The sequence below is a fragment of the Vicugna pacos genome, chromosome 16 (assembly GCF_048564905.1).
Source record: "Vicugna pacos chromosome 16, VicPac4, whole genome shotgun sequence".
NCBI lineage: Eukaryota > Metazoa > Chordata > Mammalia > Artiodactyla > Camelidae > Vicugna > Vicugna pacos.
In genome coordinates, this window is record NC_133002.1 from 36,339,055 (window position 1) to 36,410,217 (window position 71,163).

Genomic DNA, 71,163 nt, shown 5'->3' on the forward strand with positions numbered 1-71,163 from the left:
CCCCTCCTCAGTGTTGAGATTTTTAAAAACAGCATTGTTGAGGTGTAAATGACACATGGACTGCACATATTTCATTTAAAGTATAAAATTTGATATTTTGACTTATGCCTTCTCCCATGAAATCATCACTACAAGTAAGGTAATAACATACCTTCTGTCTCCAAAACCTTCCTTGAGCTCCTCTCTCCCTACTTACTCCCCTCCCGACTCCTGATCTGCTTTTGGTCACCATAGGTTAGTTTGCATATTCCAGAATTTTATATGAATAGAATCACACACGGTGTACTCCTTTTTGTCTGGCTTCTTTTCTTCAGCATACTTATTTTGAGATTCAATTATATTGTGGCATGGTGTCCGGTCTTTTTTACTGCTGAGTAATAGTCTTCCATCATATGGATATATTAGTTTCGTTTATCTATTTCTCTATTGGTGAACATTTAGGTTGTTTCCAGTTTTTGGCTATTGCAAAGAAACCTGTGAAGAACATTCATGGACAAGTCTTTGTATGAACATATGCTTTTATTTTTCTTGGATAAATACCTAGTATTGGGGTATATTTAACTTTTTAAGAATCTGCCAAACTTTTTCTTTTTTTAATGGAGGTATTGGGGATTGAACTCAGGACCTTTTGCTTGCCAAGGAAGTACTCTACCACTGAGCTATATCCTTCACCCCCAAGCTGTTTTTGAGGTGATTGTAACATTTTACATTCCCACCAGCTGTATAAAAGTTCCAGTTCCTCCACAGTTTTGCCAAAACTGGATATGGTCAGTCTTTTAAGTTTTAGCCATTCTAGTAGGTATGTAGTGGTATCTCCTTGTGATTTTAATTTGCATTTCTCTGATGGCTAATGATGTTGAGTATCTTTTCATGGGCTTATTTGCCATCTGTATATCTTCTTTGGCAAAATGTCTCCTCAAATCTTTTGACCATTTTCAGGGAGAGGGTTGTTTGTTTTCTTGTTATTGAGTTTTGAGAGTTCTTTACATATTTTGGATACAAGTCCTTATCAGATATATGATTTACAAAAATTTTTCTCCCAGTCTGTGGCTTGTCTTTTTTTTAAATGTTTTTGCATTTTTAGTTTTATTTTTTTCTTCCAGATTTATTGAGGTATAATTGACATACAGCACTGTGTAAGTTTAAGGTGTACAGCATAATAATTTTACACTATACCATGAAATGATTACCACAGTAAATTTAGTGAACATCTATTGCATCATATAGATACAAAATTAAAGAAAAAGATAAAAATATTTTTCCTTATGATGAGAACTCTCAGGAGTTACTCTTTCAACAACTTTCATATATAACATACAGTAGTGTTAATTATAGTAATCATCTTGTATGGTATGTTACATCCCTGATTCTTATTTATCTTACAACTAGAAGTTTGTACCTTTTGACCACCTTCATCTAACCCCAACCCCTCTCTGACTCTGGTTGGTAACCACAAATCTGATCTTTTTCTATGAATTTGTTTGTTTGTTTGATGTATAATTGACTTACAACACTGTGTTGTTCCTGGTGTACAACATAGTGATTCGATATTTCTATACATTACAAAATGAACACCACTGTGGCTTGTCTTTTCATTCTCTTAACAGAATCTTTTGAGGAGCAGAAATTTTAAAAAAACGTTGATGAAGTCCACTTTACCAGTTTGGCTCTTTATGAATTTTGCTTTTGGTGTCATAGCTAAGGTATCTTTGCCTAATCCAAGGTCACAAAGATTTTCTCTTAGTAGTCTTATAGTTCTGGGTTTTACAGTGAATTACATGACCTAAATGATGATACTTAGGTATATAATGAGCTAATTTTTATATATGTGATGGGGCGTGGAAAGATGCTTATTTTCTCTTTTGCATATAGATGTTCAATTATTCTAGCACCATTTGTTGGAAAGATTATCCTTTCTCCATTGAGTTGTCTTTATGCCTTTGCACAAAATAAATTATGATATACGTGTGGGTTGCATTGGGATTTTTAAATGCTCCACTTGTATAATGGCAAGTGCAAGTGCTTGGGGTCCAGGCACACTTGGGTTATCCTCCAGGTCTTGCTACCTATCTGTGGCACAGTTGACCTATAGAATAGAAACAATGATACCTCAGGTGTTTACCACATTTTAACATGTTCTCTCTGCAACTTTTCTTTCTTCTGCTCTCCTCCCAGGCAAAGTGCTGGAAGTGGGAAAGCTTGTCTTGACTAATGTTTCTCAAACTCTAGGGTCCTCAGACCCCAGGCTTTTAGAAAGAAGGAAGGAAGGTATAAAGTGTTATCCACGAGCTATTTTCAGCCAGGGAGGACATCAAACACAAGTCAGACATTTTTCCAGACAATGCTGCTTGAGTAAATTCCAATGCCAAGTCCCTTTGCTTTGGGTGGAAATAGTACAACCTCTTGCCACTTGTGTAGAAAGTCTACTTAGCCACTCAATGTTTGTTACTACTTGATCAATGAAATTTTTTGATAGGCAACATTTGTCAAAACATTGGGTTCATGGAGAAATAACAAAGGAGATCTTAGGTGGTAAAAATAATGAAACCACCCACTTAGAGAAAGGAAGCAACATGGATCCTGCCCTGTGGTTTCCAATGTATTGAAGGAAATGATTCCACAGCAAGAAACTCCCAGACTAACAAGGAAGAAATAAGCTTCACCCTTAGAGGTTTCCAGTGAATGCAAATGAAAACGAATAGGACTCAAGCCTAGATGTTGAAAGGAGCAGTATGTCTGCAAGATCCAGGACAGACTGGGCAGGTGTGACTCTGGGTGCTTGCTTCCTGTTGTTCACGAGCCAGTCCTAAATTTCAGCACATACTGCCTCAGTTTATTATGAAAACATGTATAATTAATCAGACCTTTAGCTAAAGTCAAGCCACATCCGTGATTGATCAGGGTGAGTTGCAGTTAACCCTCAACCCCGGTTGCTAATGGAAAAAGAACTTCTGGGCACATCAAATCTTGGAACAGCAGATGATCCAAAGCTATTCCTTATTTGGCTTATAAAGGTATTTTGGGATGATTAATTTGAATATCTATTTTGCCTTTTTAAAGAAGTTTGTTATAAAAATGTAATAGACAGTCTAGAAATCTTGAAAAATATAGCAGAGTTGAGAGAGAGAGAGAAACAGATGAGGTGGGGAGAGAGAAAGAGAGAAAAACAGAGTGAAATCTACTAATATTCTCAAAACCAAAGTTATTGTTAGTGGAGTGGTGATCAATGTGTAATGTACAGAAATATCACATCACTATGTTCTGCACCAGGGAAAAACATAGTGTTGTAGGTCAATTATACCTTAAACAAACTCAGAGAGAAAGAGATCAGACTGTGGTTACTAGACATGGGGGGTAAGGGGAGGGAGAATTGGATGAAGGTGGTCAAAAGGTACAAACTTCTAGTTACAAGATAAGTAAGTACTAGAGCTGTAATGTACAAGATGATCAGTGTAACTAACATTTTTGTATGTTACATATGCATGTTGTTAAGAGAGTAAAGCCTAAGAGTTCTCATCACAAGCAAAAACCATTTTTTTCTATTTCTTTAATTCTGTATCTATACGAGATGATGGATGTTCACTAAATTTACTGTGGTCATCATTTCAGGGTGTATGTAAGTCAAATCATTATGCTGTACACCTTAAACTTATGCAGTGGTGTATGTCAATTATATCCCAATAAAACTGGAAGAAAAAAGTTATCATTAACAATTTTCCAGATGTTATTATTTCAACTACTGTTTATTATGAAATATTTATTCTTAATGAAGATAATAGAAACTGTACATGTACAGTATCAAGAATAGCAAAACAACCACTTGGGTAGCTGCCACTCAGATGGGAACTGGAACATCCATTCCCAGCATCTTTGAAGTACCCTGTGAGACCCTCTACCATCACCTTTGTGCTGCTTCCCAGAATTAACCACATTCTGGAAGTTTGCTTATCATTCTTTTCTTTAAAGTTTAACCTCTTTGGGATGCAGCCCTGAACAATATGTTGTTCAGTTTTGCGTATTTTTGAACTTACATAAATGAAACCATAATGTGTATACTACTCAGCCTCTGTTTTTCTTCTTTTTCTTCCTTTCTTTCTTTTTTTGTAAATCAGCATTGTGAAATTCACCCTGAAGTTCATTCATTGTCACTGCTCACTATACTTCCATTGCATAACCATACCTGTTGATGAATATTTGTTATTGTTATTATAGGTTTTGTTATTATAAACAATCCTGCTGTGAATATGATTGTATCTGGGTATCCATGTGCAAGAGTTTCTGTAAGGTAATTTCTAGCGTTCTTTGCACATGTAGTCCCCCCCACCCCACCCCAATCACACAGACTATATGAAATACTCAGTTTTGTAACATGTATTTTTTGGTAAACTTCCTCCAAATTTTTCTAAACTCTTTTTGACCATAATTTTTAATGACTATGTAGTATTTTACCAAGTGGCTATGTTAGAAGTTACTTGACGATTCCTCTATTTTTCTTCTCATAAAGTCACTTTATTTAGGAAATTCCTCTATTTTTAAGCCTTTATATTGCTAACTTTTTTTTTTCTTTCAGTGATACATAATACATCTTTGTTCATTAAGGGTTGTTTTTTTTTTTTATTTTGAAAAAGTTCTTTTTGCCTCTTTAAAGCATGGTAAAATATATATATAAAACATAAAATTTGTAAATTTAACCATTTTAAGTATAAAATCCAGTGGCATTAAGTACATTTACACTGCTGTGTAACCATCACACTATCTCAAGAAATTTCTTATCCTCTTAAGTTGAAACTCTGTACCCACTAAACACTAACTACCCAACCCACCTCCTCCTCCAGCTCCTGGTAACACTATTCTACCTTCTGTTTCTGTGAATGTAACTATTCTAGATATCTTGTATAAGTGGAATCATATAGTTGTCCTTTTGTGTCTGGCTTATTTTACTTAGTGTGATGCTTTAAGTTTCAACTATATTGTCGCAGGTATCAGAATTTCATTTCTTTTTAAGGCTGAATAAAATATTTTACATACTGGATTTTTGATAGAAAAGTTACTCAGAAGTGCAATTCCTAAGTCAAATGTCACAAATTTATAAAGGTTTTTGTTGCTTTCAGCTTGTTTTCCCACACAATTATGTGGAATGCTTTATTTCACTATATTCTTGCTAGTAATGAGTATTATAGATTAAAAACAAAACAAAGCACTTTACTATTTTCATAACCCTCTTAATTTTTCCTTTAATTTAACCTGCTCATAAAAATTGGTTTACTGTCTCCTTGAGTGTTCATAGCTGAACCGATAGCCAGGATATTCAATAAACATATACTATGGATGGGTATCTGTACCAGACATCTTGGGAATCACCAAGACGTAAGGCTGTCCTGGGGTGACATTTTTGCCTTGGATGACATACAAAATAACAAATCTTTACATGGTTTATGGAGTACTACCTACATTCTTAGAAGGAAGACTCTAAGAGCATTCTCGGCAGGAAGTGCATGTGGACTGTCCCTTGAGATTGTCATCCTGGCTGTGTGGCATCAGCGGAGCTTAGGAGGCGGAGATGTGCCAACTAACTCTGATGGTTGCCAATGGCTGCCTGAAACCCTGAGTGGAAAAGAATCCTGAGGCTATTCCTTTGACCAGACACTGAAAGAGGGTGCTCCTCAGTGGGCACTGGGCACTGTCATGGGTGCAAGACTAGGGAGGGACAAACCCAGAGATACCCTTAGGTTGCAATTCTTGCTGTAGACCAATCGTTTTTTCCAATGACTGCATTTACCCGTACTTCATCTGATGATTGTGGAGTATTGTGTTTAGAAAAGAAAAGAAGAAAAGAGGAAGGGAGGGGAGAGCAGGGAAGAGAAGGGGAGAGGAGAGGAGGGGGGAGGGGAAGGAAGGGAAGGGAAAGGAAAGGAAAAAGAAAAGGAAAGGAAAGGAGGAAGGAAAGAAAAAAAGAAAAAGCACTTACAGGCTGAACACAGCATTTTATGCTCACACTGACCCTGTCTTCTTCTCAGGTAGTACCAAAAGATAGTTATTTAATATATATTTTGGACATCTGTTAGCACTGTGTTGGCCTCCCTGAGTATAGTCTTTGCTCTCAAGTGTTTGATACGTAAAATGCTAATAACCAAACTAGATATAAGTTACATAAGATGCAGGAAAATGATACAAAGAAATAAAAGTGTCTAGTGAATGTTCAGACAACACATCCTGGGAGAACAGGGGTGGAGGAGCTCTGAGGTCTGGATTACCCTGGACTTCTTCTCAAGTGTGTAACAAGTTTCCCGTTTTGGTGGATAAAGTAATTTAAGCCTCTCTATATTCTTCCATTTCACCAGAAATAACAGTTTGAATGGTAACAAGCCAGTGAGAGTGGGAGAGGAAGAAGGAAGAGGGAAAGAGGGAAGAAAAGCATGGAAAGTTTGAATAGGTAGGCTGATCAAAAGGAGGAAAGAAATGGGTTGAGGGACAGAGGAGTCAAAGAATAATAAAAGGGGGAAGAGAAGTAACAAAGAAAAAAGAAAAATTGCAAAGAGGGTAAAGGTAAAGGGGGAGGAGGAAAGGAATTGACAGTGTCGGGAGTAGGAAGAAAAATGGAGGAACAAAAGGAGAGGAGGGGGGACGAAACGGGGGGAGGGGCGGGGGGAGGGGCAGGGAAGAAGAGGAAGATAGGGAAAGAGATCCTGAACCTCATTTCAAAGCAATTTAGAAATAACTCTAACTTTTGTTTCCCATACACGTTGTAAGTACCTTGTAGAATGAAAAGAGGTTCATGAAAATGTTTCAGTAATTTATCAAACAAATGCTGATCAAATACCTTTTGGTTATGTTGAAGAATTCAAGTTAAGTTGTGTTCATAATAATCCTTAAAATGTTTTCAGTGTTAATGGGAGAGGTGGCAGGACTCAAAGTCTTTCTAGACTGTTAACCCATGAAAATCAGAAATCACTTTTAGAATTGTATCTCAGTTTAGATAAATAACCAGTTTAAAAAAAAATATATATATATATATATACTGTTAGGCTGGGTCCCTTTTACTCTACAATGGGAAGGTTTGTTTTACAAAGACAGGAGTCTTTTTTGAAGTGTTTTTAATGAGTATTTTGGTGATGAAATATTAGGGAAATAGTATATGTGTTAATTTTTTCAACTTGCATATAAAAAACATAGCATCATCCCCTCTTAAGCACTCAGAAATATTTAAGACACCTCCTTAAAAAAAAAGTCCAACCTAGAAATAGGAGTCAAATCAATTAATCTTATCACCAGAAGTAAAATTTTAAACAAGCAAACAAAAATAGTTTGCTTTCCAGATAGGAAAATTATTTTAGTCTTAAGAAGCATAGAGTTTATGTAGCTAAAATCAAATTAACTCCATGCAGTTTGATGCTGTAACTGATTCATTTTGAATTAAAATCATTTAAATACTTAGAAGATAGGTAGCTTTCAAGTACAAAATTGTCTTATTGCTATTTCCACTTAAAAAACATTTAAGTATAAATTCCCTCACTTCTGTTGCCTTTTACAACTTGTTTTATTTTGAAAAATAACATTAATTTCCCTGTCTTTTCTTCAATTGTACAATTTCCCCTCAAACAAACCAGGGATCTATTTTACATTTTGTGTAAAACAGGGACTAAACAAAGTTGTTCATTATCTTTTAACCAAACGATTTTGGAGTGGAAAAAAATGCAAAATGCAGTACTAATGTAGTCTGAGGAATGTTATTGACTATTCCTTTCACATGTGTCAATAGGGGCTAGTGTGGTGCAGTTTAATTCACTAACAAATGGAATTTGGAAACATCCAGTTTTTAAAAGTTACTAAAATAAACGATTCCCTTCCTTATCTAAAAGTTTCTACATTGAAAACCTGAGCCAAAACAAAAAATTGGGCAGTTTTGTCACACATTGTGTGACCCATAGAAAAACAAATGATTGTTCTGGAAGTTCTTTTTCCTCCTTGAATCTCTTCTATCTCTGGAATAAACATATTTCTTTCTAAAATTTTAAACACTGAACACTTTTACATAATAATTGGAAGGAGAAAATTTCCTTTTCTGTTTATAATTCTGTTACATTTTATGACTTATCACAAACACATAATTATCCTTATTTATTTGACAAGAGAAAATGCTGAATGTGCTTTTAAATTGGGGCTAATTTACACTTTTTCAAAGTTATAGGCATTTAAAAGAACCACACTAGGACTTCAAGTTGCAGGAATAAATAAATATCCCAAGGCAGTAACAATGAAAAACAAGCCAACAACAACAAAATAAACAAAAACCAAGCAAACAAAAGACAAATTTCTTCAAAAACCTTAAAGTCAAAGGAGAATGTGAAATTTTCATATCAGGAAATGTGAAACATTCTTTTTCTATATTTCATAGAAACCATATATTTATTTCAATATTATTATGATTCATCAGAAAATTAAAAAATGGAAAAATTCTACTTTATTGTATTACCCCCTAACTGCTTTCCAACTTGTTTGTGTCCTCTTTTCTCTAAAACATGGAAGCTTTGAAAATAGAAAGTCATTGATAAATTTTAGATTTAAAATCCATATAAAAAATAAAATAAAATGCAATATATATTCTGGGGATTTATCCAAATGAGCTAATCTAAAAGAGGAAAAAGTTCTATGCTCCCAAATATCTATTCAGCACCACTGCTAATGAAAGTTAAAAAACTGATGTACCATATATCTAACAATAATGATTAATGATTACCTTACATCTATTGGGCTGAATGTAACATGTTGGCTCAAAATGATAGCTATCAAAACTTTGAGGCAGCGTGGGAAAATATTTATGGCACAACAGCAAGTAAAGGAAATCAAGATATACAAATGAGATGACAAAATATAAAACTATTACAAATGGAAAAAAACTGGAAATACTTAAAATTAATTTTGCATGACAAGGGTGGAATTGTTGATTTTTTCACTTTATTTTTTGAAGTTTTTAAAGTTGTTTTGTTCTCTTTTTGTTTTGTTTTTTCTTTCTGCATATATTTGTATGTTCACATTGAAGGAAAATGGAACAAAATCCCATCTTTAAAATGGAGTCAAGTTTCAGTGTTTCTGAATTCAGAGAATTGAATTATGTAACTAGACCAAACACTTCTCCAGAAAAAAAAAATGGAGAAGGAGGAAGAGGAGAACAACAAGCGTAAGATAATAATTTTAAAAATTATTATGAAAGAAAACAATTTATCCTGCAGCTGTATTTTTAACACTCACCAACTGAATTTAACTCTGAAGATTAAACTTTCCTAAAGAAACTGTGTAGAAAAAAACAAACAAACATAAAATGTTTACTAGATGTTGTTTAAATAAAGCCAAAGAAAAGAATGATGATAAACGATGGCATCTCAAGTCACCCCATTCCTATCCCCAACCTGGGCATGTGAGTCTTGACAAGAAATAACCCTTCCCTCAGGTTAATTTTAGAGCTGGGCTCACTCAGAGGGGAGAGATGAAACACCAGTCAACATCATCCAGTCCCCCAGCCTCAGCCTAAAATAGCCAGGTCACTGAGGCAAAACTGATTTGGGGGCTGAAAAGGGTCTGCATCTCACCCCAGCTGTCTCCTCTCTCTTGTGTTCTTGCAGCCTCTGACTATACACAGAAGCCCTTGGTGGGGGGCAGGGGGAGGATTAGAATTCAGTGAAACAGCTGATTTTCAAAAAGAACTGATCAGTTTCAATTTATCAGTAAACTTTTAACTTAATACATTTATATTTTTCCCTCCGTCATTTAAAAACATTTTAAAAAACTGACTAACATCAGCTAACATTTAGACTTATATTTTTAAATGGAAACAAAAATCAACCTAAATGTGAACTGAATTCAACGATTAACTTAAAAAATTTGTTTCCCTCTGAATTTAGGATAGGAAAAGGTGAGCTGCATTTTACAGGCATTTAGAGATCTGAATGGAGATTTTTGTGGGGTGTAACTTGCTTTTGTTTTAGGAATAAAGAGATAGAGTAGTGGATATGTTCCCCAGGGAGAAAACCTGAGAGGTGATTCTATTAATTCCTAAAGATTTAAATTAAATGAAGGAAGCAGCACTAACTGTTTCTGGGAACTGGAATGCCTTACCTAGTACCCTCTTCCTTGCTTCCCAATATAACAAACAGTTTCAGGAGAGTGGGGCTCCATATTTAGGAAAAGGCCAAGGAGTAGAACAGCCTTCTGAGACCATCTTTCAGCCCTTTCAAAAGTACACACACATCACCAAGAAGAGTCCTAGGGCAACAGACCCACTCATTCTGGGCAAGATAATATTTTTTTCCTGGACTCTTAATTTTTCTCTGGATTTTCTTTGCTCGACTGCTCCTATTGGCTCGCTTTTCATTTAAAAAAAAAGTTTATTGAATGCCTACTATGTGGCAGGCAGCTCCCACCTCGTTGGTTTGTTTTAAATTGTTTATCGTCAAGAGCTGACTAAATATTAAGAGTCAGAAACGGGGGGAGGGTGGGAGGAGGTGTGTGTGTGGGGGTGGAATACAGATACCGCCCACCCTCTTGGATAGAAAGCATCCTTTTTCTACTCAGCAACTAATAGCTTATAGTATTTTAATTTCCGTGAAACCACGGAAGGAAAAAAAATCACAAAAGTAAAAATCCGACAAACACGTGGCTGGCAAGAACAAAACGCGGATTTGGAGGGTGGGTTTTGAAGGTGGTGGAGATGGAGAAACCGAGTTGGAAGCCCTCCCCCACCCCCACGCCCAAGCCCCATTTCTTTTCTGTGAGCGGGGAAAACGGGGAGGGCGACAAAGGTGCAGCGTGTCGTCCTTTAACTCCCGACTTTTGAACGGTATAAAATCGTCTGCCAGAAGGGCGGTGCGCCGGAGTCGGAGTCGGAGTCGGCTCACTGACTCTGCAAACACAAAATAATAACAAGAAAAAAAAATCCAAGGCATTCATATCGGTGCAGCCAACACGTGTTGCGGAGTCGGCCCGGGCCGCAGGCGACTGAGACAATGGGGTCGGGGACCGGGAAAGGGAGAGTGACCCCCTTCCTCACCTGCCCTCGCAGCGCGCGTGCCCCCCGACAGAATTATTCCTCCCTCCCGCAGAACCCAGAGCAAAACCCGAGCTTCCGCCCAGTTCGGGGAGACTCTGGCATTACTGGGGGTCCGCCCCCCTTTCCTCGGTTAGCTGAGTAAAGGGGCTCCAGGGTCCCCGGGCCGCGCTCTCCACCACCCGCTGGCGCCGGCCCAGCCCCCGCCGCTAGAAACTCGCTGGCCTCGCTCGCCCCTCGGCCCGGGATCCCGGGTGCACATGGACCGCACGCCCGGTTCCGCGCCGCGTATCCGGGACTCCAAAACGCGAGGCCAACTGCCCCCTCCCCCACCGCCGAGACGGGGTGCGACCGCCCACGTGTCGCCCCTTGCCCAGTCGGGTCCGTCCCTCGGGCTCCCGGGGCCAGAGGATCCGGAACGAGTTGGTCAAAGGCGAGGGAAGGGACCAGGGCGGATCCGCTTCCCCCACCCTAGGCGGGCGGGGGAGGGGCCGCCGCCCCCTCCTCAGAGCAGAGCTCCCGCCCCTCGCTTCCCCGGGCGCCGAGCGGAAATTACCCCCTCCCCCCGCGAGTCTGACCTGGGGACGTGGGCGGGGCCTCGCTCTCGGCCCCCCGCCCTCGGCCCCTCTACCGCCTTCCCGCCCGGATCCAAATCCTGCACCCCAAACAAAGTTCCGAGACCCGGACCCAGCGCTGGGAAAGCTGCCGTCGCTGTCGTGGGTGGGGCGGGCGGAGGGGACTCCACCTGTCCGCCCCCGCGTCAGGGAGGGAGAAGGGGATCATTTGGATCTCCACCCTGTCACTCCCTCCCTGAGACCTCCCCCTTCGGTTAGCCCGGGTCTGCTCACGCGACCACTCCTCTTCCTTCTCTCCACCCCTCCCTCTCCCGGGGTCATCTTGGGCCGGAGCCGCGCTTTCCCTAGGACCCCGAGACGTTGTGGTTCAACAGCCGAACCCTGGGTGTGAGCCACCCTTTCTCCCGGGGGAATCCCGAAACATGATTTCCTGCGGATCCTCCGTTCCCAGCTGCGATCCCCGTGTTCCCAGCTTCCCGGTCCCGCGCTCGCAAGACCCCCCTAGGTCCTGGATTCCCCGAGGCGAGGGAGTCGCCTAGCGCTGGGGCTGGGAAGGCTGAGACACCCCCCCCCCTTAAAGATCTAGGAAAAAGCGCCTTTATTTTGAAATCACCGGCTCGCGCGACCCCCTCCTGAAGACCCCAGAGTCCTCGGCTTCTCTTTGTCTATCTCGGCCGTCCCCCGCCTGTCAGTCGCTAGCAGTTAGAGCTAGGGTAGGGTGGGCAAACTCCCCCCACCGCCGACCACTCGAATAAAAAATAACCATACATTTTACCCATCAAGAGGTGGGAGATTCTGATTCGGACCACCCTCCCCCAGCTAGGGCCCGGGTAGGGGGATGGGTGGGGGCGGGGCTCCTCCCTAGGGGCCAGATTCTTCTAAAGGGGAAGGGGGCGAGTAGAGCTTCGAGAAAGCGGACCCCACCCGTCCAGTTTACCCCAGGGGTGAATGGAGAGCAACCCCGGGGCGGGAGTTTGGAGGGCTGGGCCGGGTTGGAGGGCCGAAGGGCCTTGAGGCGTCGGGGGTCTTCCCCTGCAGGGTGGGTGGGGGCTTTCACCACGTGGCTTCGCCTTTTTTTTTTCCGCTCCATTTTTTTTCAAGTCGATTTTATTTAGAGGCGGCGCCAGGGCGGCCGCGGAGAAACGTGACACACCAGCCCTCTCGGAGGGGTTTCGGACAGAAGGGAAGGAGCCGCGCCGCGTCGTCCGCCTCCCAGCGCGCCGCGGGCACTTCTCCCGGGCCTCCCCGAACTCTCCCGCGACCTCTGCGCGCCCTCCGGCCGCCCCCCCGCCACCGCCCCGGCTCCGGACAACTTCAGGGGTAGGGTGCAAAGAAAGTTTGCGTCTGCTGCCGCCGCCTCCCGCCTCGGCCTAGGAGGCTCGCCGCCTGCGCCCGCCCGCTCGGCCTTGCCCGGGACCGCGTCCTGCCCGAGACCGCCACCATGAACAAGCTGTACATCGGCAATCTCAACGAGAGCGTGACCTCCGCGGACTTGGAGAAAGTGTTTGCGGAGCACAAGATCTCCTACAGCGGCCAGTTCTTGGTCAAATCCGGCTATGCCTTCGTGGACTGCCCGGACGAGCACTGGGCGATGAAAGCCATCGAAACTTTCTCCGGTAAGAGTGCACCCACCTCCCCGAAAAAACCACCGCGAAATCCCTGAACAACAGAGACCTGCTCCTCCTCTTTCCTCGTCCGCCAACTTCTCTGTCCCCGGCCTGTGGGGCTTGGCCTCGGAGCCGACTCCCACCCACCCCCTCCGACGCCCCCGCCGACCCCACGCTGGCTCCTCGTGCGGAAATATTCAGCTTCCCTCACCCCATCCTCCTAGTCTGAGATGAGGACCTGGGGGCTTTAGAGTGGTGACCCCCTTATCCCCCACCGACGGGGCGTTAGCCCCAGTGGCAGGGGTGGGGGGGACTCGCCACCGAGGTGACCCCCGTCTGGGCGTCTTTCTACGTTTTCCCCTCGGTGGCCGAGGCTGGACGCCCGCCCCCCTCCTCGCGCGTGAGCACCCTCTCCCCTTCCTCCGCCCTAGGCCTTGCCCAGCCGGGAAGGGGTCCCCGCTCCGCTTCTGATCTCCTAGGTTTCCGTGGGGACTGCAGCCTTCGGGCCCGACCTGAGAGGGACGGGGTCCCGCCTCCCGCCCAGGGCCTGGGGCTTGAGCCATTTTGATTTGAAAGTGGGGCGTGAGCGGGGTGGCGCGGCGGCGGCGGCGGCGGGTCGCCATGCTGCTTCCCGAGACGCTCAGGCTGGGCCGAGAGGCGCGCGCCGCGGCCGCCCGGGACCCTCCCCGCGGGGCCCCGCTCCGATCCCCCAGGGCCTCGTCTCCTGGCCGGCCCCGACAGGTGGCCGCCCCACCGCCCGAAGCTCTTCTCCCTGGCTCGACAGAAAAATAAAGTTTCATTCCGCACCGCCCCCCCCCCTCCAGCCATGCACTTTGGGAGAAACGGGGGGGCCCTTTCTGGGCCCCTTCTCGAACCCCACATCTGGGAGCCGTAAATGCAGCCGGCCACACAGACGCCCTCGCACCTCTTCCAAATCCGGCCCCCAGAGCGAGCCACCACTCAACTAGCCCCAGTGAAAGAACAAAACAAAAATTAAGAAAACACAATAATGAACGCATAGGGTCCACCATTCCCCGAGCGACCTTTTGCATCCGGCTGCGGAACCCACTACCTGGATTCCTAGGAAGAGCTCAGATCCCAGTAACTCCTGGATGAATACCTTTCTCCTTCCTTTTGCCGCCCCCCACTCCTGTTCAAGCTCTCATAGTGTCTTTTTCAATTTAATCTTTAGGGAAAGTGGAACTGCAAGGAAAACGCCTAGAGATTGAACACTCGGTTCCCAAAAAACAAAGGTAGGAGAGAGCTCTTCCCTGCGGAGACGGTCGGCCTGGGGGCACTGAGAGGCTGTGTTTAGGGGTCCATAGTGTCTCCAGTGGAAGAAACCCATTACTGGCCTTCCCACCCCCAACTCCGGATGTTGGGGGCAGGGAGGGAAGATTGGCTAAGATCTTGTAATGGGTGGTTTACAGCTTGTAAAAAAATAAGCTGGGGCTGGGGTGGGCTGAGAGATGTTACTTGGAGAAGTGAAGGGGAAAAAATCAATAGGGGAGAAACCTTGTGGAGTTTGTTCAAGATGTGTGGGATCACTTGTGGGGAAGCGAAAAAATCTTTAAAAGAGTTTAGACTCATGGACATTTCAGCAACTTCCTAGCAGGCCATTTTTTTCCCCACCATTCCTTCACCCTACTTCTTAAGTGAATTGTGGGGGGCTCCCCTTTGACTCCCTAGGGGAAGTGGAATGAGTTCCTGCCCCCAGAAGAATTCTATACTTTTGCTTTATTTATATTTCTGCAACAGGGAAGGACGTTATTTTTTCACAGACCCCTACCTCTAGTCACTCACATCACACGTCCTCCCTTCCCAACTGGATTTTGCAAATATGCTTTGGCTGTACTATCCTTTCCGAGCCCCCCACCCCCACTCCTTCAGTCCATTGTTACAAGGGGACCATCTGGGGTGAGAGCTTTGTGTTCAGGCTGTGAGCTGGGGCTCTTTGGAGGGTCTAGAACTCCCTGGATGAATGGTGTGTGTTTGTGTGTGTGTGTGTGTGACCCAATACCTTTCTGTCCTCACTTGAGCAAAGTGGGGAACCTCTATCATGCTATCATATTATCCCCAATTTTGATTCATGGTGGATTTCAAATCTTTCCTTGAACTGGGAAGTGTAAGAGCAGTCTTCTTGCTTTCTCAAATCTGACTTAAACATGTTGACAGTGCAGTTTTCTCATGCTGCAGCCCCCAGTAAATCTTTGATCCTCTCCTCCCTCTGTCCCCTCATTTCAACTGGAAACTTGCTGCATTTCAGAGTAGTCCCTGGCCTTTTCTGAGTGGCAAAGTGAAGGTGGGTGGCTATGCTCTTTTGGAGGCAGTTAAGAGGGTCTAGAAAGTTTAACCGGAGAGAAACTGTTCAGTGGTTTAGCCTGAGATATTTAAGTAACTTGGAAGTATTGTATCTATAGATGATCAATATGGCTTGTTACTATGTTTATAGAGCTTGTGATTTAACCTCAAGTGCTTGAAATACTGTTATTGGAAAGGCAATTAGTGTTAGGGATAAAGAGGCAATAAAATCAGAAGAAAGAAAAAAAGTCTTAATTATTATTTGGAAGCATCTCCTGGAGATGGGATAAGGGAAACATGTACACTGACATCAGTAGATTTATTGAGAAGGTTGTGGATATTTGAATTGAAAGCTGAGTGTTTGGAACATGTTGATGAGAAATAACCAGAAGAACTGGAATTCTGAAATATGTGGAATATTTTTCTTTTGCTCCAAAGGATGGTTTTAAATTTTAAAGGGAAGAAACTGAAAAGGAAGAAAATGGCAAAATGTTGATGAAATGGAACCCAAAACATTTATATTTTAATTTTCATGGTGCTCTGTATTTATGGATCTTTTTCCCTAAGCCATCTGCTTGCTTTAAAGCCATTTTTAGGCTCCTTCTCGTTCCCTCCAAAATGTATTACTCAGGGCTCCTTTGAGTTGGCAAGGGGTGGGGTTTGTGAGGAGTGGGTACAAAATCTTCCTTTCCACACCCAGATTCAATCTTTTGTGTTCTCCCCCTTCCTGAAATAATTTTTGAGCACATTGAGTCAGTTGTGTTTTGTTTTTTCCCTTGGGTAGTGGTAAGGCACTTCATTTTTCTAGGATGAATCAATTTTTGAAGTTTTAGGATTTAAAAAAAAGAAAGTTTGTTTTCATGAAGTAAAGTTTGCTCTATCATTTTGTGTTCTTTGAGGAAGCATGTTGTGGTATTTGTTTTTAGTCTGTCTGAAAAGTGTTTCTTTAGTTGGTTTGTTACTGGCTTTTTTAGTCTCGTGGATTTATAGAACAGGAACTAGTTGATTAACTATGATTAACATATTTTAAGCAAAATGAACAATGGTGCATATGTATTTTGTGTGTGTGTGTGTATATGTGTGTATATTGTTTTCACTCTTTAAAATAGAACTCTTGATGTGCTCAGTTCCAAATGAATTATGACTTTTAAACATTTCTAAGAGATTCTTAAAAACCTAGCAACCTAAATGTCCTGGGTTTTTTGTTGTTGTTGTTGTTGTTGTTTTAGAGGGGCATGTGAAATAAAAGATAATATGCTCAGTTACTTCTGAGCAGCCCTGATTTTGAAGTCTTAATATATTTTGTTTTACCTTGTGTCTATTTGATATAGAATTTGTTCCTTTTAAGTAAGAACTCAAGAGACTGAACATTATACATTTAAACTGAAAATAATTTGAATTTTTTAAATAGGCAACATTAAATTTCTCTGAGATCACCTTCCCAAATGTTCTTAGTCAGTGTTGGAATTTTGGTCAAGAGTTTCAGCTGTTGAAAATTTGTATATATTTACTGTCAAATATTAGGACAAAGGAGGAAAGCCAAAAGAATTTTAAGAACAGTAGTGGAAAGGGTTTGTAAATGTGTGGGTTTTTTTTTTTTTTAAAGACTCTTGAGCAGTTAAGAGGGTACCATATTGGTGAGACTTGTATTTTGGGAGAAAATACCTTAAATTCCTTAAAATTTCCCCAACTTTTGTTTCATTTGCCACTATGTGTACCTTTTTCTAGAGGAATGTGGCCTAAAGATAGCATACCTCCTGTCAAGTGTTGTCATCAAAGTAAAAGTTGTTGTTAAGAAAAAAATGAAGAAGTGTACCACATTTCTCTGGGTGAAATGTGTTCAAGTTAAAGACTTTGATTTCCTTAGGCAGGTTGATGGTTGTTTTCTCTGACTTCAAATGAGGTGGGCTAACACTTTCCTTTAAATTTCTAACTTAAAAATCACACAAAAATTGATCTCTGGACACAACTGTGAACACTCTCAGAAGAGAAAGTGTTCAAACTTTATTCTGATTATTCAGTTTAATTTTCTACTTAGCCACTTTAAAAATCTCTATGAAGGGATGTCTTGTAAATGACAAAAATATTTTTAGTTTTAAATGATTTGTAGAGACTCTGAAGAAATAATTGGATCACTACATATTTTCAAAACACAAAAATTTTGCCTTCAGAAATGGGTTTGCCTTTAAGGAAAATCGTTCTTTGGGGCTGAGAATAAATTATATGGGGGTTAAGAAACAACAACAAAGGAGAAAAAATACTAGATAGAGTGGGAGGATTTTCAGGCACTTTTGCTTTAGTGATTATAGCCAAAAGATACATCTGATGAGGTATTCAACAAGTTAGTTTAAAGTTGAAATAGTTTCTTACATTTACTGAAAAGATTTTCTTAATAATAGGTTTTTTGAATTTTAAACAAGTTTTAAAAAAAATCAGTTGGTTCTTCATTTTTCTGCACTGTTTGGAGGAATGGTGGAAATCAATTCACTCACCCCATTTTAGTTTTCACCTAGAAAGTAAATGTTAAAATTCATAAATTAAGTTTTCTTCACTGCTAGAGAAATCTTTAGCTTTTTATCATTTAGTGCTGTGTTTCAAGATGACTTTCCTAAGGACAGTGGTATTTGACTATCCTTTGGAAAAGTTGTAGGTTTATTTTCTACCCAAAGCAGAAAAAGACGAAATTTTACTCCAATGGTTTCTCAGATGGAGAACTTTGAGTAAAGTAGGGGAAGAATTGTAATTTCCCATCACTAATTTATTCAGAGTATAGTTAACTATTCCAAATGTAAAGTTTAAATGGCATAGATTTTGGTGGAACAAGAGCAAAACATTCTTATAATTATGTTTTAGACATGAAGTACATGACATTAGCCATTGGAAGAATCTTGATTCAAAGGTTCAGAGCTTCTAATCTTTTAAAATTACCTTAATATATGTCATTTGAATCACATTTTATGTGTTTAGGTACTTTTAAGGCTTATTTTTTGAGTTTATTTATTCTATACTTTAATGTGTATAATGTGTAAGAGCCAGTTGACAAAGACACCATTGAGATAGGCTAGTGAGTATAAAATTTTAAAACATTAAAAGTTTCAGGTTTAGTTAAGTGAAAAGAGGGAGACCAGTGAATGCTATTTGTAGAGGTTTAAGGATTTCTGTGTTGAAGAGATACGTATTGGTTATACCTGTGTTGATTTGTGTGTTGGGGGGGATGTTGGGGGGGTGGTTTCATTAAAATAGATGTATGAACCAAAGGCGTTTGAAGAACAGACATTTTGTCAGCTGTTAGAATTTAAATTCAGTCTAGTTCGCTCCCCATCCTCCTAAGATTCTTAAAATGTGGCTAATGCCTTCCAGAAAGTGCAGTTTAGATTTTGGGATGGGAGTGTTAGGGAGAGAAAAGAGGAGGAAAAAAGCAGCAGGGGAGACTGGAAAAATCAGACGAGTTAGTCCTGGGTTGGAAATTCCAGACGGGGGAAAAAAAAGAGAGAAAGAGAGATGGGGGTTGGGGTGGAGTGCCCGCTTCCCTTTTACAGAGGAGCGGCTGCAGGCGCACAGCCGCCCACGGGAGAGGGGGTCGCAGGCACCAGGTTTAGAAGACGGGTGGTAGATTCCGCCGAGGGCCAGGCGCTTTTGGCTTTCGGAGTTGCCTGCCTTCCCTTCGATTTTTCAAAACGCAGAGAAAGTCGCGGCGGCGCTGGAGGCGCTTCCTGGAGAGCCCGCGCCGGCCCCGCGGCCCTAGCCCGTCCCCGCCCGCGCGGCCCCGGCCCCAGCCCCAGCCCGGCCCCGGCCTCGCAATCTCTGCCCGCTCCGCGCCGGGCCCCCGCCCTCCTCCTCCTTTGAACCAGCCCCTGCCCGGGAACATCCGCAGGCCCGGGTCTCTGAGGAGGGCTTCCTTTCCCAGGGTCCCCGAGACCCCTGGCTGCGGCGCGCCGCCGACAGCCTCGCCTTGGTCCTGGGAGCCCCCAGATCCCAAACCTCGCCGCGGCTTCCCGGCCTCCTAGGACTTTTCCATTCTACGGCAAAAGCCAAAGGCCGGTGGGTAAATGTGGAGTGAAGAGGCAGAGGAGAGAGGAAGGGAGTGTGTCAGGGGAAAGTGGGAGGATGAGAGAGGTGGAGAGAAAATGGAGGTGCACGTAGCTGTTGCCCTCTCCCAGGAGCTGAGGCCCCTTGGCTAAGGGGCATAGAGTAATCTGTAATCCTCAGAAGATGGACTGTGTCCCCATGGCCCAAAGGCTGACTAAAACAATAACAAAGGGAGTAACAGTACCCAGAGAGTCTGTGATGGGTTTTATTTACTTTGTAAAAGGTTGACAACAGGTCTTCCGGTTGGCGGTTGGCGAGGCTTTGAAGATCTTTCTCAGGGTCTCAGCCAGTGTTTGACTCCATGTTAATGTAAAATTTGCATACCATTTCCACCTGTGCCAAGCCCCCACCTTTTTAAATGCCTGTCAAAACAAAATAAGATCTCAAAAAACGTAGACTCCAAGTGTATGCTCATTTGGTTATTGATAAAAGTTTGATTCATCTAGAAAATGATCATCCTGTGATAACACAAACCATTTCAAGGGTGTAGTGCCAGCAGAGAGATGGCCGGTCCTTAGTTTGCTAACTGCATTCTAGTAGGAGAACGTGGAGTTTGTTCAAAGAGGGCTCCGTACTTTTTAGTGGGTGCAAGGGGTCATCCTAGTATTGAACAAGCAGAGCCAGCTTTTTAAGACCTGCTTCTCCTTTGCAGCCAGTAGGTTTGCGATAAATAGGCATGGAATGAAGGAACAACAGGCTTGAACAAGCTTTCACCCTAAACCCAGACCACTGAAATAAAATGTGTGTTCATTATGGGTAAATCACAGGAGAAAAGTAGCTCTGGACCTCATCATTTTAATATAGTTGGAGAAAACCTGATTGCGAAACACTGAAATGTAACTGTACGCAGAACAAACACCAGCAGAAATGCAGTCCTAGTGCAGAAGTCCAGGCTTCCAGGATCTGATGTTCTGGTCATGTGGCAGAGAGCATGGTGACCCATCAGTACGGTGTTTGAATGAAATACAGAGCAAACAGCTGGGTGAGTAAAACAATTTTTGACTGGATTGTCCAGATACTTCCAAGGCTCCTAAGGACAAGTTTGATTATTAGACAAGTGACATTTTGGTGGCTAAAGGTATTTAAGTGACCTGTCAGGGTGGGTGGGGATTTTGCTCCTGGTTTAGGGGGAGGGTTGTGGATAAACTCTCTCTTAGGAGACAGAAATGGAGGATCCCTTCATTTTCCCTTGCTCTCTGCAACGTATCTGTTTTGTGGATTTTAGTCAATCCTCTCAACATTTCTTTAGGAAAAGTGGGTTAAGGAAGTCTTCAATTTTTATTCATTTTGAGTTAGTTTCAGTTTAAAAATTAGTTCTTCATCCAGATGTTTTGGCCACTTGAAATGGAAAATGTTAAGTCTGAGTGAATTTTGATTGGATAGTTTAGTTGATTGGATATAGTTAGACTTTTTCAGAGGAGAAATCAGAGAATTTAGAAATTAGAAAAAGTTTTGTGTCAAGGTTGTTTGTGGAGTCTGAGTTCTTTGGCAACAGGAGCAGGGAGGTCAGAAATCATTTTCGGAATTCTTGAGGCTCAAGGAGGGAGGAAGTTCTATTAGGTCAGAGTCTCATGACCTCCCCTAGGTCCCTCACTCAGTCCAACAGGAGTGTGGAGGAAAGGTCCTTCCAGGAGAGTTCAGTGCTCAAAAACAAGAGCTTTGTAGTCAGGCAATGACTGGGAAACTGGAAAAGTTACTTAACCTTCTTAAACCTGAATTGCTTTAACTGTCAACTGGTGCTCTTACATATTAGCTGTTATTGTTACTGTTTTAGAGGTGGACCACTGCCTCCTGTCTTTGGACTGTGTAACAGCTTGGTATGTGTCTAAGGCGGTAGGTAGGGTGTTCAAGTATGTGAATATGGCTTGTATTTTACATGGAACAATGATGGGTGGGCATGTTGAAGGGGATTTGTGTGCAGGATACTTTTGATAAGCTGTATGCTGAAAGAAAAGGCCACTTTTTGGGAGAGGGAGATGAAGCTCATCAGGGCAAACCCCCAAGAGCCCCGAGATACAGACCCAACCGCCATGTCTCTTAACCATCCTCTCGATGGCTTGGAGAGATCGGGCAAGCATAGTGGAGAATGCTGCTGATTTTTCCTTAGGAGAATGGGCCATATATTCCACTTGTTGATGCCCTCTACCTGGGCCAGGTTCCTAGCTGAAATTTCATACTTTGGGGCTACTGTCAAAGGTACATGGAGGGTGGGGACATTGGTGAGAGAGGAACTACCATAATTCTGCAGGTAAGGTAGGTGTGGTAAGAATTCAGGATGAAGGGGACTGTGTGAGTCCCCTTGAGCTCTGAGGAAGGAAGAAATGAGCAGCTTCCCCACCTAGTGAGAGATGGGCATGTTTGACTTGATACTCTTTCTGCTCTTGCTTAAGCTAACAAAGTAGGCATTCAGGAGCTGGGGATCCCTGGATCCCTCCGAAGTGACTACATATGTTGCTCTCCTTCTTGTGTCCTCTTAGATGGCAAAGCCACAGTGATCCCAGTTTCTCTCCTTGGTCTGGAAACAGCTCCCAAAGGTGTGCTCAGATCCCGCTTTCCTGTCCACTTCCTTTCTTCAGCCCTCCCTGCCCGAAGGGTGCAAACTCATATACCCTCAGGCCTATAGCCCCTTTGCACATCTCAGATCAGGGAATGAGGGTTGAACCTTCTCTTAGTGGAGTGGGGAGGGGAATGGCTTCCAACCCGGATGTGGTTTTTGGTCATTTAACAGGCTTGTGACTTTAATCAGTTAGTATAATGGGTTTTACAATTAGTTTTTGCAGAGTGATGTGTGTTGTCTCTTTTCTGGAGTGCCATTTGGGATTGCTTGGGGCTCGTCGACTTTCCATTAGGTACTCCGAGAAGGAGAAAATGAGCCGGGACAGGAACTAAAGTGGGCTGTTGGGTGGAGTAAACTTGCTGAGGATATCTATTCAGGGTTAGACATATTTATGCTACTTCCTCCTCCAGGTCTCTAAGTTGCTTGGGAGGAGAAGTCCAACTGTAATAGAGAGCAGTTGCTTTGGCAGGATTTGGAGACAGAACCCTAAATTAAAGGGCAAAGATGATCCTTCACAGACGTGGCTGTTGGTGGCTGCAGCCAGTGTGTTCTGAGTGAGGACTAGATGTAATAGGATGTTGGCTGGGGAGGCATCAGGATTCGGAAGAATAATTTCTTCACTGCTCCAGCGTGTCCACTCCAGCAACTTTTTATTAAATGTAGAAGGAGAGAAAACCTAGCTGACTGATGTTATTTTATCTAGAGGGTTTTCCTGCCAATGTGTATAACCATTTGATTCAAAGCTGTCGCTGCTGACTTTTTAGAATAGGGTGGAATGACATCGGTCCAGAATAAGCCGTGGGAGGCAAGAGGTGGGATAAAACGATCTTCGCAAACCTCATTTATCTCTGGGAGATCATCTTTCTTCCACTTTCCAACCCGAATGAGTGTCCTTTAAACCTCTGACTAGAAGAGGAATGATGCCTACCTAGCCCCAAGCTCCTTTGCTCTCTTCAAAACATTACCTGGTCCACCACTTTAGCCTAGGTATGTGTGTGGGAGGTCTTGCCACTCAGTCATTGGCCATTTAGGGGTGGGGTTATGATTTTTAAAAATACCTATTTACAACTAAATCATGTAAGAAAATATTGAACATGGTGTAGACATCTGGGGTAGCTTGCATATTGCTGAAGAGCTTGGCACCGCTAGTCATGCATTCATTCATGCATGCACGCACCCACTTATTTTTTATCTATTCGGAGTCTATTATTGTATGACATGCCCTCTGCCAGGTATTAGAAACCCAATGAAGAACAAGCAAAAGACCTGGGTCTTACAGTGGAAATGCAAAGAAATATAGTTTATCAGTTCATTTTTCTCAAGAAGCTTTTTAGATTTTCTCCTCTATCCTTGCTATTTAAAAATTTTTTTTTAGGTTTAATTTAAAAAATTTAATTTTGAAATTAAAAAAATTTAAAATAGTATGAAATAATTTATTAAAATAGTTTTATGTAGGAAAAGAAGCATACAGTAAAACTTAACCATTGTAACCATTTTTAAGTTTACAGTTCAGTGGTATTGAGAACATTCGCCTTGGTGAGCAACCATCCTCTCCGTTCATCTCTAGAACTCTTTTCATCTTACAAGATTGAAACTCTGTACCCAGTAAACCCATTCCCACCTCCCTCCGGCCATATTTAAAGCATTGCCAGTTTTGCTGCTTCTTACATGGTGGTCACCACCTCATCCTATGTAAAAACGGGAGTCTTTGCATGACCCCTGTGCTGAATTAAATATTTCTTGGGTTTTTATTTAGCATTATTGGGTCTTTTTCAGGGCAGGAAAGGGAGACACATTGGGGGAGGGAGCCACACAAAAGAGGTACAAGATAACATTCCTGCCCTCCAGCATTTTCACTTTAGATCCAGGAAAAGCAGAGGCCAAGAGACTATGGACTGAAATGGGAAGCAGAGGATAGGCAGGAAAAATAGGAATGGATTAAGGAGAGCACTGTGGACAGACAGGGAGGGAAGTCTGGGAAGACAACTCTTCTGGAAGAGAGGGGTGGCATCCTAGCAGGGAGAGGCTCTCAGATGGGTATGGCAGATGTCCTTTTTTATTTCCCTTATCGAGTGTCTTCTTTGCTCCAGAGCTCTGTGTAATGTGATGTGGGTCAAAAGATGAGTGATTCCTTCTGCAATTATAGGGAGCATTTATTGGTATCTGCTCAGAGCAAGGCAGTGTTCCTCCACTGAATCTTCCCAAGAACCCTGCAGGTGTAGTCTTCACTCTGCAGAAGAAGCTGAAGCTCTCAGTGGTTACAGTTAACTTAGCCAAGGTCATACCTTGAATAAGCAGGAGTGCTGGGATTCAAACCCAGGCCTTTCCACCTTCAAGGCTGAGCTCTCTTAAAAGGTGGGAACAAGTGATCCTCTTACACTCAGAGAAGTTGAGTGTTTTGGGGGCGAGCATAAAGTTAGCAAATAAAAACATCCCCAATATTAATTTCTTTTTGCTCTGAGCCTCCTTCCTCCGCAGGTGTTTCGTATCTGCTTTGCATTTTATTTTCCTCTCACTGTTTGGATTTTCAGGCAATCTTGAGTGGCTGAAGAAAACAAAGTTCTCCCCTTGTCTGGGCAGCTCTGATGGGAACTGTTAATTCTGCTCTTGGAATGAAAAACCCACAGAAAGAGGGCTGAAGGAAGTGGAGAAGGACTTGAGTGGTTTTAAGATTCAGGTGTCGATCTCAGCTTGCCCTTCCCCGGATATGTACTCTGTGGGATCTGGGATCAGTATCTTCCTGGCCCTTGATTCCTCATCTGAAACCTCCCAACTCCACAAACCCCACGAAATAAGCTGAATAGGTAATTTGAGTTCTAAGAGCCTCCATCCTTTGGCATTCTTGTGGATACCAGGGCTGGATCCTTCGGCTGATTTTTTTCTCCCTCTTTCTCCTTTTCCTTTTGTTTGGGTTCAAACCTGGGGAAAATGGGAGGTTAGGGGGAAGGGCAGGGATCCGAGTCGCTTCCCCTCCCATCCCCCCTCCTCCTAGCAGGAAGGGACAAAGAGTTGACCTTTGTTACAAGCCTACAGGATCATAATTCATAGCTCATACATGTTTTTGAGGAGCAAGAACCAGGAGCAGACTTCGGGTGTGACACTTGCTGGCTAGTGTCAACTTGGGACTGGTCATTTAACCTCTGAGCCTTCTTTGAACTGCAGACTGGAAATAAAAATATTCTCAAACTTATGTGGTTTAGAGGCTCAAATCAACCTCTTGTGTTCATAGGAGAGTAGGTGTAAAGACGTACACTGTAAACCCTAAAGTACCGTGTAAACGTGAGTTAGTAATAAGATTATCGTTAATTGATGACACCCCAAGAGCGCAGACAAAGAAGGTCATTCGCACCCCCAAACAAATGCCCTGCTCTGCATAGAGGTGTGACTCTTTGATTATAAATTTTCTGTGGCGGCTCCCAGAACGCCCCGGGAGGAGGGTCTTTTCTCTGTAGGCCCAGAAGGCCCCTTCGGTCCGCAACCCCAGCCCACCCGACCCCACCCCGCTCCCAGGCCTCAGTTCCTGCCTTCTCAGTGGGAGGCCTCCCGGCCCGGGTCCTGCCTCCTCCCACAGCCCAGCCGAGGTCTCTAAGGAATGCCGCCTCCCGGGCCATTTTCTCCCCTCCAGCTTCTGCGGCCCCACTTCCAGCCCCCTCCCGGCCCCCTACCCTCAACCGGTTCCCACTTAAATGCTTGCAGGCCTGTTTGCAGGCGGGAAGCCCCCTCCCCCACAGGACCACCTCAGTCACAGCCCTGACCACAGGGAGGTCGGGTCTGGATTTACTAAAGGACCCCGGAGGGGGAGCCTGCCCCTCGCTGGCTGCCTGGCTCGCTGATGGGGTCGGGTTTCGGCCGGTGGCTCTGGAGAGAGAGACAAAGGGCAAAGTCCTGGTCCCCACCCCCACCCGGCAGCCCCCGGCGTGTGTCCCCTCCCCCTCCGGGCCCTGCGCGGGTAGCCCGGGCCCCCCGGGCCGGGTGGGACCGGCTGGGGTGAGTCGGGATGCCGAGGGGTTTCTGGCGGCCGAACATTCTAGGCTGCCGGGCCCTGCAGCGGAAGGGGGTCCCGGGGGCATCCTCTGTTCCCCTCCGTGTGCTCTGCCAACTCGGCCCACCCAGCGGCCTGGGTGGGAGGGTGAGCGCTCAGCTTTCCCTGGTGAGGTGAGAGGGGCTGGGGGAAGGGGCGGCCCACGTGGGGCACAGGCCCGGCGACGCCAGCCCGGCCGCTCAGCTGCTCAGCCCTTCTCAATTGCCCGTTCATGAGGGCTCCCCTCCTCCCCCCCAGCTGCTGCCAGCCCTCCCCCACCCTCAGCTGCTGCCGCCCTTCCCAGGCACCTCTTTCTCAGTTGCCCTGCCCGCGCCTGCTTTCCACTGTCCATCGTGAAAGGCTGTATTCGCCGCCCTAGGTCCCCTTGGCTGTTAGAGACCTGGCCCCTGCTCCTGGTCAAGGACGGCTGGGAACCGCTTTGGATGGTGCCTGGAGAACGCCCCAGCAGAACCCTGGGCTGGGGAGAAGGGCCTCTACAGAAAGGGCATTTTGCTGCTGCAAAAGCCAGAGCAGAACTCACGATGGGAATCCATGTCAGAGGAGAGTTGTTCTGATGAAGAACTGCACCCACTAGAAAGAAACACCAGCTTCCAGAAGTTTCCAGCCACCAACAGGTCTGTGTTGGCAGCTGGAGGGGAGACATGAATTACTGGAGGTTGTTAACCTCATTTTGGAGGGACCCAACCAGAGCTCCTTTACACTAATAGGGTAAATTATTGTAAAATGTGTACCAGGATAGTCTCATCCTTTCCCAGGGAACACTATTGATTCCAAGAATTGCTCTAACCCCGCTAGGGTCTTTCAGTGTGAATTGTGAGTTGCAGAAGACTGACTGAGGGTGGTCTTTGCTTCTGAGAGCTTTGCTTCGAAATTCTAGCCTTCAGCTACGCTCTCCAAGCTTGCTCTCTCTCCTCAGAAGACACTCAACCTGTCTCCGTTTCCCAGGCATGCCCCATAATGCTTTCCATGGAGTATCAGCTCCATCCTCAGCCAGATCTCTGGGCCCCAGAGTGCCAGACCTTTTGCCCTGAAGCTTTCTGGAGAGATGCTGACATCTCCACTGGGCAGTGAGAGCTAAACCAACCTCTCTTTCCAGCCCCTCTTCACCCACCTTTCCCTCTGTCAGAGCGGATTAACCACCCCAACCCTAAGGGAAGATCCTGGAAACACTTATCTCTGCCAGCCAGAGAAGGATGGTGAGCAGTGTCCACAACAGTTAACTTCTTGCCCATACCATGGCTGCCTCCTCCAGCCAGGTTGCACTGCTTACACTGTGTCACCTCTTCTGTTTGTCCCCATGAGTCATTCATTCGGATGGTTTCTTCACACCCCCTGCTTCACACTGTAGAACTCTGGAGGCCAGCTCTGGCTCTAGGAAACCCTCAGGTGAAAGAGCACTGAGAGCATGGTAGAGGGAGGGAGTGGGTGGAGGGAGGGAGTGGCAGTTGGCCCAGGCCAACTTGGAATTTGTCTGGAAAGAGCTCCGCAGTCTGAGCTCCTGTTTTGGCTTCCTCTGGCACTGCCCAGATGGGCAAGAAAAAAAACTGTGGGCTCTCTTGTCAAACCATTTATTTCCGAGATGAGTGAATTGAGTCGAGTAGTCCTCTGTTGCCTGCTCTCATACACCGGGTACCACTTTCGCACTCTACGACTCACTCAGCTGTGCACTCCTGCCTATCCCAAACTGAGATGAAATTTTGCAAGACGAGATTTTTGATGACGACACTATTTCCTTGCTAACAAATCTCTCTGACAGTCATCCAGCCGTATTATAGTGTAGTTAGCTCTTCTGCAAGTTAAATCCTGTGCCCAAATTGGAGCCGCATGCAGTAAAAGCCAGTTGGCACGCACTTAGCCATACAGAATATGGGCATTTTTCCTGCTGCTGACATCGGGGCTATACACGCTTCTGCTGTGTTAACACTTCTTGTCAGAGAGAAAGAAGTGAGGTTGGGTGCCTGAGAGGAGAGCTGAGTTCTAGTCCTACCTCAGAGTTGCCAAGTCTTTCCTTTTCTTGAGCCTCTGTTTCTTGATCTATAAAATGAGGGTGTCTGTTAAGGACCCTCTCAGGCCTCAGTATATGAATCTGATTTCCTTCAACTGGAACTTCCTATTCCCAGGTTAGTGCGTGTGTGTATATATATGTGTGTGTGTGTGTATATATATGTGTGTGTGCATGCACATATGTGTCTTGGTAAGAAGCCTAGTGATTCGCCCTCTTCTTCCCTGACTTCAGGTGGGCCAGGAGCATATTAACCGCAATACAAGAGCCTTCCAAGGAGGAGGAATAGGGTTCAGCCCAGAGCCTCTCCTTTTCTTCTTGCCTGTGCTAAACGTTAGCTCAGGAGCACACGTGCGTGTGTGCCACGTACATTTAAAAGGCCACATTCATGGGACCACAGATACATTCTAGTGGTGTCCCTGCCTTCTAGACCCCTCGTGTACTCTGACTCTTTCCTTGGTGGTGGCATCAGTTCGGCCTGGTCCTGCACCTTCCCGTAGATCAGTGTTTTCCTTTCCAGCCCCTCCCCTGTCCGTCAACCCACCCGACTGCCCGCCTGTCTGGCTGCCCTGCCTCTGGATCAGCCTGGCACAGAGCCCTGGGCACTGGGCCAGCTCCTCCTCCCCTCCCCGGCCCCGCCCCCTTTCTCAGCTACTGCCCTGCTTGGAGCGTGCCAGGTCCGCCCCCTTTAGAAGCTTTCCTAGACAATTACTTTTTTTTCCACCTCTCCACCCTACAGGGATAAGGAGGAGGCAGGGTGGGGAGGAAGGACTAGGTCAGTGGTGATCTTATGGAAAGGGCAGAGGTTGGCACATTAGGACATCTTTGATGTGTGATTTCCAGCTGGGATGGAGCCAGCTTTGGGGGGTGCTTCTCCGGTGTCAGCCGTATGGTACTCTCTTGTTGAGAAGTCAACAGGATCACCCACTGCTGAAGGGATACTGTGGCCAGCCCAGCTTCACAACCCAGTTAACTTTGTCCATTCTCTTCTCCCATCCTAACCAAACTGGGGTCCCCTGCTGGACTGTAAACTCCATGAGAGCAGGAGGCTTGCCTGGCTTCTTCATCCCTCCATGCTCTGCACTGCAGCACAGTGCCCTGCACTGTCCAATAGAAACGTGATGCAAGCCACACACGTGTCAATTTTCTAATGGCCACATTAAAAAGGAAAAGAGTGAAATTAATATAAAAGATTAATTCAAAAGTTCTAAAAGTCAATTCAAAGGATTATTAGTTCAACATGTAATCAATATAAATAAGAAATGAGATAGTTTACTTTTGGGGGCAGGGTACTAAGTTTTAGGAATCAAGTGTGTATTTTAATTCACTGTTAGAGCCTGTCTCAATTCATATGCTGAATTTTCATTGGAAATACTGAAACTGTATTTAAAGTTCATAAAATTTACAGAAGAAAATGTTAAATTATATATAAACACTTGAAATTAAATAAAAATTCAGTTCTCAGTTGCTGTAGCCACATTTGAAATGCTCAGTAGCCACATTTCTCTTGTTGAGGAGTGGCAACTGTCGTGTGAACAGCGCAGGCCCAGTGCATAGTAGGTGCCAAAAAAATCTAGAATGAATGACTCCAGCAGTTGAGCACCAGAAACCACAAGGAAAGTCATGATAGTGAGCTCCTTGACTGCTGATTGGAATTAAAAGAGCATTGTGCTACCACAAGTTTGAAAAATCTTGTTGCTTGCTCTTTTAAAATAGCCGAGTAATACCCCCAACCCCATCCCCGGTTAAGCTTAGTTTACTAATTGCCTTGGGCTAGTTTCTTCCCACCTATTTGAGGAGATTCCTGCAGGCTTGAGTGCACTTCATCCCCATCAATGGGGACAAAGTGAAAACCCGTGGATTTGTGAGAGGGTGTCTTAACTTTGGGCTATAGATGGATTCCAAAGCTTTCATTAACCCCTGAAATCTTGAAATTGTGTGCAGAATGTTTGGATTTTTCTGGTGGAGGGTGTTCTTTGGATCATATTTCCTAATGGAAACCAAGTCTCCAAAAAAAGGGTGCGGGGTTAAGAAGCACTTATTCAGACCATTAGGGCACAGAAAATTATTCTGAGTGTATCACTGTAGGTGAATCAGGGTTGATCCCTGTCAGAGGACACAAGACCCAGTAAAGTGGACTAATCTTAGAGAGCTGAGGGCCTGACTTGCCCAAGATCACACATCCTGCTAGTCAGAGAATCATGGCCTGGGGGAGGAGTGGAGGTGAAGGGTCTGCTCTGGAGATTCTGGTTTAATCCTAGTTCTCTGGAGAGATGAAAGTCCAGGTATGACTCCTGGTAGGGGCCTTTGGGGGTTGGGCCCCAAGCTTGAAAAGATTTCCAGAACCTACTGTTGCCTCTTTCCTTCTCAGACTGGCTCGCTCCACTCTGGTTTAAAGGAACTCTTCCCTCTAGGGAGGAGTGAGGCTACCTCCATGATGCAAGGCGGTACCCTACCCTCTGGGAGTGAGGGTGGGAAGAGGAAGGAGCTGAATTGCTAAGAACACTCCCTAGGGCAGTTTTTAGCTGTCCTCCCGACGCCCTGGAACATGTTCCCAGTGTGCATCCTGCCATCAGGGGAGGCCCCCTTCTGAGAAGGGTCCCATCTGTTTGTCTGTCTTCTCCTCCTTCCACAGGACCTCAGGCCCATCCTCTCTGCCCCAAGAAGGCTCCTCACCAGGGCTTGGATTCTTGCTAATAAAACACCAAGAGAAAAACCTTATTGGCTTAGACCCATAATTTACAACCTGTCGTGCCTTTAAAACTGGCTGAACTAAAATTACCTTTTTTAAAAAAAGTTTTTTGTTGTGGGGGGGAAAAAAACCACTTTGAAAAGTGAAGAGGATAATTTAATAAATCTCCCATGTATCCACCATCTAGCTTTAAAAATTACCAAATCATATCCAGTCTGTATTCATTTCCCCAAACCCTGATTTATTTTAAAGCAAATCCTAGACATGTCATTTTATCTGTAACTATTTAGGTTTGTATTTCTAAAACAAGCTGAAAATCTGTATGATTTCTAAAAATTAACAATTAATAGGATCAAATATCTAGTTAGTGTTCAGTAACCACAGAAGCATTTTTCAGCTAACTATGGACATACGCACCTTCAGGAATTGCAGGTGGGATGTTCTGACTTACTGAAGTGCAGCGCCCACTCAGCAGGTCCGCTGTTCACTATTTTGTGTGAACCTTGAGGATTTTAATTTGTCCACAGGCCAAAATTTGACTGTATTTTGGCAAAGGCTTCTGTCTCCTTTCTACCATCCAAAAGGCAGCACAGGGGACAATGCAGAGAGCCTGGAACCTTTGGGTTCAAACACTGGCTCTGGCTCTTGGAACCTGCGTGACTTGTCGAAGATACTCAGCTCCTCATTCTCAGGGCCCTGGTTGCCAAGGTCATGAGTGATGGGAGGCTTCTTAAAGGTGCTAAATCTCAGAGCTTGTTATCTGCTAAGCACTCCTCAAATGTTAGGTTCTTCCTTAATTGAACTGTTTTCCTTCCCTTTCAGTCTAAGTCAGTGACACTTCTTTAAAAAGGTGAAAAGGACGGGAGCTTCCTGCCCTGGGAGAACTCCCAGCCATGCTTCCGGGTGCCCAGCTCCCGCGCTTCCTGAGTCTCTTGCTTTCCTGCTTAACTCCTTAGGCTGTTGCACAGATGCTCCCTTCCTCCCTCCCTCCCTCTGGTCTCTCCTGGAATCTGCTCTGGGCTTGAAGAATGGTCACTTGGTCCCTGTGGCCCTTGTGTCCCCTGCTTGTCTCCAGCAGCATTAGAGGCGTATCCCCTGTGATGGCTCTGTTTTTAGGGAGCTGCCCCAGGGCCTGGTAACTACCCTGCTGGTCAGGGCAAGCCAGGGGGTCAGAAGCCACAGGGTGCTGGCATCCAGGAAAATAATTAGGCTGGTTCAACGACTGCCTTCATTGCCAGGGACTGGAGGCTTCGTTCTTTCACTCAACAGGTTTATCAGCTCTGGGGGTAGGTGGGCGGTGGCTTGTGAGCCTCTGGGAGTTCTCTTGCTTTTCTGAACAATGGGTGTTGGGGTTTAGGCCCTGCTAGGAGTGTCATGCCTTATTACCTGTAGGGCAAAGGCTCCACTAAAACCTAGTGGAAGCCGATTCCCTGGAGTGCTGGAGGGGCCCTTTGGTTGTCACAGGGAGGTGGAGGTGTGGGGGTGGGACTCCAGGTGTGCTGTTTCCCACGGTCTCCCCACAGTGCAGAAGCCTAACCATTTTACTATCACACGGCTCATTGTCAGCCCTGCCAGCTTCTTCCCCGGCTAGTTTGGACACCTGCAGGCTCCTGGGGACCAGGACAGTGACTGAGCACCAAGGCATGGTAGGCACCCTGCCTGCGTTAAGCCCTCCCAAAAGCCCTGTCAACTTTTCATAGGAGGAAAGTAAGGTACTGAGCAAAGAAGTAGCAATCGGGGTCTCTTAGCTTCCATCCTGATCCTCTAAGCCCGCAGCACACTGCCCTGGCCCAGCTCCCACCGGCCATCACTGGGCATCCAGAGATGCTTGTAAGGTGAACGAGTTACCTGGAGGGTTCTGGAAGGGAGTGCGGGGTACAGTTCCCAACATGGCCCCATATGTTTTGGGCCTGAAAGAAATTAGGTAGCACCGTACTTAATAGAAACCAGGCCAAGGGCTTAAAAGACAAAAGGTTCTTCATGGCCTTTGTTGTGTGTTTGTCAGGGCTGGGGGCTCTGCTGAAAGGCGGTTTGGAGGCCTGAAGGGGCCTGGCTTGGGTTCCCAGGATTGGGTGTGTGTGCCCTAGAGGCGAGTCTCTGCCTATTGGGGGTGGGGGCGGGCTGCCAGGATGTCTTTCCTTTCATTGGTTGGGTGTCCCTGCCCTCCTCCCCCTCCTCCTGGAACATTCCAGACATTCCAGACTGCCATGGCTTTCAGGATATGGATTAACATCCCGAACTGAGATTTGATTTCACCACCCCATCCCCTCCCAACTCCTCCCTACCCAGAAAAGAAAGCCCCTAAAACTGCGAGTTTCAGTAGGAAAAGGATATTTTTGACCTTTGACCTGAGGTTACAGTGAACTTTGGCAGGCGGCTGCTTTAAGCCTTTACTGGTTTGAACTCCCAGGAAGACAGCCGCCCACCTCCCTGCTGTCCTTCCAGAAGAGTTCATTCAGGGGGAGGTCCTCCCTTAGCTTGGTTGAGCCCTGTTACTAGCATTGAGGGAGATCAGTGTTCCCTTCCGATGGTGTAATCATCTCTTCAGTTTTCCAAGAGTTTGGCTTTCATTGTGAGGGTCCCTGAATTTCTTTGCCCATTCCATCACAATCTCACATGAGTTGTGTGGAAAATCCCAAACACCATGTCATTGCACACGCCATGGGGCTCCCTCTTGACCAGTGAATTGGATCCCAAGCAGCTGGCCTGCTGTGGGACCCGAGGACCTGAACCTGGACTTGTTCTGACCCTTGCTCTTTTATCCTTACATCTTTAGATGAGGTTCATCAACCAACCGAAGTAGAGCGCATGGACATAGCTTCTCTCCAACCCTCATGCTGCTTTTCCCTTAAGTTAGTTCAACCCAGGAAAAGCTTTCATTAGTGTATTTCACTGATAAAGTCTTTCCACCCTCAAAGCTGCAGAGCTAGAAGGGATCTTAAAGACTCTTCTGTTTCCATTTTACATCCGAAGACACTTGGTCAGAGGAATGAAGTGAGTGAGCTGGCCAAGAGGACAGAGCAAAGATCGAAGCATTTACAGCTAGAGCATCTCTTCCCTTGCTCCCGTGTGTTTTCAGCACCCCTTCCCCTCATTTGGCAAGAGCTGACAGGGGCCCTGTTACCTATCACCCAGGAGACCTGAAGCTTGAGTGGCTTCGTCAGCACAGCTGATCAAGGGCAGTTTTAAGGGCTAGAACCGAACTTTCTTGCTTCCTAGTTTCATTTTCTTTCCCACCACTAGAATTTTGTTGAACCATGTCCCTGAACTAAGAGTTTGTGATCAAGGATATGCAAAGGCATAAGTGACAGTTGACCCAACGCAGATCAAGTCAATTGAAATGTTTTAAGCCCAGGGATTAGGTCATTGATTTGGGTGGTGAGCAGTTAATTGCTGTGGGAGTCAACCTTGCACCTGAAAGTCTTCTTCAGGGGAAATTACTCAGGGAAAGAGGCATTTGAAAGATGAGGAGAAACTAGTAAACTGGGAGGAGGGAAGGTGGTGGTCACGATGCTGGGTTGTGTGTTAATCACTCTACCTTTATATCCACAGATGCCTGTCATTATACTTTTAAGTACTTACTCCAGGCTCTTTGCTAAGCTTTTGATAATATTATCTAACATCACTTTATACCTCCCTGTGAATAGGTATTATCCCTGTTTTACAAAGGAGAAAACTGAGCCTCAAAGAAGTTAAATAACCTTTTAAAGATCAGTGCTATTAAGTGGAGCAGAGTTTTAAATCCATATCTGTACAAAGAAAGAATTTAGCTGCTGCCTGTTATCCCGCTGTAATTTGTTTGCATATGTGTTTCCCCTAAGAAATTGTGAGCACCTTCAGGCCAAGTACTTTGTCTGTTTTGTTTATCATTATGCCCCGAACATGTAGCGCAAAGTCCAGCATGAAGTAGGCACCAGGTAAAAAGGTATCAGATTAATGATTCATGTGATAATTCATGTTGCTAGCTTTGTATTCCTAGAGCCTGAAACACAGTGGGTGGTAATAGATGGTTACTGGGTGAGAAACCTAAGAGAGAGAAACAAAGCCAATGTGATTTGGGGGGATTATGTTATCCTAGTCTTAGGACATCTGATTTTGGCATTTCTATGTATGGCAGCACTGATAAAATTTTGAGTGAGGCACCCCTACACCAGATCTCTGTTCTCAAAGGTTATCATTCTTAGACTCTGAGACTTTGATGTTGAGCAGAAGGTAGGAAGATAAAGACCGGGACAAGAATGACAGGCCCCTAAAGTATCCAGAGCTGTCATTGATTCTGTCCTCTCTCATTTCAGGAGTCGGAAAATACAGATCCGAAATATTCCACCCCAGCTTCGATGGGAAGTAAGTTAACTGGGGGAAATTCTCAATGGCCCGGGATTGTGGAGACTGGGAAGGAAGTCTGGGCCAGCCTGAGTTGGCAAGGATGGTTGGGGAGGTGTCCTGGTGGTTTGGGGCTGGGCCAGAGATGCTAGTGGTGCTGAGGGGAGGTTGACTGGATCTCATCCTTAACCCGAGACTGCCAGTGCTAGTCCTTTGGGATGTCCCTGTTGGGGGAGGCATTAGGGAGGTGGGAAGGGTTTCCCCAAACCCCAAACCTAGTGATGAGGAGGGATGAGTTAGGGACCCAGGTGGCACAGGTCTGCTTCCAAAAAGGCCCTTAAGTGCCTTTTTGAGCTCAAGTATATTCTGCAAAGAAACCCCCCATAGGTCACTACCATCGTTAGTACCCTGGAAAGGCAAACTGAGCAGAGAGCAGTGCTCCAGCCACCAAAGGCTCTGCTCATGCCCCAGTGCTTTGGGGTGAGAGGTGTCCAGGGGTGGCTGTGTGGGTCCCTGGGATGCTCAGAGAAGCCTTATTCCCTTCTCCCTGCTCCCAGGTACTGGACAGCCTGCTTGCTCAGTATGGGACAGTAGAGAACTGTGAGCAAGGTAAGAGTGGGCAGACGAGGTGGTGCGGTGGAGGGGTGGGTGCTGGAGGAGTTTGCGGGATCTGCTCTCCTTCGTTATCCATTACCACATCTCCCTGGAACACCAGAAGAAGAGAGCCAGGATGCGGAGTGGAGGGAAGTACACTGGAGTGCGGACCTGGACTTGTGGTCCCAGCTTTGGTGCTGCTGCTCATCTCTGCAACGGGTGTCTTCTCTGTTTAATCAGAAAATCAACAAAGTCACTCATTTCCAACATGGGGTCCCCAGGCTCCTGGGCCAACCAAAGTAGATTTTAGAAATAGATTAAGGGTGAAAATTATTCGTCTGCAGCCCTTTAAAGAAAAGCTTCACGATTCTTCTTTTTTTTTTAAAGTGGAATAATCACTGGTTGTCTCTTATTTTTGGAGGAAATGAGCTGAAATAAATTTGGAGTGGTTTTGATTGGACATAAAGTAGAGCTTTGTAATTAAGTAGACAAAATACAATTGGAGTTTGCAAATCTTTAAGAAACCGTTTTAGATAAGATTTAAATATTCATCTCCAAATTCTTTGTGGAAAGGGGCAAGCTGTAAATCATTATAAATGATTAAAATATTTGCCAGCACAAAGGTGTGAGGTGCTGAATCAATCAAACAGGTTCTCTCCTCTGACCCTGTTGCTTGCCTTTTATCATAAATGCCAGGACACAACTGGAAGCATTGATAACCATTGCCCAGTCCCGCACACAGGTTAGACTGACAGCTAAGTTACTCCTGGCAATGGTTGGGAACACATGGGTAGCCCCCCTGGGGGGCCCAGCAGGCTCACCCCGGAGCTATAACACCCCGATCCTCAGGGGAGAGGACAGAATGGGTTTGATCTTGTAACAATGAAGACTTCTAGTCTGCTCAAGTGTTGCTTTCTAAGCAAAGTGTTTTCCATCCACCCTACATGAAATTGGACCTCTTACCGCCACCTCCTTTAACCCTGATTTGTATTTCTCCACAGCGTTTAACCACATGTTACTTTTTTTCAGGGAGAGAGTGACTTTATTTTTATTTTGTTGAAGTATAGTTGACTTATATTAGTTTCAGATTATAGCATAGTGATTCAGTATTTACGGATCATGCTCCTTTCAATGTTATTACACGATAGTGGCTATAATTTTCTGTGTTATACATATATCCTTGTTGCTTCTCTTTTTTATACATAGTGGTTTGTATCACTTAATCCCATACCCCAGTGTGCCCCCTCCTCCCCCCACTTGGTACCATTAGTTTGTGTGTCTGTTTCTGTTTTGCATATACATTTTTTTAGATTCCACATATAGGTGATAACATACAGTATTTGTCTGACTTACTTCGCTAAGTATAATATTCTGTAGGTCCATTCCCATTCCTACAAAAGGCAGAATTCCATTCTTTCTTACAGCTAACGTTCCATGTCTTATACTTTTTTAATATTCTGTAGAATTACAGGATCTGCTTATTATACTTACTGCTATCTCTTCCTAGTCAAATGTGCTCCATGCAGGCAGAAGTTTGTCGGTTTTATTCATTACTGTATTTCCATTTAACTGGAAGAGAATTCTTGCAGAATCTTCCTCTCCACTGATATGGGAGAACTCTACTGATGAGGCCAGAAGGGCTGAGAGTGGTCTGCATTGAGGTTTTGTGGCCACGTGCCTTTATCTTCAAGTGTTGTGGGAGCAGGGGCTTTATTGTCAGTGTCGCCACACCAGGGCTGAGCAGGCCAAGGGGATCCAAAATCACAAGGCAGTGATGCATAAGACAGAAGTTAATTTTATTAATTCAAAATGGGAAGACTGTGTGCCCAGATCAACTGGAATTCTAGTGTCCAACCCAAGTCCATTCTCAAAGTCAGGAAATCCCTTCCCCCAGACCCTGCAGCAGCCATTCCTGTCAACTCATTCAGCTAGGTCACGACACTCTTAAATTTGATCGGCGTATCCTCGAAGATACTCTAAAGTGGATTTGGATGTTCCACAAGTGTCTTCAGCCATTTCTTGGTTCAATCTCACTCTACGTGTTTTTTCCAACCAAGTTTAACTTTCCAAGAGTGAATTTTATCTCCTGGGTTGGGTGTGCCTGTGTGCCTGTGTGTGTGTTTTCTCTCTGCTGCACCCTTCTGTATGCCTAGCTCCCTTGGAGGCTGGTAGGAAATCAAAGGAAGGCATATAAAGGAAAATGCTAGGCTGATTTGATTTTCCAAGAGTTCCAGTAAAAGGGGCTTAAAGCGGGAAATGTTCTGGTTTGTCATTGAGTATTTCCCTCTTGACTTTGTTGCACAACCTGCGCAGATGAGTTTGTTTATTTTTAATCATCAACACCCATCTCCAGATCTCACTTCTCTAACCTTGATCTCTGTTCTGTTCCCCTAGTGAACACTGAGAGTGAGACCGCGGTGGTGAATGTCACCTATTCCAACCGGGAACAGACCAGGCAGTGAGTGCACCCAAAAGTGATTGGGGAGGGTCTTTGTTGGGAGCCAGGCGCCCCTGTTTGGACAGGGAGGGGGTCCGTGTAGGCAGGAGTCACCATGTTGGCTCTGATTTTGTTGCAACCAACCCCAGACTCTTATCTTTTGGTTCAGGGATCTCAAAGGTTCAGAAACTCACCAGGAGGATTGACAGCAAATATCAATCCTTTGAAAGTAGGGGCCCAAAGACCTCCCAGGGAAGGTGGGAAATCCTCGTCAGAAAAAAATACTGGCTTATGATAGGTCCCTGGTTGCCAGAGAACTATAGGGTCCTTTACCGTGTTGATATCGCCATCTAGTGGTAGTGAGGAGGAACTGCGAGGTTTGTTATGATGTGGTGCAGGCAGACATTTTATTGCACGGTTCCACCTAAGTCCAGTTTAACTTGCTTAGGGTCCTATTAGTCCCAGCATACCCATAATTTCTGGTTCCTTAGCAGTTTGGTTGAGCAATCACACTTCTCCACCCTGTGGGGCTGACAGACTTGTGCATTTTGTGTGCTGATCTATATTCTGTCAGGCCGTTTGCCACATTTAGTTTTGAAGGGTCTATGACCTTTAGCCTGGTTTTAAGTCAACACTTGCTTACTTCCTACTACATATTGTTACCTTGTTAACATTTCTAACCAGCATCTCCCCTGGGAGTGGATGGTGCTTGTCCCCTCCCTGTACTGTTAATCCTCCCGTTTTGCAGACATCCCAGATATACTTAAACGCCTGCTTCCAACTGGTAAGCAAGCCATTCTGCTCCACCTCTTCTGTTTCCATGGAGTTTGCTTAAACATGGAAGGTACTTGACTCAATAGGTGTAAAAACAACAAATCTCTTCAGTGTGCATTTATTTAGTGTGAACCACATGCGACTCTCACATAAATCCAATATAGTAGGTCCTTCTGGCTGAAATTAACAAGTCAGCCACAAAATGCAATGGAAATAACATATTTGTGTTACATAATACCTTATTTGATGTTCTGTGCCGTTTAGACTGGAAGGTTCTTTAGGTGGTGGGCAGGTGGTCATCTCCCCTTGTAGTGTGTTCCATCTTGGAACCCAGCAGAGTGCTTTACACGTGGAGGGCATTTGGTGTGACTGGCGTGACTTGAAGTGACCAGTAGATTCTCCCTCTGTCCTCAGAGCCATCATGAAGCTGAACGGCCATCAGCTGGAGAACCACGCCTTGAAAGTCTCCTACATTCCCGATGAGCAGATAGCACAGGGTCCTGAGAACGGGCGCCGAGGAGGCTTTGGCTCTCGGGGTCAGCCCCGCCAGGGCTCCCCTGTGGCAGCAGGGGCCCCGGCCAAGCAGCAGCAAGTGGACATCCCCCTGCGGCTCCTGGTGCCCACCCAGTATGTGGGCGCCATCATTGGCAAGGAGGGTGCCACCATCCGCAACATCACAAAACAGACCCAGTCCAAGTGAGTCTTGAATGCCGGGGGGGATGAAGGTGGGGGCAGGAAACAGTGGTTGGTACCCGGGAGGCAAGGCACCTCCCTTTACCCTTCAGAGATGTTGCCTGGAACGTGTTCCATTCTCCTTTCAGTCAGGGGTCACTGCTTCTGATTGCAGCCTTCCAAGAAGAGATGGGCAACTGGGGAGGTAGAATAAGCCTGGAGTGTGCCATTTGGTGGCAGTGGCGGGGCCACACACTGTCATTAGTAAGAAGGGTTCTATTTCTCGTAGAAAGTCTAACCAAGCAAACCTAGTCTTGGTAAGTCAGCCACTCCTTAGTGCTTTGTGGTTTTAGCACCGCTTACGGGTGGCAACAGAGCTGGCCAGCCTCGGGGACCTCATAATTCTTTCCTATCTCCCATTCCACCACTACCACTCCTCTTCTCTGGTTTTTATAGCTTATCAGTGTGTACTCTGTGAAAAAGAACAGGTCACATTATGTCCTTATTCATAATGCATGCTTTTATTATTTACTTTTAATTTGGGACAACGTGCGTTCCCTTTATAGTTGTTTCAAGGTGGGGGAGGGGGACCAGAATTCAAGGGGAAATGCAGCTTTTGAGCTGTGGGGCTGTTGATCCACAAGCCTGCATTCCCATAATAGATGCCATCATTCTCAGCCATCACCTCCTGATTAAGACAGAATCCATAGCAACATGCTGGCCCTTTCTCTGCCCATCCCACGTCTGCACTTGGCCTTGTTCCAAGGAGAGCGGGTTTGCACCTGTGGCGGAGGAGAGACAGCAGGGGGTGTGAAGAGTGTCCTGGTTTTACCAGGGACAACTAACCATCTGTGTGCTTGTGGCCCTCAGGATCGACGTGCACAGGAAAGAGAACGCAGGCGCTGCTGAGAAGGCCATCAGCGTCCACTCGACCCCCGAGGGCTGCTCCTCTGCCTGTAAGATGATCTTGGAGATTATGCACAAGGAGGCAAAGGACACCAAAACGTAAGGCTTCAGCTTCTCTGGGAATGTGGGGACTACCACCTTCTCTAACACAAACTTTTTTTAAGCAAGAATACAGAGATAAATAGATGCAGAAGTTGTACAAAAGGATAGAAGACTGAGAAATGAAGTCCTCTTTCCCACAAATAGCACCTTGTGCATCTAGCAGTTCTGTGCACTCACAGGTGTGTGTGCATGTGGGTGTGGGTGTGTTTTAGCACCTGTAGGAGTATATGAACATGCTGTTCCTTAGCTGGCTTTTTTCACTGCCATGCGTCAGTACATAGATTCACCTCTTTATGAGCTGCACAGAATTCTGTAGTCCATTTGAAAGTATGCAGTTGGATGAGGTTTAGTATGAGTATACCTACAAAGCCATCACTACAATTAAGATAAGGACCATATCCATCGCCCTCATAGACTTTGTGCCCTCAGCCACCCAACCCTCCTTCCCCATTTCTCTGTCACTGAATGACCACTGATCTGCGGGTTTTCTCTGGTAATTGTGTCCCATGGTTTGTCCTGGAAACACCCACATCTGCGGTGGCATGACAGCCCAGCCTTGGTGTGGCCCCCCGTTTAAGGAGCTCTTGTCCCTCCCTTCTTCCCAAGGGCTGACGAGGTTCCCCTGAAGATCCTGGCCCATAATAACTTCGTGGGGCGTCTCATTGGCAAGGAGGGGCGCAACCTGAAGAAGGTGGAGCAGGACACAGAGACAAAAATCACCATCTCCTCGTAAGGCTCCTTCATTTCCTTCTCTGAGTGGGTGCCCGGCACCGGGGGTGGCAGCATTTCATTACTGGGCCTAAATACATGGATGCAGTTTCTGCTTATTGAAGAGGAGGGGTCAAAGAAGCTGTCAGGAGCATTCGTGGCTATCAGGGCTGGAGCTCTCCCATCACTGCTGTGGCCTGGGGGGCGGTTGGGAGGCCGCTGTCCCTTCAGTCCTCTGCTGCCACATCTCTCACTTGATCGGCATCTGGAGGAGAGAGCCTGAGGCCAGGAGCCAGGGCTTTGGGGTTTCAGGTGCATTTGCCAGGCCAAGGAAAGTGGGCGGACCCAGGTCCTTTTCTGAGCCCTGAGCCCGCGCTCCGTGGGGTGGCCTAGTGCCTCTGTGAGTGCTGTGCCGCTTGATTTTGTCAGACTCACCTGTGGGCAGAGCAACTACTCTGTTCCAGAGGGCACAGAAATGGAATGGATTGCCTGGCAGCACCGCTGGGGAAGCTTCCAGTCTCGAGTGTCCCCCTGGCTCTGCTAGCGGCGGAAACCTGGCTGTGCTGGGCATCCTCACCTCCCTGTACCTCTCTCCCTGCCAAAGCGAAAGAGCCTGCAGAAAGGTGCTGCTGTGTCCCCAACTGGGGCCTGTTCCCCGGTCCCGGCCTGTCTGGGGAAGGTTGACGTTGCTCTGTTCCTCCGCCCCAAGGCTGCAGGACCTCACCCTCTATAACCCCGAGAGGACCATCACCGTGAAGGGGGCCATTGAGAACTGCTGCAGGGCAGAGCAGGAGATCATGAAGAAAGTTCGGGAAGCCTATGAGAATGACGTGGCTGCCATGAGTGTGAGTGCTGGGGACCTCTGCGGACCCGTCTCTGAGCCTGAGCCGCAGCAGAAGCGGGGCCCGGTGGGGCGGGCATCCACGTGCTGGGCGGCCTTGGGGAGCTCACTCTGCATTTAAGTTGAATTAACAGGGAGTCCTCATTTGTTTCCTGGGGTGTGAGCGGGGGGGTCTCATCTTGGGTTTTGAGGTCTGTGATCCTCCTATAAATTTTGTGATTTATGGGCATTTCAGTGGGGAAAGAGTCCACGGTTTTCATCTAGTTTTTAAAAAGGAGTGAGGATGTGGGACACATGACCCAAAAGATGAGTTTCAGACATCAAGGGGGAGATTTGCCCCCTCCCCTCCCGCCTCCCCCCGCGGGAACAGTACAGCACGGGGCCGTGAGTCTGGTCTGTCTCTGTCAGCAGAGTAATCAGCTGAAGAGGAAGGATGTCTGAGGGCCTCACACTGTCAGCCCTCATTGGAGGTGCCGGTTCTTAGTGTGGAAAGAACCCTCAGTGTACATGCAAGTGTCTGAAAACCAGAAGGGCAGGCGGGTTTGGGGTAAAAGCATGTAATTATCCTATTTTGGTCCACTCTCCCAGGGGCACTCACACTCCTGTTCAGCCAGGGCCACGTACAGGGGTCATCAGGCTCTGTCAGAGTGAGCTGACCTCTTCTCCTGACCTTCCTCCTCCAGCTGCAGTCTCATCTCATCCCCGGCCTGAACTTGGCTGCTGTGGGTCTTTTCCCAGCATCGTCCAGTGCAGTCCCACCGCCCCCCAGCAGCGTCACCGGAGCCGCTCCCTACAGTTCCTTTATGGTAGGTGCAGGGTCTTACTACGGGGGAGCCCCTGGGCTGCCTGTGGCCGTGCTTAAGAGTCCACCTCCTTGTGGAAGCCTCATGGTTGGGAATTCGCAGGGAGAGGGAAGTGGGGCCTGGGGATGCACATCGCCGCCCTCCCCTCCCCTCACCCGCCTGCTGCAGTGCTCCCAGTCACTGGCACCAGCCCTTCCGAGTGTCAGCCCTGTGGGTGGCAGCCTCGGGTACTGCCCGGGATGCTAGCAGCACTCTTCCTCTTCCTCCTGCCCGGCTTCTTCCATTTGCCCCTCCTGGACAGAGGGAGAGCTTTGAGGACGCAGGACAGGGCCACGGAGGGGCTTCTGGGCCCTGCCCCTTGGCCATGGTAATAACATGACATGTTTTGGCAGCAGGCTCCGGAGCAGGAGATGGTGCAGGTGTTCATTCCTGCCCAGGCGGTGGGCGCCATCATCGGCAAGAAGGGGCAGCACATCAAACAGCTCTCTCGTTTCGCCAGCGCCTCCATCAAGGTGACCTGCTCTGCCTTGCTTCCATCACGCTCTACTCTGTTCCCAGACACCCTGCCTGGCTAGCGTTTCCCCCTTGTGGTCCCAGGCCCCTTTGCTTTTGACCCCGCTTGGTCCAGTGGAGCACCTTCTGGGCTCCTGGGCTTTTGGGCTAAGGGAGGAGGTGGAATTGTAGCAAAGAAAGAGAGCTTAGGTTCACACAAGACTGACTTAGGTTCAAATCCCAGCTTCTAAGCTACGGGAGCCTCAGTTTCCTCCTCAGTACAGTAGCCGTGATAGTTCTCTGAAATAATGCAGCCACAGCCCCTGGCTTGGTCAGTGCCTTGTGCACAGGGCTTGCTCATTAGATGGTAGCTGTCTTATATCCTCCCTGGCCAGGGCTCAGGGGAGAGAAGGGAGAACCTGTTGGTTTCACAAGGCTAAATCCATTGGTTTCAGTGGTCTGAAAGATTTTAGTCAAATGCAGTGTGTGTTCCTGGTGAAAAAGGCCTCTGGGAGATTCTGTGGGTGGTCACTGCCCTCCCCCGACTGGCCATCTGGCAGGATTCTGTTGAAATCTCCTAGGGGATGAGGGCAGGTAGGGTATGGGCAGGAGCCCCTATTTAGGGAATGTCCAGAACAAATGCACCCATGCCCTCATAAGAGGTTTGGTGAAGGGGCAACAGCCTCGGGGGTCAGGGTCTCTGTTCTCCACTCCCCTGGCCCTCAGTGTTGTGGTAGGGGGTCTGGAGGAGGTGGAGACAGAGGGCATCTCTTTGACCAATGTTTGCTTTGCAGATTGCTCCTCCTGAAACTCCTGACTCCAAAGTTCGTATGGTCATCATCACTGGACCCCCAGAGGCCCAATTCAAGGTTCTGATCTTTATTGTTTCTCCAAGTAGGACCCAGGGAAATTGAGTTTGGGTGGGAGTGCAAATCTGCACCACGTTTTTAAGCTTCCCTGCAAAATATAGGACTGCAGAGATGCTTTCAGATTGTCATTAGACTTAAATCTGTTGGCTTCTCCTTCCCTCTTTACATCCTGATGGTAAATATATGGGGAAGAAGGAAGTCTGATGGCTCTTCCTTGAAGGAAGGCCCTTTTTTTCCCCCTACATGTCCCTACTACATGCCTAGGTTCTTGAACTTCTGGGCAGACAGTCATAGAACTGATAGTTACCTTATCCTGACCTAGACAGGGATGGAGAACGAGGACAGCTCTGTAGGCTGTGCAGAGTGACCAGCGGTCTTCCATCTGAGTGTCTGGACCAGCTGCCACTCAGAGCCATGACTTGATTGCTGGCCACTGCCTCTCCAAACCATGCAAGCATCCCAGAGCCCCCAGGTCTGGCATGTAGCTTAGGTGTTACATTCCTCTAGGGAGTTATGTGTTCAGTTGCTGCGCCTTGGCTCCCGGTGTTAAAAGTGAGCAGGAGGGAGACTGACAGGGCAACACTGTGGACCTTTTGTATCACTGGGCCTAGTCGTGATCCACCCCTAAGCAGGGGAGGGCCTGTTGGGTGTGGGGGCTCCCCTTTTGTCATATATGTATATGTGTGGTCCACTGATGTAACAATGACCTCCACTTCTCAGGCTCAGGGAAGAATTTATGGAAAACTCAAAGAGGAGAACTTCTTTGGTCCCAAGGAAGAAGTAAAGCTGGAGACACACATCCGGGTGCCAGCGTCGGCAGCTGGCCGGGTCATCGGCAAAGGTGGCAAAACGGTGAGCCTTGAGGGCCAGGTTGAAAGTTCTAGGCATTAGTCCCCAAACCCAACAGCTCTCCTGGCGCCTCCTGCTCCCCGACCCTGCTCAACCTTAGACCTCCCCCGATTTGCCCAATTAATTGATTGTTTCCTAGCCCCAGCTTCTAACTTCTCCAGTTTCTACCTGCTGGTGACCTGCCTCTTGCCCCTCCCTCCAATCCGATCTGTGGTTCCTTGACAGCACCCCGAGCTCCTCTCTGACCTGTCCTCCCTGCCCACACTCCTGTCCCCAGGTGAATGAGCTGCAAAATTTGACTGCAGCTGAGGTGGTGGTGCCAAGAGACCAGACCCCTGATGAGAACGACCAGGTCATCGTCAAGATCATCGGGCATTTTTATGCCAGCCAGGTACCTAAGGTCCTTCCCCATCACAGGAGGGCAGCAGGACCCCAGGGACCAGAAAAGCAGGACTGCAGAAGCATGACCTTGACAAGTCCTGGGGACTCTGCCTGCAAATGATTTGACAATTTTCATATATAGTATATGTTATGCATAGTAACTGTTATATATTATATGTTGTATGTTAATAGTGACCCCTGTTTAACCTTAGTCCTTCCCTTTTGCACTGGCTAAGAAGAGAAACTGGTATTACCCACCACCCAGTGTTGTTCGTGGAACATGTCAACGTCCTGGATTGCCTATTTTCAGCACAGTCCTTCACCTCTCCCAGGACGACTGCTCCATCTTGCTTCCAGTTCTTCCCCCTCCTGTTTTTATTCTGGAACTCCCCGTCTCTGCACTGCCTCCACTGAGACAGCACTGCCCAGCATTGGGACTGACCCCAGAGCCTAGAAAAGAGGACAGATACCAGGTTAAAATTTTAGGATGATTAAAAGCTGGTGGGGTTTTCCTAAAACCCCCAGTGTTGGAGCCAGAAAGGGTATAGAGACTATTGGATACAACCACTTCCATTCATAGAGGACAAACATATCAGAGCTGACTTGTGATGGCCTGAGACTCCTCCAGCAATCAAGGGCAAAGCAGGAACCCAGACCCCAGTGGAGCGTGGCTGCCCAACATCAGCGACTTGGGTTTTGGAACCAGAAGGCTTGGATGAGCAGCTTTCTCTGACGGCCCTTTGAGAGCCATTAATAACCACAAAATATCTTAGATTTATGGGTGCTTCTGATACACCAAGCAGTGTTCCGTGTGGCCTCTATTAAGGCCTTTAATCCTTGTAACAACCTTATTTTACAGAAGAGGAATATGAAATTTAAGAGGTAAATGATGTAGCCAGGAATTCATGGAGACAGGCTGTATTATGTACAGACGGAGAGATGTTTTTCATTGGTTACGATGAGAACTAGATGAAAACCCATGTAAAACATGAAGCACGGGGCTGATGGGGGGAATTAATATATAAATATTAACTTCACATTATTTCCTCAACCTGCACCCACTGTCCCTTTTTTAATTTTAATTTTTTAATTGAAGTATAATTGATTTGCAGTGTTGTTAGTTGCAGGTGTACAGCAAAATGGTTCAGTTATATGTACATATATACGTATAGGTTCTTTTTCAGATTCTTTTTCATTATGTTATTGTAAGAAATTGAATATAGTTCCCTATGCTTTACAACAGGTCCTTGTTTATTTTATATGTAGTTTGACTCACTTTCTCTTTAACCAAGAAACCAAGTGCTCAGTTTATGGAAAGGAGACATTCTGGTAAATTTCTGTCAAGTGAATCCCATTTTGCAGTTGATTTCCCATATAGAACTTTCACTTATAAAAGTGAAGAAACCTTTAAGAAGGAAAGAATAAAGATATCAGCCCTTTGGGGGTTTTTTGGGTCCATTTTCACAGTGGAGCTTATTTCACTGCCGTTTGGTTTTCTCAGCTCCAGGCATTTCTTTCGTCTTCTTTCCTGGGACATTTCCATGCGTAGTGAGTGGACTTGTGATTGGTGACAAGGTCTCCTGATTTTTGACCTTTTGACAACACACACTCGTGGAACCTCTGGGAATTCTGCCTTGGGTTCAGTCCCATGTGTCAACTTTGTCCGTTTTTAATCGTTGTCATGTTTTAAATTGTGATGAATGAGTTCGTATTACTGTGCTTCCCCCTCCTCCATATGAATCCAGTGCTCAGGGTCTGTTTGGCGGCATGAAACTTAAGGTCACTCTAACCTTCAATCTTCTGTCTTCTTTTTTTTTAAACAACACAACAAATCCACACTTTCATTTTTCAATAAGTTTAAATCCTTGAGGAGGGGTATGGCATCACATGGATCCTGTGCCCAGTGGCCTCGGAAGGAAGGTTGCTTCTTGGATTTTGCACGAACCATGCCACTATTTCCATGAGCGAAAGTTACCTTTCCCCATATTGCTCTGGTTTTGTTTGATTTTCCACCAGGAGTTACTGTGTTGGTCTTTACTTTGTACCCATAAGCACACACCTCTTGCCTGAATAGAATTCGGTTTCATCTCGAGCGTAAACACCTTCGATTTTAAGAAGAGCTGTGTGCTGGTTCAGGAGACCCTGCATATAGCGAACAAAAAAGACCTTCAACCACAGACATTCATCGTTTTAGGGTCCCGTTCCCAGCAGACCTCCTCGGGCTCCAAGTTGGCTGAAAGAGATCAATCTTCTAAGTCCCACGTGACCTGTGGTGTTTGTGGTCGGTGTTGGATCCTGTTGTCCTCTCTCCCCATGTAGGGCTGTCTCCTTGCCTTTGGAGATCCTCCCCTCACCTCTCGGCCTGTTCTTTCTGCAGATGGCTCAGCGGAAGATACGAGACATCTTGGCCCAAGTCAAACAGCTGCACCAAAAGGGACAGAGTAACCAGGCCCAGGCTCGGAGGAAGTGACCAGCCCCCTCCCGTCATGTCGACTCAAGGACAACAGGCTGAAATCGAGAGCATGTTCTCCCCAGCAGGCCTGAGAATGAGTGGGAATCAGGGACACTTGGGCCGGGATGTGTGTAGATCAGGTTTGCCCACTTGGCTTGAGAAAGATGTTCCAGTGAGGAACCCTGATCTCTCAGCCCCAAACACCCAACCAATTGGCCCAACACTGCCCACCCCTCAGGGTGTCACCGTGGAAATTCTAGCTCAGGGTGCTTTTAAACGTGGATTGTTTAAGTTCTCCAAGTCCCACCAAGAGGGTGGGTCAGACCCCAGTGGGAAGAGAAATAAAATTTCCTTCAGGTTTTTAAAACATGTAGAGGGGTGCTTTGATCAGCCTCAAAGGATGGTTTTCTTCTTGACCCTGAAATCCTTCCAGCCTTGTCCTACTTGGTTTTATTGATTAAAATACCTCTATTCTCGTGCCCTGACATAGCCTCTTCCTACATTCACGCTGTCCTGTCTTAACCGCTGCCAGCAGAAGTGGGAACCAGTGCATTGCTTTCCTTACATTATTGATTCAAAGGGAGAAGACACGCCAGCATCTGCAGTTTAATTCCAATCCCTTCCTAACCAACCAGTAGGCACAACAAGGAATAGAGAGAGAATGGGGGAGAAACATGATTAAAATTTATAGTAATCCACGTTTAAAAGGAGTGCCCTTGTGGCTGATCTAGTCCAGATCACCACCTTGAAAAATTGGCACAGGTGAAATTTGCCCCTCTGTTGGGGCTTCCCCACAAGATTCCTCACCCCATTCATGTCCCTCTAACCATGTGAGTCCCACCTCATGTCCAGGTGCACCTGGGTGGTGCTAAGTGCTCAGCAGGGTGGGGCCGACCACTGTACTGTCCCTGATTCCCATCATTCTCAGGCAGATTTTATATTTTTTTAAAGTCTATTTTAATGATTGGATATGAGCACTGGGAAGGGGATACTAACTCCCCTTGATAAAGTCTCAGTTCCATGGAGGGCTTGAGTGACCCTAAAGGCTGCCACTGTGCCCTCACCCCGGCCCATGTGCTCCCAGAAGGGCTGGTTCCCAGAAGCAGGGGTTGCGGGGCACTCCCCCCCACGGCACTGTTCCCTTGGTGGTGGTGGGACGTGGAACCCGACCCTCAGCTCCTGATAAAGCTGAAGTCCATCATTTGGCATATATTATGAATATTCAGTAACTTGGAGAGTATTTGCTTCTGTTTTTATCCTAGAGGCATATTTAACTGATGGCTTCTGTCTCCACGAGTCATTGGCATGATGTAATGTGTGCCTAAAAAAAGAAAACCAACAAAATTCAAAATACCAGCAACATTATGCACAGAGGGGTAAATAAGCTTAATTTATTTTCCAGGCTCAGTAAGATCCCGTTTTTCTAAGTTCAGCCCTTGTGGAAGACATCAGCCATCAGTTAAATGAGGTTAGGCCTCCCCTCCTAATGTACTGATTGTCAGTGCATGTGAGCCAGGTGGTGCACTTTAGCTACCTTGGACAATGCTATCAAGTGTGCTGGGAAGGGAGGAAGGCCTCTCTGCATGTGGGAAAGCCCGTGCTTGGACTCCCCTCCTTCCGACATTGCAACAACTGCAGTAACAACAAGACAACCATGACGTGGGCGGAGTCAGTCAGGTAATGCTGTGCGCGAAGTAAACTACCTCAAGGTATGAAGTTACCTCAGCAATTACTTTCCTCTTTGTTCCCCCCACCTCTTTTTTTAATCTTTTTTTCTTTGCGGCTTGCTGATATTTTATATAAAAAAAGAAAAAAGAAAAGCAAAGCAAAAGAGAAGCTGATAGTCTTGAATATTTTATTTTTTTAATGAAAAGAAAAAAAAAACGAGAAAGTTATGTTTCATAATTTCTTACAACATGAGCCAGTGTAACCCTTTAGGAGCTCTCTATGGAGAACAGGCCCTGTGGGAAAGGCAGCCGGGGCTGCTCCTTGGGAAGAGGCTGGGCTGAGCGGGAGGGCCGAGCCGGAGCGCCCAGGGCCAGGCTCTGCTCGCCGGCGCCGGCCTCTCCCGGAAAGCCCTGCCCGCTGGGGCCAGCAGGCCTCGCACAGCTGTGGCCCCCAGCCGCCTCCAGCACCCGGCCTGTGGTCTCCCCTCCCGCCTTGGGTTCAAGGGGCACCCCAGTCGGTTTTTCCCACCAGTGGTGCTGTTGAGATATTTTAAAATATTGCCTCCGTTTTATCGAGGAGAGAAATAATAGCTAAAAAACATACCCTTAAAAAAAAATCTATACTTCTCTGTCTAAAAATATGGGAGCCAAGATTCCATTGGTGGAAGAGACAAAGCCACCCTCTCACCCTCAGAGAGGTCCACCTGGTTTGTCGTTGACATGCTTTTCATTTTTTGTTATTGTTGCTTCATTTCAGTCCCATCTTGCGATTCTTGGTCTTTATCAGTGGACCAAGGGGCAAACAGATAATTGGATAACTGCCCCCTCTGTCTCCCCGTCTTTAGATTGATCGGATTGATTCTAACAGTGGACCCAAATGTACAAATTCTTGACTTAGGGTGGTGGGTGGCAAGGAGGGGCAGGGGATATGGAAATGTGACTTGGGGACAGGTTCTTGCCTCATTTATGTCTTGTCACTTTCTCCCCGTGACATTGCTTTTAGCCCCAGAACTGTCCACCCCAAAGAGGAGGGAGCAGGGAAGCGTTTAGGGGTGATATCAGGCCAGTATAATTAAGCTCCCCACCTGTTCAAACCACAGAAAAGGGTCTCCCAACTTCTATCTCTGGCTCTATATGCTTTATTCCAAAACGAAGCAGATAACGTTCAGACATCGGCCATTTAGTGATTTAACGTGAATTTTCAGCAGCAAGCATGCTTTGATATCTGGTTCAAACTACCATCAGAGTAAAGCCCCCCACAGTATCTGAAATGTGATTGTTGCAGTGTTCAGTTTCCTTGGGATCCTGCTCCCTTCACACCTTAAGCCCACGTCCTTTCCCTTTGGCTGATTCAGCTCCCCGAAGAGACCAGGAGTGAGGCAAGGGACTGTCAGACTTGACTTGGATTAGGCACGGCTGATATTTGCCCAGCAGGAAAATTTTGAAAGTTATACAACAGAAAGCAAAGGAATATGGTTTGGTGGTTAAGGTTTAGCAGGAGGAAGGGCCTGTCTTTGACCTGTAGGCTTGGTCTTGGGGCAGTTCATGCCCCCCTGCACATCACCTCCATTTCCCCATCTTTGGCGAGATAACAAGTTAACGTGAAAAGCACTTGGGAGATTTGGATGATCTGAGAAAAGCGACTTTAAAAAGACAGCTTCTGTGCTCTAAGATGTGTGTGAGCTACATACTACATACATATATTTTTAAGAAAGGACCATCACTTTAAGATATATTTTTTAATTCTGTGGAACACGTGAAAAACCAAAATGGTTTGATTCCCTGATTTTGAAGCTGCATCTGACAGTGACACCCAATGGCTTGAATCCCCTTGAGGTTCTGGTTGCCTTTTGCAGTGTGGGTTGTGGACTTGGCTCCTAGAAGGGGTCTGGGGAGGAGAGAGCTGTTTTGAGGGGCATGGAGTTTCATCGCCTCCTCTTCACTTCCCTTCTTTCTGCCAGTCCTTCTCAGTACTTTTTCCTTTACCCCGAGCTCCCCACTTCTGGGGGTGGTTGGGAGCTTTCCTCTTAGTTATGCCTCACTACTGGCAGAAAGGACCCCGTGTAAAACCCAGAGAACTCTGGAGGGGAACACTCCAGTAGGTTCTATGTGTCCGTTTTCCTCTGTGCCAAAGACAGACAGACAGACAGAGGCTGAGAGACGCTGTTTCTGAATCAAAGCAATAACCATCTTTCGACATCTACCTGGGCTGTCTGAGAGGGGGAGGGCTCCCCGGAAACAGTGGGCTAAAGACACGTCCCTCCCCTCCTGAGGCTCCTGGGGGATGTGGGGGCCTATGTGCCAAGGGGTAAAGAGCTGAGAAGGGGGTCTGATGGCTCCTGGTTGCACTTTGGGGAAGGAGGGGAAGTTTGGGGCTCCTCCGCGTGGGACTGCGCTCCGTCCCCTGCCCCACTGCAGAGATAGCACGGCGAGTTCTCTTCAGGCCTGGCAGACTGGCGATGAGGAGGGGCCTCAGTTAGCTCTCAAGGGTGCCTTCCCCTCCTCCCACCCCAGACATACCCTCTGCCAAACTGGGAACCAGCAGTGCTATGTAACTACCTCACAGAGCCCCCGAGGGACTGCCTCACTTCCTGGTTCTCTCAGCCCTTTCCTCCTCCCTCCCACTTGGGTGGGGACACCCTTCTCTCCCCTGAAGTGTTCATGGGGAGATCCTAGTGGCTTTGACATGCAAACCATGCCAACTTTTGCCTATTTGTTGAAAAACTGGTAGAAGGAAAACAGCACAGCCTGCCCCAGGAGCTGCAGGAAGATGGAAGAAAGCTTCTCAATGCCAGGGGACATAAAGCCATTCCCTTTCCAACTCTTGAGATTTTAGATGCAGAACTTTTCTCTTGTATTCAGACTTAGGGCAACACCAGCTAAAAACTTGGGATGCATAAGGCTTCTCTATCGGGGTACAGGACAGGGAGGAGGCCTCGTGACCGAAGGTGGATTTAGAAGAGGAGGGCCAGAGCCCCCACCCTGACCCTTGGCCCTGTGCACCTCCTCGGGGGCACAGTCTGACGGCACCACGACTGGTGTCTTAGTATGGTTGAATCTGGATGGACAAGACAAAAGAAAGACTTTTTTTTGTAAATGAAATAGCAGGAAGCTCCTCGGGGGCATGTGTTTCGAGTAACCACAGGTGATGGATGCTTTGAGAGTAAATGGATGAACTACCTCAATCCTTACAGTGAGATTGGAACCAAGAGCTGGGATTCGTGCGTGAGGGTCTGGATCCCAGCCAGGAGGAGTGAGCTGAGGCTTGTGCCGCGAAAGGTTTGTCCTTGAGGAACAGGCCTGCCTGCTGGGACCCCTACTCATCGGGTGGGTTGGGCGGGGCTGGCTGTCAGGTCCCCTTTTCTGCCCTCCTTGCCCTGGGGTCCCATGCTTCACCTCTTCCCTTCAGCTTGTCCCTCTCTCACCTGCGATGGCTTGTTTGGACCAGAGGGTGAGGAGAGGAATTGCCTTCTCTCTTCTACCAGAGGGGGCTGGCTGGAGGTGAGATGTGGGGCTTGGCCTGGAACCCATTACTCAGCCCCAAAGCCAGGAAGCCTGGGGAAGCCAGAGCTAAGACCTCTTCAGCAGGGTTTCTTTGAGATGCTCCACGTCCTCTGTACCCCCTTCCCAGTCTTCACGGGGACAGTTGGCTCTAGAAGGAGAAGAGGTGGAGCAGGATCCTTTATCCTGAAAGTCAGAGGGCCCAGCCCTCTGGTCGCTCAGGAGTCTTTGTAGTTGGGGAGTCCACTGGGCAGTCCCAGCCCCTCCCCACCCTCTAATGGACCTCCTCATAGAAGCCCCATTTCACTTTTGTTTTATCTACCTCTTAGCAAGACAATAGAGATAAATTAGGTAGTGGCAACTCCACTTGCTTAGATTAGGGGGGGAAAAAGATTTCTTTTTCCAAAGGAAAAAAAATATTACCTTAAAAAAAAAACACTTTCCAAAAAATTAAAAAAAAAAAACCAAAAAAAAAATTAAAAAAAAAGAGGGAGACACTTTCCAGTGACTGCTGGATTGTTTTAATTCCCCAAACTTTTCTCTTTTTTTCCCCCACGAATAAGTTTCACTCTTTGGCGATTTTCTCCACTTGTTTAAGATAATGTGCTATTCTAACAGGTACAGCTTTCACAGTCTGCCCCCGGCTTGCCCGCCCCCGCACCCCATTCCTGCCAGAGTTCCTCTTACCTGTGTTCCCCCTGTTACCTTCCCTGCCAGGTGACTTCAGGCATCCCCACCAAGAACAAAGGCTTTCTGTGTGCTGGGGTACTTAAATCTGGACTCACCATTTCAACCTGTGGGGGTGGGAGGGGCACTTGTAACACTTCTGTGTAAATTTTCTATAACCTGCCCTGTAAAGGTGTTCAAAATGAATTTCAGCAGATAATGAATTAGCATAAGGAATAAACATCTCTACCGCCATTTGTATTCTCCCCTTTCTCCAGCATCTTGATCCTGGTCCCAGAAACCAGAATTAAAGAGCCCCATCCCCTGAGGCAAAGTGAATTGGTGTCCAGTCCTGAGATGTCACTCGGGAGAGTGAAGAATGTATTTTTAGAATGCGAAACGTGGTGGGGGCTGGGGAGGGGGGTGGATTGTGCTTGTGATTGCGTGACCCTATTCTGTAACCGCGACCACTTTGGAAATTGTACTTTGCTGGGAATCTGCCAGCCGTCGCCACCCGGATTTTGATTGTACCCTTACTCCCACCCTGCAATCTGCTCTGTACTTTGGGGAGATGGGGCAGCTGGCTCAGACTTTTGGAGTTTGTTCTTTTGCTGGATGAGCACTCCAGTTTTCTTTTCCCATAAAGGTTGTTTCAGCCACAAATCACTTCATTCTGCTGTTTCAATTTCAAAATAAAAGGAAACTTGTACTGAAAGCTGTGAGTGTGTCTGTGTCTGTGTCTCGGGGAGGGTTTTGAGGGTCTAGTAGCTGAGATGCTCAGAACTTTGGGGGTTGAACCGTGGTTTCCAGGGACCAGAGCCACTCAAATGTGCAAAGTAGGCGTTTTTCTTAGGTTTACGGGGTAGCAGCTGAGGAGTGGCTTCTAAGTGGTGCTTTGCTCCTAACTTCCTTTGCATATAGGAATAAGGCTTGCATTGTTAAAGAAGGCGTTGCAGAATGACGGTGGAGGAGTTGCAGTTGCACTGGAAGTGAGGAGAGTGTTGCTCTTCCTGACACCTGCCCTAAGAAAAATTATGTGAATGGCTCTTATGGGGGGTTTCCCGGAAGGCAGTTCAGTCACCACCTGCTGTGACCTTGCCCTTTTCTACTTTTTTTCCTTTTTGAAGCCCAGATTGGTGGAGGGACACCCTCACGTGATACAACCTGGACTCTTTAACGTGTCTCCTGATTCTTGGTCCAGCCTCTCCCACTCTATCACCCACCCTTAAAAGATGACATGATGGTACTGGGCTACGCCACGCTTAAAGGAACGTTCCAGGTTATCTCGAGTGAATAGAAGCAGTGTAGAAGGACACACTAAGAACTATCTCTTCCTCCCGCTTGTTTTTTTTTTTGGCATCCCTGGATATGGAGCAGATCAGTGAAACTTTGGCTTCCACAGGGGACGGAGGGGAATGTTTGCTAAGTATGGTTATACCAGCTTCTGTCTTTCCTCCTTCTGACCCTTTCCCTCTGCCTCTTTTTTTGTTTCCCTACTGAGCCCAATCTTGTTTGAAAAAGCTTAAAAGTGACTTTGACTAGGATGTGGTCATTTGGCTAAATTTAGCGTTGCTTTTACTGTGCCTTTCCAAATAATTGGGTAAATGTTGGGACCTGATTTTTAAGTCTTGATGGAAGCTTTACATGGTAGATTAATATCTATTTGTTCCCTGACATGTTTCAGGAATAATTCAGGTGTTTAAACACGGGGATGGAACCCTGTGGCTACTTTCCTAGTGGTGGCCAGTATTACTAAAGTCCCACAGACATTTGATTCTAGAAACTGTACCTTTCACAGCATGGCCAACCAGCATCGCTGCCAGAGAAGTCTTATTGGTGCACGTGAGACAAGCTGAAAGGTTTACTGGAACACTTTATTCTTTCACCATCCATGTAAGTAATAAACTGTAAGTCTCTTTGTATCTTTCCTGATCCAATCAGTCAGACCTCGGTCTTGGCCTTGTTTTGTCTATGTGTGCATGGGCTTGACAAATTTGGTGCCCAGTGTGGAGGTCCAAAAAGTGCCCAAAAGACAACTGGAGCAGGGGGAGGGTATAGCTCAGAGGTAGAGGGCGTGCTTACATGAGGTCCTGGGTTCAGTCCTCAGTCCTTCCATTAAAAGAATAAATAAATCTAATTACCCCCCCCCAAACAAACAAAGGCAATTTAAAAAAATAGAGGCTTCATGAGGTTAGGGAACAATATATGTGCCCCAGAATCTGGTAGCAGAGACCTCACCCCAAAGTGGTGGGCAAAAGAGGGAGGCGTCCTATGTATTTGTCCTATCAAGGGGTCAGGATAGGGGACAAGACTTCCTGGCATCTGAGAACTAATGCCACTTGATAAACGTTTGGAGGTCAAGCAGCTAGAGATAGGACTGGTGCCTTCAGCTATTAAAAGTGAGTTTTAGTCTGAATTAATGGCCACTTAAAACCCAAAGTAAGTGCAAATCTATGCTTATTGGTGTAAGTTGCTCCCTCACTTCCAGCTGCTGGGCAACTCCTGCAGTTCCTGTGTTAAAACTCCTCCATCTGTGTTTCTGTAAAAAAGCACCTAATAGAGTTTGGGCAAAAAACTTGCAGTGAAGAAAGGGGAAAAAAACCGGATAAAGCAACTTTGCAAATGAAAGATCCAGTCCATTCATTGTATGAGCTGTCGTATAAATGTGTAATTGGTATTGAAATCTGTCACCTGTTTGAATTGCGAATGTGCACGAAGTGTTAGAAAATTCCTTTGGTGTCCAAAATTTTCACTCTATAATGATGTCTTGTTTGGCAAGTTAAAGATCTCATTCTTAGTGGCCTTGGATGCCTGCCAGTGGGAGTGACCACAACCCATAAGCCTCAACAAGACTCAGGCCTGCTTGCCAAGTAAAGTGTCTTGAAACAATGAATTTCTCTGACAGTCAAGGAAAAATTGCTATTTATTTATTTATTATTTTTTTTTTTACAAAATAAAAACCTATGTTCCTAATTCAAAACTCTTGGCAAAAGTTGGCCCAAGTTGGCCTATTCGTCTTGCTATAAAAGAGGCCATATTTGTTTCCTTGGGCTGCTGTAACAAATTACCCCAAAACTGATGGCTTAAAACAACAGTTCTAGGTAGGGAGGGCATAACTCAGTGGTAGAGCGCATGCTTAGCATGCATGAGTCCTGGGTTCAATCCCCAATACTGTCATCAAAAATGAATTAATTAATTAGTCTAATTACACCCACCCCCCCAAAAAAACACAACAGTTCTGTAGGCCAGAAGTCAGATCAAGGTGTTGTTGGCAAGTCCGTTCCTTCTGGAGACTCTGAGGGACAACCATCCACTGCCTCTCTCCTAGCTTCTGGTGGTTAATAGCAATCATTGGCCTCTCCTTGGCTTGAAGACAAATCTCTTCAGCCTCTGTCAACATGGTCTTCTCTGTGACCCTGTCTCTTTTTCTGTCTCCTTTAAAGACAGTCATTATTGGATTTAGGGCCCACCCTCATCCAGGATGATCTCATCTCAAGATCCTTACACATACCCGTGAGGCCATCTACTCTCTCCCACAGCTTGTCCCCAGTGGCAGGTTTGTAGGTTGAGACCTAGAAAAGGCTGAAATCTCACCGGCAGGGTCCCGGTACTATTATACGGAGACATTATCCTTAGATAAGATGGTTCAGTCTCTGAGTGAACAGGGCTGGAAGATTAAGTCCACCATAAATCAGGGACCGGTAACCCAACTAAAGTTCTTGGGGACTGTTAAGGTCTGAATTGTGTCCCCTTCAAATTCATATGTTGAAGCCCTAACCCCCAGTACCCCATAATTGAATTGTATTTGGAGATAGGGACTTTTAAAGAGGTGATTATGTTAAAATGAGGCTGTTAGAGTGGGTTCTAACCCAATCTGACTGCTGTCCTTATAAGAAGAGGAAATTTGGACCCATTGAGAGACACCAGGGATGTGTGATGCAGAGGAAAGGCCACATGAGGACACAGCGAGGAGATGGCCCTCTGCAAGCCAAGGACGGAGGCCTCAGAAGAAACCAATGCTGCTGACACCTTGATCTTGGACTTTTACTGTGACAAACTAAATTTCTGTTGTTTAAGCCACCCGGTGTATGGTATTTTGTTATGGCAGCCCGAGCAAATGGTCAAATTGTGCATGAGCAAGAGAATTCTGCTCAGTGAGCACAGTTGCGCATTGGCTTTGGTGCTGGTCCTGAAAACACCCCCAAAATGTACCTTGTGTTGTGTTTATTCACTTGTGGCACTGGTGGTATGGTCTGGTGCTCAGCCGGAGTTGACTGGATCATCAAGTCTCAGGCCCTGCGGGGATGAACCCACACCCCCTGCTCATGACCCATGTGGAAAGAGCCCCTTGAAGGGTGAGCATCTGGTCTGCACGGCTCAGGTGAGGACCTGGACTCCCTGGATACACTGTCTCCCAGGGTGTGGTCCTCCATGTACAGTTCAGGACTGGGCCCTAAAACAAGGCCTAGTGATTCCAGCACGTGAGGCCAAGGAAGCCTGGATGATGTGTTCAGACTGACAGCTACATGGCTGAAGAGTAAAGGGAACTTCAGAGTGTTCAGTTAGGGGGCCAGACCCGGCTGGTCCTGGCAAGGAGACTGGGTGGGCACCGACTCTCCTCTTTAGGGTACCGATGGGCACTGGCTGTAGCAGACTAGGGTTCCTTTGCTGTTGCTGCTGTAATCAATTGCCACATACTTAGAAGCTTAAGTCAACATACATTTATGATCTTAACAGTTCTGCAGTTCAAAAATCCAAAACAGGTCTCCACCAAGGTGTTGGCAAGACTGCATTCCTTTCTGGAGGCTCTGAAGTAGGACCCTCTTTCTGGTCTTTTCCAATTTCAAGAGGCCACTCACACTCTTGACTCCTGGCCTTGCATCTGCAAAGCCAGCAGTGGCCGATCTGGCCTTTTCTCAAGCGCATCATTCTGATGCTGACCCTCCAACCTCCCTCTTTCACTAATAAGGACACTTTTGATCACACTGGGCCCACCCAGATGATCCAGGGTAATCTCCTCTCAAATTCAGCAATCTTAATTTCGTCTGCAACTGGTAACAATCTTAATTCCCCTTCCCTGGTAACACATGTTCGCATGTTTCAGGGATTAGGATGTGGATACCTTTGGGGGTCCACGGATATCTTCTTGAGGTGGAACTACCGTCTCTGTCTGCATAAGACATGGGTGCCGTACTATTCAAGGACTCTTAGACTGGGTCATGGTTTTGGATTCCCTGAACTCATGCAGTCGTCAATGGCATTGTCTCTGCAGCAAAAAGCACCCAGCAGTGGGCAGCACCTGGAACATTCACTGGACCCTTCATGCCCTGTATCATCCGCAGGCAGCAGGTGCCATTGACACCCGGTAAGGACTCAAAAAAAAGGAAAAGCTGGAAAAGGTAATGAACCAGATAACCAAAGTTCAGCTTCCAGGAGAGCACACTTAAGACAGGCAATTTGGACTCTGAAAGTGGCAATTTTCTAGGAGGTATCTCCCATTTAAATTAATTGCCTATTTATCAGGCTGGGGAGGAGGGAAGAGGGCCAGCATGGCTGATAAGTGACCCAAGCCACATAATTAACCGTTCTCACTTCACCTTTCTCCTTCCACATCCACCCCCGAGAGCCTGGGCTACTGGAACTTGAGAGTGACGAAGATCTGTGAAGGGAGGTGGGTAACACCTCCAGGGGATTTTTTTTGCGGACCCCTCTCCGTGCTTGCTCGATTTGAGCAATTATGGATGTTGATGATAATGATCAGGAATACCAGTGACAACTCCTAAGCTGGTCCTGGCATAGCTCACACAGCGGGTGGGATATGGTCTAGGATAGAAACAAGGTGTATAAGAAAGTAACAGCCTAGGGGTGAAGCCTGCGGTGCAGGCAAGACATGGGGAGGACTGGACAAGGGGTGAAATGACCGCTGCAGAGACTGGTCACACAATCTCTTGGCTACAGCAGGAAGGGAAGAATCTGGGTCAGTAGGAGAGAATCTTAGACCTTGGGAGGCTGGCCTGTGGGGCTCGGTCAGGAAAGGTGACAGGCAGAGTGATGCACGCATTGGGGTAGATCTGTGGGGGTGGGCAGGCTTTCTTAGTATTTCTAACTCCACCAAGTGGATCTTGGTTCTCTAGGCGCAGAGATTCTACCACCCGCCTGTCCACCTGGTACCCATGCAAGTATGTGAGTCCAGGTGCTGCGTTATTTATTCCAATCTGCTGACTCTGTGTCTTTCCTTTCCTGACTGCAGCGGAAAGCCCTACCTCTGCCCCACCTTGAAGGGAGAATGCAGGCTGAGGAGAGCCCGGGGCATAGTCTGACAGTTCAGCAAGGATCCTAGAGATAGGGCAGGGAGTTTTGAGTGGATGCTCCTGCAGGAGGCTGGGAAGAAGGAGGAAGGGGCCACATTCCCAGCAGCGATGGTTTCCAGGGCAGAGATGAACCTACCCATGTCACTGAGGGCAAACTGAGCCTCAGGAAGGGAAAACAAGGTGACACAGAAAACCTGGGGGTAGTTGGAGGTGGGGGACAAGGCGGATAAGAAAACTAGTTGAGGCTGGAAACTCAATCAGAAGAAGGCAGGGAAGAGAGGGGACTTGAGATGGGTTTATGTAGAATTTTCACTCTCCAGGAATAAAGTCTTGCTCAGAGGGTCTTTGTTTTCTGGACAACATCTGGAGGTGAGACCATACATTCAGATGCAGACTCATCTTCCTTCTCTCCTCCTTGTCCAGATGGCTTTTGTGGCTGGTTTGCTAATTGTTTGAAGCCAAAATTCTAACCCAGTCTCAAGGCAGCATTTGGAAGGAGGGTCCAGAAATTATCCAGACAGTTGTCTTCCAGGCCCCGTGCCCCTGTGAGGGCATCTGCAAACTTTTCCTGGGACAGAACCAGCCCTGCTGAGGGGGACAAGCCCCAGCACCAGGACGAGGGAAGATGCCTTCTGGCTGCAGTGACAAAAGAGTGAATAGTTCCCAGGGAGAGTCAGAGCTGGTGTGCGACCCCACCACCCCACCTGGGGGAAGAACTAAGATGCCCTGACTCTGAGTGCTGGGGACAGACCTCATACTGTTTACTCGGCAGAGGAGTTGGCACCGAGGCAGGGGCCTGAGGAAACCACTGAACTTAGGATAATCGTCTCTGCCGCCAGCCCCATTTTTCTCATGTCCTGTAGCCAGGAACTATCTTCTTGACCAGCCTAGAAGAAATCAGCACCTGCTTAATTCTCTGCCACCTGGACTCCTGAGACCAAAAGCAGCTCTACTTACCCTGTAGGCTCAGCCATGGCCTTGACTCCTTCAGACCACAGATTCCGTCCTACCATGCACTAACCTTGGCTTTGCAATCACTCAAACTCTCTCCAGGCAGAGCGTGGGAGCCATGCAGATCTAACCTCAAATCCAGGGAAAGGCATGCTCACTCGTCTACAAGATAGGGCTATTAATACTTAAGTTCCAGGATTGTTTTGATAATTAAGAAAATAAACTACCGTATTTAATCACTGCCACAATGACATCAATTGTAAGATGCAGCATTAGTCCTTATATCACCTCAAAATATAAGTGCCATCCTTACTTCTTTTTGTTTGTTTGTTTGTTTTCCATATCTCCATATAATTTTCTAATATAAAATTCACCCATTTGAAGCGTATAATTCTGTGGTGTTTGTATATTCATAGAGTCGAGCATCTATTTTACCATAATTTAATTTTAGAACAGAGAAACCATTAGAGATCACTTCTTCCAGCCCCTGGCAACCACTAATTCCTGTCTGTATAGATTTGACTATTTTGGACGTTTCATATAAGTGGAATCCTACAATATGTGGGCTTTATGACTGGCTTCTTTGACTTCACGTTTTCAAGGTTCATTCGTGTAGTAATTAGTATCTCATTTCCTTTTATTATCAAAGAATATTGCACTGTATGGATACACCATATTTCGTTTATTCATAAGCTGATGGATGTTTGGGTCATTTCCACTTTTTGGCTACGATGAATAATGCTGCTATAAACATTCCTGTGCAAGTTTTTGTGTGGCTATATATATTTTTTTCCCTGGTTGTATACCTATGAGTGGAATTGCTGGGTCATATGGTAACTCTATGTTTGATTTTTTGAGGAAGTGCCCAACTGTTTTCTAAAGCAGCTGCACTATTCTATTTTCCCACCAGCGAAGTATGAGGGTTCGAGTTTTTTTACCTCCTCATTAGTACTTGCTATTTTTGCATGTCTTTTTGGTTGTCGCCGTCCAAGTGGGTGTGAAGTGGGTCACTGTGGTTTGGGTTTGCATTTCTCTGACGGCTGATGATGCTGAGCATCTTGTCGCTGCTTCCTTTCACTTAGACATTTTATTTTCTTGAAAGAGCCTTTAAAACTTACTTAAACCTTGCTTTTATAATTATATTGCTGTTATGCACACATAAGAGTGAAAAAATAGGCAGCTTTTCACCTAATGCTTTTAGCAGTTGCTTACAATCACTGCCTACTTTCATTTTTTTTAACGTATTATAAATTCATGAATTTTAATGTAATTGATGTGTTTCAACTCATTGCTGATGTTACTCTTTTCGCTGCTGGTCCAGTAAGGAGACAGAAAGCATATCAGTTATTTGAAAAAATAGAATTTAATACAAAAAATCATCATTAAAGATTGTTAACAGGCACCCCTATGTTCATTGCAGCTTTATTGCCATAGCCAAGAACCTAAGTGTCCTCTGATGGACGAATGGATAAAGAAAACGTGAGACAGATATAGACAGACGACAGACAGATAGACAGATAAATCTCACATTTTCTTTATCTCTTTTTTTATAGCTTAATTCTTTGTTTCTTTTTTGTGTGTATCCACATACAATGTAATATTATTGAGGTATAAAAAAAAAAGAATGAAATCTTGCTGTTTGTGACAACATGGATGGGACCTTGAGGTCACTGCACCAAGTGAAATAAGACAGAGAAAGACAAATACTGTATGTTCTCACCTATATGTAGAATCTTTAAAAAACCCCAAAACCAAGAACCAAAAAACCAAATTCATAGATATAGAGAACAGACTGGTGGTTGCCGGAGCTGGAGGGGGGAGTAGTCAAAATGGGTGAAGGGAGTCAAAATGCACAAACTTCCAGTTATAAAATAAATGTCGTGGGGATGTAATGTACAGCATAGTGACTACAGTTAATAATATTGTATTGCATATTTGAAGATTGCTAAGACAGTAAATCCTAAAGGTTCTCATCACAAGAAAAAAAATATTTGTTACTGTATGGTGACAGAGGTTAACTAGACTTCTTGTGGTGATCATTTTGCAGTACATACAAATACTGAAATCGTTATGTTGCACATTGAAACTAATTGTCAATTATACCTCAATAATGAAAAAACTTGTTAACTAGGTGTAACTAGGTGTAAAGTTGTTAAGGAGGTAACTCAAAGTATAAAAAGAGAAGTATAGAGTACCATGGAGTGAGGGCCTGTCTAAAGTAGCTACAAAGAAATTGAAGAATTTGCTTTTATTGGCTGTTGTAGCTGCAGGTTATTAGTTACTTTTTTCCTTCTTCTCATATCCAGTGATTTTTTTTTTATTGTGTGTTGGACATTGTGATAAAATATTGTAGAGGTTCTGGATTATTTTATCTTCCCACAAAGAACATTTGTTCCGGCAGGCAGTTAAATTACTAATAGGTAACCCTGTCTTGTTGACGTTTGGTTTTAGGCTCTGTTACCCTGAGTCTACTTCAGTTCTGACTTTGTTCCTAGATTCCTTATTTCTAGGACATGGTCTGTCTGGGATCCCAAGTTGTTCTCAGAACAGCTCAGATTGTCTGCCAAGCTCTTTTCATTCTGGATAGGGAAATTCGGGCTGACCACAAGAAACCGTATCTAAGAAGCAAGAAAATAAAATTAGATTTTATGAAAAATTTGCTGCCGTCAGTTGGCCTTTCTAGAGAGAAATTTTATTTTCCAATTGTGTATTTCACTTTTCATTTCTTAGGATTGGGTCAAACTTTGAACAAGAGTAGAAACAGCAGACAGAACAAAACAGGCATATTTTGGGGGACTGAAAGTGTTAAAGATTCTGGAAGAAAGAGAGACCAAAATGTTGTCTTAAGTAGAAGTTCTGAACTGCTTATATTAGAAAAAGCAGACATTAGGGGAGTAAGGAAGAAATGAAACAAGTAGAATTTAGTAGAAAAACAAATGCTGTTTACCTCTTTCCTTCTTCTTTTTTAATAAAAACAAATGAAGTTAGTTGGTAAATTGCTCTAGACTAGGCATAAGAAACCCTGAGATCTTTTCTCATTGTTTGCATTAGCATTAGGGACATTTATTTCAGCCAGGTCTCTTATTCATGTCATAAAGGAAGGTGCATGCATAATCAGAATTTTAAATCTTCACTCTGACTTCTTCTTTTAAACTCTTTACCAGAAGCACTCACACATAGGGAATACCATAATTTGCAAGATCATGGTTTGGAAATCTTCTCTCTCGTCCTCTCCCTGTTTTGTGGCGGAGGTGCTGTGAGAAAGAAGTGAACTGGTTGATTCACAAGCAGAGGGAATAACGCTCCTGAACCCCTGAGAACCAGCTGCATCCCTCACTCTCAGGGGCTCAGTTTTCCATCTGGCCTCTCTGGGGGCTTCAGACAGGCCATCACAGGACCTCGGAAGAGCGCTAGTCAGTGGTGGGGTCCTGGCACCCACAGGTCTCCTCCCTAGCGAGGTGGTCAGTTGGAGTAAATACCTTCTGGTGCCCGTGGGCTGTTTCCTACCTGAGAGGGACAGAAAGACGTACAGGAGCCTGTGGGGCGGCCGAAGATTCCAGGCTGTGGGCTCAGTTTGGACGCAGAGGTGGAGGTGGAAGGGTGGTCTGGCTCACGATGCCTCCAGCTGCTGGAGCCATTGCTGGTCACCCCCTCTGGCGGCTGTGGGGCCTCGCGGCAGCACAGTCTCAACAGTCACACCGCCTCGTCTCGCGCTCACTCTGTCCCCTTAGACGCATCTGACCTTCGGGAAGGAGTTCACAGAAGCCGTAGAAGCCAAGCAGGTGGCTCAGCAATTACAAAGGATCAGATGATTGATGGGACACATGAGACTTAGCAAAGTATACTTATCTAATCTGTAATAATGACAAAGGATACAATACAGTAGAAGAAAGAAAACCCAAGCAAATAGGCGTCCAAGGCATCCAGGTCCTTTCTCAGTCACTTAGAACATGGTTTAGGGGGCATCATAAACCACCAAGATATATGTAAGATATCTAGGTCTTGCAGAAAAACAAGATAACAGAAAACTGCAATGCTATTGACACATTGTATCCTCCCCAAATTCATATGCCGAAGCCCTAACCCCCAGTGTAATGGTACTAGGAGATGGGACCTTTGGGAGGTAATTAGGTTTAGATGAATTCATGAGGATGAGGCGCTGAAGAATGAATTAGTGCCCTTATAAGATGATACACCAGGGAATTTCTGCGCTCTTTTCACCATGTGAGTACACAGTGAGAAGGTGGCTGTTGTCAGGGCAGGAAGAGAGCTCTCACCAGAACCTGACCATGCTGATCTCAGGCTTCCAGCCTCCAGAACAATGAGAAAAGAATTTTCTTTTGGTTAAGCCACCCAGTCTGTGGAATTTTGTTATGGTGGCACCAGCTGACTAATACATGCAACCACAGTGTTCCAGAAGCAGGGGAATGCAGGGCAAGCTAGCTCAGCCTCTGAGTGAGAATAGTTTACCCTATTTCATTCCCATATCTTCCCCTATGTGTCTCTTCATTTGGATGATCCTGATTTATATCCTTTATAATAAAACTGTAATAATAAGTATAGAGTTTCCTGAGCTCTGTGAGTCATTCCAGCAAATTATTGAATTTGAGGCAGCGTGGTGACCCCTAAATTTGTAGCCAGTTGGTCAGATATGTGGGCGGTCTGAACATTCCTGAACTTGGTGTGTGAAGTGAGAGTAGTTTAGAGGGTTGTGTCCTTAAACCTGTGGCATCCATGCTAACTCTGGGTGGTTAGTGTCAGAACTGGATTGCAGTATTGTAGCAAGTCTGGAGTTAGAGAAATGGTGAAGATGCAGATTTGACAGTCATTGGCATGGAGATGGTATTTAATGCTATGGTATGGATGAAATTTCCTACTGTACAGAGAAAGGAGTCTCAGGAATGACTCCAGGGCACTTTGACATTTTGAGTTTGAGCAGATAGAAGAGCCAGTAAAGGAGACTGGAAAGTAGCTGCCAGGATGTAGGAGGAAAACCTGAAGGATTGGTGGGGTAGAAGCCAAAAGAAGAATGGATTCCTAGAAAGAGAGTGCAGTCAACTGTGTTAAAACCTTCTAAGAAGACAAATAGCATGAGTGTAGAGAAGGGACCGTTGCCTTTGGCACCAGGACATTCTCAGTGGAGTGTTTACCACCTGGGCATCCTTCTTGTTAGATCTACCTCAATATTCACAAGGTCCTTCCTTTCTCATCCTCCTTTTTGGTCACTTTGGAAGAAACCATTGAAAATATGCCTTTTGTGTCAGCAAAGAAGTTTTTTGTATCTTTTTTCCTATCTTCAGTGTCAACTAAAAAATTGCAGGAAGCTGCAAATAAGAAAAGAGTTTATTTGGGGTCCTAAGAATTGCAGTTTGGGAGATACAGATTCAGGTAACCCCGAAAGAGTGTTCCAAGGAAGAGAGAGTGTTCCAAGGAAGAGAGAGTTTTTGAAGACAAAAACCACTAGGTTGTTAAAAGTTGCCTGGTGAGAACTACGATTGAGTGACTGATGCAAATCGAAAAATATTTGTCCTTGAGGAATCACAGGTTGTTTTAGGGTAGGCATCTGATAAGTAGATGGATTATCATAAGTTATTTCAGGATAAGGATCCGATAGTATCCTGAGTTTCTGACAGATGTTCTTCACGACTTCATCATGTCAAAGGGCAGATTCCATGCAGGCTGAGATGTGCCTAAGTCACACTTTCTTAGTGGCCTCCTGGCTCCATTTTAGAGAGTTCTCTTAGCAATACAGACTCCATTGTGATTTTCCTTTCACAGTAGAAAGTTGGGGACATCAAAGTCCTTTTGCATCTCCTTTCTCTTTCAGTCCAAGTTGGGAGTAATTTGCCAGCAAAACTGTTTAAAGTGAGTATTTCCTATATATTTGATTTCAGACAACTTCATGGCCCAAAAGCCATGCTCACAATTTTTTTTTGGTGGCTCTTCATTCACTTTTTTTTTTCACTTCAAAAACCAGAATTTTATAACTGGCATAGACATTTCCACTGCATCAAAAACAACAAAATACCAAGAAATACCAAGAAGGTTACCTATACTCTGAAAACTATAAAACATTGATGGAGGAAATTGAAGATGATACAAAGAAATGGAAAGATGTCTTGTGCTCTTGGATTGGAAAAATCAACATTATCAAAATGGCCATATTACCCAAGGCAATCTACAGATCCAGTGCAACCCCTGTCAAAATACTCACGACTCTTTTCACAGAACTAGACAAACAATTCTAAAATTGATATGGAACCACAAAAGACCCCGAATTGCCAGAGCAGTCTTTTGTAGGTCTTTTTTTTTCTCTTTCTTCTTTTTGTTCTCTCTTCTTATGGTTTGATGACTAGAGAAGTTCCTTTAACATTTGTTGTAAAGCTGGTTTGGTGGGGTTGAATGTTTGTCTTTTAGCTTTTGTTTGTCTATGAAGCTTTTGATTTCTCCATCAAGTCTGAATGAGAGCCTTGCTGGATAGAGTATTCTTGGTTATAAGTTTTTCCCTTTCATCATTTTAAATATATCGTGCCACTCCCTTCTGGCCTGTAGAGTTTCTGCTGACAAATCAGCTGATAACCTTATGGGAGTTCCCTTGTGTTATTTGTTGCTTTTCTGTTGCTATTTTAGTATTTTCTCCTTATCCTTAATTTTTGTCAATTTGATGACTATGTGCCTTGGTGTGTTCCTCTTTGGGTTGATTCTGTGTGGAACTCTACACTTCCTGGACTTGGGTGACTGTTTCGTTTCTCAAGTTGCGGAAGTTTTCGGTTATTACATGCTTACAATTCTTTTATGCTTTTCTGTCTAGACTTAATACCAGATATTTAAGAACAGGCATATCTGTGGATTTACACAGTTAATCATTCTAAGGACACTTCTGTCTAGTTGAATGAATTTATAAGCCCTGCCTTAATCCTTCCAGAGATTTTTTTCAAAGGGTGTGATTACCAAACCTTTGATTTTTTCTTTGTCCTAAATCCATGTAGATTGCAATAATGGCCACAAATTCCTCCACTAGCTGTATGTATACCTCTTTCACTGTGACTGTCAATCCGTCCATCAAGAGATTCTGTTTTTCACCTTTTTAATCTGGGTTGGGCCAGGTGGCTTGCTCTGTGCCACGGTACATTAACAAAAGTGATGAAAGCAGAGACTTGAGCAGGATTTTCCCTCTTGCTGAACACAGGAACCCTTCTGCCTCATGTGAAGAAGCCTGCTGGAAACTCAGAGGCCAGGTGGAGCAGAGATCAGCAGTTCCAGCTCTGAGGTTTCCTTAGACCACTCAGCCTGCCAACTGTCAGACATGCATTGAGGCTGTGTTAGATCATTCAGCCCCAGCTCCAGCTGAGCCAGTCCAGACCAGAGGAGCTGCCCAGTCAATCTAGAGATTCATGGGAAATAATGAATGCTTATCATTTTAAGCCATTCAGTTTTGGAGTAGTTTGTCATGTAAAGAAAGCTACTTGATACAGCCTGTATCTTAATGACGGTATCAATAGTATGGATGGGAAAGTAGTCAGAGGTCAAGATATATATGAACTTCTGGATAATAAAGACTAGCTTGGCTGGATGGTCTGGGGCCTGGGAGGAGCAAGATTGAAAGACTACAGAAAGTCTAGAGAAGTTGTGTGTGGATGGACCTATGGCAGTGGGCATCAGTGTGCGTGTACTTATGTTCTCCATCAATAACCATGAGAGGGTATCCACCTCAGAGGCATTCATCAACCAGGTGTGTACACTAATTCACTCAGTAGATGTCAGCCGGCCTCTGTCCTTCCCCCCTCTTCCCACCCCCGTGCTTGCCAGTGGGCCCACATCAGCAGAGTAGCCACAGTGGCAGCTGGGCATGGGCCTGTGCATGGGTTCTGTCACCAAAGCTGATCTACCTTCTGCTGCGACCCCTGAGTGTCTGACCTGTCAGCAGGGGAAACAGTGGCTAAGCCGTCAAAATGCTACCATCTCTTGAGGAGACCAATGTGCCACTCAGAGGAAGGTTGATTACATCAGACCCTTTCTGCTCTGCCGGGGGTTATGATTCGTCCTAACTGGGGTCAGTGTTTATATCAGGCATGGGCCCTTCCCGGCCACACTACTGCTTGCTCAGTGGGCCCAGGTCCAAAGAGGCTGCAATGGAGATAAGTCTTTCCCTTCCCAAGGTTGATTTGGCTCCTTCCACAGCTGAGTGCCCAACCTGCCGACAGCAGAGACTAATACTGAGTTCCCCAAATCTCCTAGGAACCAGCTGGCTGCCTGGAGGCAAGGGGACTTCATTGGGCCCTTCCCCATCATGGAAGGGCAGTGCTTTGTCCACACAGGGATAAGACACATCTGGGTACAGAGCTGCCTGCCCTACCATCAGTGCTTCTGCCAGCAGCCCCTGTGCAGGAAGCTTCATCCATCACTGTGATGTCCCCCACAAAATGCAGAATGCCAACCAGGAGACACATTTTATGGCAAAGCAAGTATGATAATGGGCTGATGCTCACAGAATTCCTGGTCTGAACAAGTGGCCCTATCACAGAGGCAGTGGCTTGATAGCAGAAAGGTCTACTGTAGATTGAGTTACACACTGGCTGGGAGACAACTCCAGTGCCTTTGGGGTTCCGTGCTATAGTGTACAGTACATGGGCCCATCCCTAACATTGGTGAGGCTAAGGCAAGAATACAAGTAGAGGCAGACACAGCATATGTCTAAATATTTTTAGTTATAAATGAGGCTAACAGTCAAATATATGTTCTGCCATCTTGCCTTAGCAAATACACCTTCATATTGAATTGGAAACTCAATTGTTTTTGGTGTATCAATTCAGCACTTATTATTACCGTTTTTACTGAAGTATGGTTGACTTACAATATTACATTAGTTTCAGGTGTACAACATAGTGATTCAGTATTTTTGTAGATTATAGACCATACAAAGTTATTATAAAAAACTGACTATATTCCCTGAGCTGTACATTACAACCCTAGTACGAATGTAGATTGGTACGGCCACTGTGGAAAACAGTATGGAGATTCTTCAAAAAATTAAAGATAAGACTCATAGGATTCAGCAGTGCCACTCCTGAGTATTTACCCAAAGAGATGAAAACATTAATTTGAAAAGATATAGTCATCTCTGTGTTAACTGCAGCATTATTTACAAGAGCCAAGGTATGGAAGTAACCTAAGTTCCCATCAACAGATGAATGGATAAAGAAGATATGGTGTATGTACACAATGGAATACTACTCAGCCATCAAAAGAATGAAATCTTGCCATTTGCAACAATATGGATGGACCTTGAGAGTATTATGCTAAGTGAAATAAGTCAGACAGGAAAAGACAAATACTGTATGTTTTCACTTATATGTGGAATCTAGAAAACAAAACAAACAAATATAACAGAAACAGACTCACATACAGAAAACAAACTAGTGCTTACCACAGAGTAGAGGGATGGGGAGGGTACAAAATTGGTGAAGGGGATTAAGAGGTACAAATTAACAGTGGAAACTCAAATTTGAATTTATTCGGATCTCTGGTGTACAAGGCAAGCCAGCCCCCTGCAGCAGCCCCAGTCTAGCCCCTTCTCTGTCCAACCATTGTCTTTGTCCTTCCATAAATTTGTATGAACACCCAAACCTTCGCAGCTCAAGCTCCGCCCACATGCCCTGCAAAGAGCAAACAATGTGTATGCTGCTGGCAGTGGCACAGGTCTAGGGAAAAGGGTAGGGAATTGCAGGGTCCTGGGCACCCAGAGGGTGGCCTGGGTGTGTGTGGGCTCCAGGCTGGTACATCCCTTTGGCCCAGACTCCTCATCCCATTTGGAGGCCCCCATAGGAGAAACAGAGCAGGATCTCTGAAGTGCAGGGGAGGGTGCAAGTCAGGGGCCTTTTTCACCTGGGTCTAAAGGGCATAACACCTTAAACGTGTGGCCAGTACATGCCATCTTTCTCCCCTTAGCCTGGAAGTG

General features: G+C 45.8%; 1 protein-coding gene across 1 annotated transcript; it reads left to right on the forward strand.

The window, feature by feature from the left end:
• The first annotated feature begins 12,754 nt into the window (after positions 1 to 12,754).
• Positions 12,755 to 48,478, forward strand: IGF2BP1 (insulin like growth factor 2 mRNA binding protein 1). Its single transcript, XM_006214181.4, has 15 exons — positions 12,755 to 13,232; positions 14,416 to 14,476; positions 35,202 to 35,250; positions 35,787 to 35,838; positions 38,218 to 38,281; positions 39,449 to 39,730; positions 40,577 to 40,711; positions 41,321 to 41,443; positions 42,132 to 42,267; positions 42,947 to 43,069; positions 43,459 to 43,578; positions 44,353 to 44,427; positions 45,148 to 45,279; positions 45,554 to 45,667; positions 48,035 to 48,478. Exons 1-15 carry the CDS (start codon positions 13,058 to 13,060, stop codon positions 48,125 to 48,127), a joined length of 1,734 nt encoding a protein of 577 aa, XP_006214243.1. The 5' UTR covers positions 12,755 to 13,057; the 3' UTR covers positions 48,128 to 48,478.
• The last annotated feature ends 22,685 nt before the right edge of the window (positions 48,479 to 71,163 follow it).

Bases quoted from the DNA above. Each gene is read 5' to 3' on its own strand.
- IGF2BP1 (XM_006214181.4), top strand. From the start codon at position 13,058: ATGAACAAGCTGTACATCGGCAATCTCAACGAGAGCGTGACCTCCGCG. The intron at 41,444-42,131 runs GTAAGGCTCCTT...CTCCGCCCCAAG, and splicing joins ACAAAAATCACCATCTCCTC to GCTGCAGGACCTCACCCTCT. The intron at 44,428-45,147 runs GTTCTGATCTTT...TCCACTTCTCAG, and splicing joins CCCCAGAGGCCCAATTCAAG to GCTCAGGGAAGAATTTATGG.